General features: G+C 35.3%; 6 protein-coding genes and 1 pseudogene across 6 annotated transcripts in view; 2 read left to right on the top strand and 5 right to left on the bottom strand.

Annotated features, from left to right (window-relative positions):
* Positions 1-9,753: 9,753 nt before the first annotated feature.
* Positions 9,754-16,835, bottom strand: LOC112036103 (uncharacterized). The gene is made up of 7 exons (XM_024068926.2): positions 16,601-16,835; positions 15,228-15,293; positions 12,677-12,795; positions 11,754-11,890; positions 10,583-10,730; positions 10,337-10,493; positions 9,754-10,126 (listed from the first exon to the last, which is right to left on the bottom strand). The coding sequence occupies exons 2-7, from the start codon at positions 15,238-15,240 to the stop codon at positions 10,035-10,037; spliced, it is 666 nt and encodes a 221-aa protein (XP_023924694.1). The 5' UTR covers positions 15,241-15,293; positions 16,601-16,835; the 3' UTR covers positions 9,754-10,034.
* A 1,922-nt stretch (positions 16,836-18,757) lies between these two features.
* LOC112036117 (transcription termination factor MTERF4, chloroplastic-like) lies at positions 18,758-22,105 on the top strand (annotated as a pseudogene).
* Positions 22,106-24,318: 2,213 nt separating this feature from the next.
* Positions 24,319-27,285, bottom strand: LOC112036106 (ribulose bisphosphate carboxylase/oxygenase activase, chloroplastic). Its single transcript, XM_024068929.2, has 7 exons — positions 27,138-27,285; positions 26,322-26,638; positions 26,104-26,209; positions 25,927-26,012; positions 25,347-25,819; positions 24,709-24,990; positions 24,319-24,594 (listed from the first exon to the last, which is right to left on the bottom strand). Exons 1-7 carry the CDS (start codon positions 27,180-27,182, stop codon positions 24,485-24,487), a joined length of 1,419 nt encoding a protein of 472 aa, XP_023924697.1. The 5' UTR covers positions 27,183-27,285; the 3' UTR covers positions 24,319-24,484.
* Positions 27,286-28,315: 1,030 nt separating this feature from the next.
* Positions 28,316-32,238, bottom strand: LOC112036105 (D-xylose-proton symporter-like 3, chloroplastic). Its single transcript, XM_065766811.1, has 14 exons — positions 31,989-32,238; positions 31,802-31,902; positions 31,255-31,333; positions 31,043-31,102; positions 30,846-30,912; positions 30,633-30,757; positions 30,427-30,528; positions 29,959-30,336; positions 29,772-29,819; positions 29,608-29,670; positions 29,413-29,493; positions 29,207-29,305; positions 28,874-29,011; positions 28,316-28,765 (listed from the first exon to the last, which is right to left on the bottom strand). The coding sequence occupies exons 1-14, from the start codon at positions 32,193-32,195 to the stop codon at positions 28,631-28,633; spliced, it is 1,683 nt and encodes a 560-aa protein (XP_065622883.1). The 5' UTR covers positions 32,196-32,238; the 3' UTR covers positions 28,316-28,630.
* A 2,181-nt stretch (positions 32,239-34,419) lies between these two features.
* Positions 34,420-34,806, top strand: LOC112036111 (uncharacterized). Its single transcript, XM_024068932.1, has one exon. It carries the CDS (start codon positions 34,420-34,422, stop codon positions 34,804-34,806), a length of 387 nt encoding a protein of 128 aa, XP_023924700.1.
* Positions 34,807-36,148: 1,342 nt separating this feature from the next.
* Positions 36,149-41,252, bottom strand: LOC112036118 (transcription initiation factor IIA large subunit). Its single transcript, XM_024068938.2, has 11 exons — positions 40,916-41,252; positions 40,452-40,619; positions 40,141-40,341; positions 39,839-39,890; positions 39,707-39,765; positions 39,373-39,498; positions 38,047-38,199; positions 37,094-37,157; positions 36,810-36,970; positions 36,614-36,697; positions 36,149-36,515 (listed from the first exon to the last, which is right to left on the bottom strand). Exons 1-11 carry the CDS (start codon positions 41,036-41,038, stop codon positions 36,492-36,494), a joined length of 1,215 nt encoding a protein of 404 aa, XP_023924706.1. The 5' UTR covers positions 41,039-41,252; the 3' UTR covers positions 36,149-36,491.
* A 16,775-nt stretch (positions 41,253-58,027) lies between these two features.
* Positions 58,028-58,555, bottom strand: part of LOC136064722 (uncharacterized) — a 3,067-nt gene continuing 2,539 nt past the window's right edge. Inside the window, exon 2 of the mRNA XM_065766807.1 lies at positions 58,028-58,040. Within this exon, the coding sequence (XP_065622879.1) occupies positions 58,028-58,040 (13 nt within the window). The remainder of the gene's footprint in view (positions 58,041-58,555) is intronic.

Genomic DNA, 58,555 nt, shown 5'->3' with positions numbered 1-58,555 from the left:
TCTTAGTCTATTCACTTGAAATGTATAAAATGTCATCCGATCTTGGATCATATCTATCTTATGTTCAAGCCTTATTATTTAATCCTGAGAGGACAGCACTATTGAGTACTAAGTAAGAGTCATTTTCCTGTCCTCAAAAAACTTCGTAATCTTCTATTAGCTTTTGATTAAAGAAAGCTATGATAGAATCACAAAAGTTGTTTATTACTAATATTTGATGATAGTGACTTTTACATGCCATGCACGTTCGTCAAAAGATTCAAAGCTAGTATTTCACAAAAATGGCTACAATATTGGCTAATTTCTTAGGTTTTTTTCATTCTTTTTTTTTTCCCGGTCAATAGCTAATTTCTCAGTTGTTGAACTCGATAGGGTGCCAAGGCACATCACAAGAAGTGGGTTTGGAAAGAAGAGAACAAAGGAATACGATAATGCAAATATAAAATAACAACTTTTATCCATTTTTCATAACCATCTATCCTTGATTATAAAGCAACTTTATCATAGTCTGCATAGGTATAACCACTTAGACTGCTTCTCACAGTTCCGTACTTAAAAAAAAAAAAAAGGTGGTGGTGGTCCATCTATTGTCACCGCTGGAAGCCCAGGCTTGATATCTCGTTCCGCCAAAAGCTCCACCATCATTAGATCTTGTTCTACCGTCTCTGGATCTTATTGTTGAGTGGTTGGTGATTTGGTCGGAGGGAGGATGGATCTATTTTGGTGAAGATAGATTAGAGGAATAGCGAATGTGATAGGGAGAGTGAGAAGAAAAGAAAGAAGATGAAGACACTGAAGAGAGGGAGGCTGGATCTGATGCTTTATTGGGGGAGAGGGTGACATGACATGTGAGAGACAGTTGCTCGAGGAAGTGTAGTTTTTTTAATTAAATAAGATGATACGTGTGGAGTGTGGCTATAGATATTTTTTTCCTTGTCTTTATTACCGTTTGAAACACTAGGTGAGTAGGTTCAAAACTTCAAAAACAACTTTTACAAGTCCAGGGTCTAGAGGTATAGTATTTTGTATTTAAAATAATTATTTAAGATGAGATAAGACATTTGTGGCTGGGGTTTTTTTAATTTCGTTTGAAAGTTTAAATAGGATACAGTGAGTAATTCTGGATATTCCTAAAAAAAAATGAGATACGGTATCTACTAGAAGGTAACTTGTTATATTAAGTTATTTTTTTCTTACATTTAATAGTTTTATCCTCATATTGTGCAGTTTCAATATCAATTGTGACAGTTTTTTCTCACATTTGGTGGTTCCCTTATTTTGTTTCTTACATTTGAAGGTTTCATCCTCACATTGTGTAATTCTAACATCACATATGACAATTTTTTTTCACATTTGATGGTTCCCTTACTTTTTTTCTCTCACATTTGACGATTAAATCCTCACATTGTATGGTTCCAACATTACATATGACAGTTCTTTTGTCACATTGGATGGTTCTCTTACTTTTTTTCTCGCATTTGACGGTATCATTCTCACATTGTGTAATTCCAACATCACATGTGATAGTTCTTTTCTCACATTTGGTGGTTCCCTTACTTTTTTCTCACATTTGACGATTTCATCCTCACATTATACAATTTCAACATCACATGTGACAATTTTTCTCACATTTGGTAGTTCCCTTACTTTTTTTTTCTCACATTTGACGGTTTCATCCTCACATTGTGCGGTTCCAACATCACATATGATAGTTCTTTTGTCACATTGGATGATATCCTTACTTTTTTCTCATACTTGACGATTCCATCCTCACATTGTGTAATTTCAACATCATGTGAGTTTTTTTCTCACATTTGGCGGTTCCTTTACTTTTTTTCTCACATTTGGTTGTTCCCTTACCTTTTTTTTCTCACATTTGACAGTTTTATTCTCACATTGAGCGATTTCAACATCACAAATGACAGTTCTTTTGTCACATTGGATGGTTCCCTTACTTTTTTCTCACACATGATGATTTCATCCTTATATTATGTAGTTCTAACATCACATATAACAGTTCTTCCCTTACTTTTTTCTCACATTTGACAATTTCATCCTTACATTATGCAGTTTCAACATCATATGAGATAGTTCTTTTGTTACATTCGATGGTTTCTTTTTTTTTTTTTACATTTGACAGTTTCATCCTTACATTGTGTAGTTCCAACATCACATGTGACAATTTTTTGACCTTATGATTTTGTAACCTAAATGACCCTAAAACCTGAAAATGATCGAAATGATCTTGTAACCTAAAAAATAACCGAAATACACTTAGAACCTAAAAAATGACAATAATGCACTTGAAGCCTAAAAAATTAGCAAAATACCCATAGAACCTTGAAAATGACTGAAATGGCCCTGAAACCTAAAAATTGACCGAAATACCCTTAGAACCTAAAAAATTACCAAAATGAAACCTAAAAAATTACTGAAATACCCTCTGTAAGGTCTCAATTTTCGGAATAAGCCCAAAAATGAATGGAATCTTGGCCCAGTGGACCCAGTACAATGAATTTGTAGAGAGTGGGCCAAAGAGCTAAGTTTTAGTGCATGGACAACAGTTAGCATGGGGATTTATGACGATCAAACAGAAATGAACTGAGTTCATCGAGGAAAATTCGTCCTCGGCACCATCTGAGAAGCTCTGCTCTTGTATGTATTGAATGATAGTGGTTACAGGGGTTCTTGAGATCACCATCATGCTTTCTCTCCCTTTTTCCAGCCCCCCTTCTATGGTGGGTTTCTCCTATTATATAGTCCTCTTTAAACGATTTTGACCTTCCACCCATTAATCATCCAAGTCTATACTTGAGTGTTTGTCCCATCAGGCGTCCTTTCTAGCGTTCTGTGAGTTACGGTAATCGAGGTGGCACTGTTCAGGAGTCATTTCTTCATCAATGCGGCCAGAACATTAGCTGTGGGCATTTAATGCAGAGGTGACAGTTTCTCTTGGAATTGCTCCTCCACTATGCTCCCATGGCTGGTCCATCGTACTCGTCCTTTTTTTTGGAATGCTTTGGGAGGCTACCTTTGATGGTGTGCCGCTCTTCCCTTCAATGATCTTGGTTGACCGAGGACAGGATTATCCTCGGCAATTTGGGCCTTCCTCGTTCGTTCTCAGACATTCCTTCTTCCTCGGCGTGGGCCTTAGGCTCAGTATGAAATGGGCCAGGGTTACCAAATTCTTTAGCCCCACAATAACCCCTCAAAATCCTATTGTCCGGATCCTCGGACGGAAAGGAGGGTTTTGATGTCCTCGAGTCTTTGTCATGGCTTATCAAGTCTTGTCTTACGTCAGCACCTGAGTCTCTTTACCTGCCCAAGGCACATTCCTGGCGCTTCGGTATACGAAGTGCGCCCTCATTAATGTCTTTGCGAAGCGACGCAGATCCAACGGTTAAGGATTTCTTTGAAAATTGGGCAGGAGTTATTTCGCTTATAACTTCTTCTTTGGATTCCGCGCGAATAAATTTCCGCTGGATTTCGCCTTCTATATAAGGCACTCCGGGGGAATCGTTCCTCCATATTTACAAATCTTCGAGTTCAGCAGGAACTTCAAGTTCTCCACCCTCCAAGCATTTCCAAGGACCTTACCAAAATCGTGATCAAGGTCCAGGGAATGAGATGGCCCTGGATAAAGGCAAGGGCAAGGAAACCAAGCCCTTTTCAGTAACCAAGAATGCCGCCCAGATCCTGGACGACGTAGTTAAGGCAAAGGAAGCAGAGGCCAGAGACATTCCCACCTTTCAACCGAGCCAGAAAGAAGATCCTCCTCCTTCAGCCAAGAACCGAAGTAGGCGTAGATTGCATCATACTTTCGGTGTGACAAAGTTTGGGTCTCACCTTGATGGTGGGACATCGATGAAGGTTTGCAAGATTGCCGAATGGTTAATGCCTGAGTGTTGCCATCTCCAATGCTTAATTATCATGAAACTAGGAGAGAATCAAGGGAACATCCTAGAATGGGGCCATCAGGCGCTTCCACCTCTTCCTCTTTCTCATCGCCGGTACCGTCCATATTAGCTCGATTGCTGCTGGGACAAGACGGCAAATCTACCATTCCCATGGGTTTTCTCTTTTTATAGCTAGCTTTAAAACAAGTCTGCCTTAGCCTTTTTTTTTTTTTTTTTTTTTTTAAGTTAGCTTTAAAACAAGTCTGCCTCAGCCTCTCTTTGTGTGGTTGGCTTTAAAACAAGCATACCTCAGCCTTTCTTTGTATAGTTGGCTTTAAAACGAGCCTGCCTCAGCCTCTCTTTGGTGTATGATGTACCTTTCTTTTATTTAATAAAAAGGGCTGCACTCTTTACTTTATGAATTTTAATTTTTCATTTCCCTGCAATAATTATTTAGTGTGTGTTGTTATTTTTCCCTCCAATGGGGCTTGGAACTAGTGTTGATGGTAACAAAGAGTTGTCACCTTGATTTTAACAAAATCGACAATAGCACCCGGCCGCTAACTTTAAACAAACTAACTATGTAGGAATAATCAGGAACATAATCATGTGCTCTATACCACAAACTGTGCAACCATGAAAGGATGTTGGATTTAAAATAGGTCATCTGTGGGGACCCTCGTGCATTAAGGCTCTGTTCGGCATTTATAATGACATCATGGCATCAGTTTTCCCCAAGCGCCTGGTCCGGGGATCCAGGCACACCTTAGGTTCTGTTTAAGCACTTGTAAAGAGATGTCATAGTGTTAATTTTCCCAAAGCATGTGGTCCGAGGATCCGTACGACATCCTAATTCTGTTCAACCTTTAGGTGCTTGCCAAAAGTTAATAGTTTCCCACAGGTTTGTGGTCCGAGGAGCCATGCAAGACCTTGACTCTGTCCAACACTTAGATAGTTGTCAAAAGTTATTAGTTTCTCCATAGGTTTGAGTTTGAGTACCATGCAAGACCTTGGTCCTGTCCAGTACTTAGATTTTCCTTGAAGTAACTAGTTTCCCTATAGGTTTGAGTCCAAGAACCATGCAAGACCTTGGTTCTGTGTAGTACTTAGATTTTTCTTGAAGTGACCAGTTTCCCCATAGATTTGAGTCTGAGGACCATGTAAGACCTTTGCTCACGTCTTTGTTGAGTGGGGGAAAGGGTAGGCGATCCGAGGAGCCGGACTCCTTTTAGATTCTGCGCATCACTTAGATAGATGTTTGAAGTAGTTAATCTCCTCAAGGGCTGTGGTCCAAGGGTCCGAACAACGCCCTAATTCCGTTTAACCCTTAGGTAGTTGCTGAAAGTTATTAGTTTCCCCATAGGTTTGAGTCCGAGGACCATGCAAGACCTTTGTTCTGTCCAACACTTAGATAATCGTCAAAAGTTATTAGTTTCCCCATAGGTTTGTGGTCCGAGGAGCCGTGCAAGACCTTGGTTCTATCCAACACTTAGATAATTACCAAAAGTTATTATTTTCCCCATAAGTTTGTGGTCCGAGGAGCCATGCAAAACCTTGGTTCTGTTTAACACTTAGACAATTACCAAAAGTTATTAGTTTCCCCATAGGTTTGTGTTCCGATGAGCCATGCAAGACCTTAGTTTTGTCTAACACTTAGATGGTTACTAGTGTGTGTTAATTCCCCCAAAGCCGAAGGGTCGAGGACCCGTCATGGCTAAGGTTCCGTTTACCCTATTCAATGGATTAGAAGATATCAATGTATACTTTCCAGAACTAGCCCCGTCGCAGAGCCTCCCTGAATCGCTCCGTGTTGCTGCCATTTCTCCGAATGAAGGTCCAGCGAACTCGACCACCAGATTCACGAGGACATAACCCTTGACAAGGATGCGGGGCATGTACTTGATGTCAAGAGCCCCTAGAACTGCGCCTCATTCAGCAGTCCTCCTTGTATAACCCGCACTTCGAGGTATAGACCATAACGGCTTTCCTTAGGGGCTCTTGCTGATAGGGGCCTAATCTCATCTTAACTAACCATTGCACTCACTACCACGCAAGCCCTTCCCACAGACGGCGAAAATTATAAGGTCTTAATTTTCAGACTAAGCCCAAAATGAATGGGATCTTGGCCTAGTGGATCCAGTAGAATGAATTTGTAGAGAGTGGGACAAAGAGTTAGGTTTTGGTGCATGGACAACAATTAACATGGGGATTTATGATGATCAAACAAAAATGAACAGAGTTCAAAGAAGAAAATTCATCCTCAGCACCATCCAAGGACCTCTACTCTTGTATGTACTGAATGACAGTGGTTACAAGGGTTCTTGAGATCGCCATCATGCTTTCTCTCCATTTTTCCAGCCCCCCTTCTATAGTGGGTTTCTCCTCTTATATAGTCCTCTTTAAACGATCTTGACCTTCCACCTGTTGATCATCCAAGCCTATACTTGAGTGTTTGTCCCATCAGGCGTCCTCTCTGGTGTTCTGTGAGTTGTGGTAACCAATGTGGCACTGTTCAGGAGTCATTTCTTCATCAAGGTGGCCAGAACATTAGTTGTGGGCATTTAATGCGGAGGTGATAGTTTCTCCTGGAATTGCTCCTCCACCATGCTCTCATGGCTGGTCTATCGTACTCGTCCTTCTTTTTGGAATGCTTTGGGAGGCTGCCTTTAATGGTGTGCCACTCTTCCTTTCGATGATCTTGGTTAACCGAGGACAGGACTATCCTTGACTATGCTCCTCGGCAATTTGGGCCTTCCTCGTTCATCCTCGAACATTCCTTCTTTCTCGGCATGGGCCTTGGGCTTAGTATGAAATGGGCCGAGGTTGCCAGATTCTTTGGCCCCACACCCTTGAAACCTAAATAATGATCAAAATACACTTGAAACCTAAAAAATGACCAAAATGGCTCTGAAACCTAAAAAATGATTGAAATACCCTTGAAACCTAAAAATTGACCTAAATGCCCCCCAAAACCCTTTAAAATTACCGAAATATCCTCAGAACCTAAAAGCTTATCAAAATACTCTTAGAACCTAAAAAAGACCAAATGACCCTTAAATCTAAAAAATAACCGAAATATTCAATTGTGATGATAAAATAGATAAAGTGACTTTTTATGATACTAAATTGCTAAATTTTTGGCACCACTAATGTTGATGCTAAGGGCGTCTTTTCCATAAGTATTGTTGCAACACAAAGGTGGAAAGAGCTTTATAATTAGTCATTTTTCATATCAAAATTCAAGGCAATTTCTTTTTCTTTTTTATTAATCTTTCAGTTCTCCACATTATATCAGGGTAATTTGCATTTTGCATTACCACCCTAGCTCATCAAACCAACTGAAAATTTTGTTGAAATGCCTTATTAGCCTTAGCATTTACAGAAATCTAAAAACACCTCAGCTTAGTTCAAGACATCTACCCCTATTTGTCAAGAGAAGAAAATTAACTATTTTAAAGTTGAAACTAACTAGATAAAGCTTCTAAATGCAAGACAATATAACTTCCTAACAAATATATCACTCCAGAGCCGCTTGACTCCCTGAGTCATTGCATGTGTGATCGATCTTCTATGATTTTCTCTTGCGACAAACATCTGTGGACAATCTGAGAAACAAATGTCAAAGAAAAATAAGAAAAGATCAAATTAAGAGTCAGAACCAATTTTACATTGAATTTTGATTAAAAATATTTCTAGATTTGATTAAAGCTGTTAATATATATTAGAATTGACATCCTCAAACAAGTCCAATTGTCAAGCACAAGCTCATGACAAAGAAAACCAATGCTATGCTTTTGCATTTGGTTATTGCTGCAAGGTCTAGGTTACTTGCAGCAACATTCATTTCTCGATCAAGTAACATTGCACTTTTTCTACATAGCTCACTAAAAATTGAAAAGAGACATCTAAGAATGCTAGGAATAACTGAACTTAAGCAAAATTGATGCATACCCCAAATGCAAAGAAGTGTCTGAATGTTCATTTTCCTCAGATGTAGAGAGGTAGAAACAACTTTTGAGCCTGAGAGTAAAAACTTCCTCTCCAAAGGGTTGAATTCAAGGAAATGTGACTTGCATGTTCACCGTATTTCATCAAGCTTTTTATGATTTGAACATGAAAAATAAAGGCAATAGATTTTCTTTTATGCAAAAATTATTGTATAGAAGAAATGGTTTTGATCTCACCTATTTGCTCAGAGCCTTATTCTCTAGCAGGGCCTTGTTCCTGAAGGTGAATAAAGCCAAAAAGAAGATAAAAGACATACCAAAGTTATTTATTTAAAAATGGAATGGTAATCCAATGAAGCATGCTCATTGGGTTCTACACTACTATTTTCATTAGCCTGATTCTGTTTCTTGCTTTCTATGATAATACAACCATGGACACTTCAGCAGAAGATATTATTTACTTACTAATTTCCTAGTAAATGCTATGCCAAATTGCCCCCCACCCACAAGAAAAACGTATGAATTCTTTAAAAAAAATTCATCTTTCCAACTTTGGTCAAATTATTTCAAACCAGAATTCCATATTTTCTTTTATGTGATTTCAGTTGAGCCTATATGTTCACCATCACCACATGGGATAATCACCAAGCTTTATAAAATTGAAAATTGGTTGCCATTTCGCTAATAATCGAGGGACTAATTACAATTTGGGTGATCGCCTATATGAAAGAAAGCAGATCTTCTATATATACATGTAAAACAAAGCAGATTTTTCTTAGAAATCGGTAGAAATTTCCACAGTTTTGGTCTCTAAAACTTCGGGTTTGCACTTTCTTACCCAAAAAGAAAAAAAGTTTGAATTGTAACGTTTGGACCGAAAATAAGAAGGAAAAGAAAAAGATTGACGTATTCCAGTAATCCAAATCTTCCATTATGAGTAATATGACCCACAAAAACCAAGTTTGTTCGACAATTAATATAAACCATATTGTGCCACTTAACAAATAACAGATCAGGGAAGAGTAAAAAACAAACCCAAAAATTAAATTAAAATGATTAAGTAAAAGAAAAAATATCTAACCATTCTTCACGACTCAATGAAGGTCATGTAGATGTAGGATTTGATCTTTCTAGTTCCAGTGACTTCAACCAATAGAGAGGAAAATTATTAAAAATCAAAATCCTGATTTGAATACCAAACACAGGAGCCATGAAGCTTTGAGAGAGACGGCTAGACAAAAGAACTGTGATCTCTCTCAAACTCTTTGTCAAAAGAAGAACTTTGTTTTGTTTTTTTGAGTTTTATACAAAACCTAGATGATCAATAGCAGGTATCTTAATAAAATTAAATAAACGGACCAGATTAAAACAAGCAAGATCTATGACTAAGAATTAAGTGGATACCGTACACCCCTCAAAAAATTGGGGGTACTTTTTGAATTATACTGGCATACTGAAAAATTGTTATGCGGTACAAATTTGGTAAAGTATTTGAAATAGAAGAATATTTAATTATCTTTGTCTAAATTTGTAAAATAATATCACCTTATCTTTAATTAAGATATACTTGAACCTCTTTAAATATTATTTTTGACAAGATCATTAATTTTTACATATTTTTTAATATTAATTAATTATTAAATTAATTATGACGTCATCACAGTTCAACCTCGGTTTGACTTCGGTTCGATCTCAAAAACCTTAAACCTCTCTTTTTTACGGTTCAATGAACGGTCCGAATCTAAAAACCTTGATAACCAGTGGCAATTTACCAAGCATGTCAATAAAGATCCTATTGGCATATTTATTTTTCTAATTTTTCCGTTCATTATTTTTTGCACCCATTCAACACGCATCACATTTATCCAACCTAAAATATTTGATAATGCAATATTATTGAAGGACTTGAATAAAAAAAAAATCTCAATAAATAGTAATTATACTTTTGACAGTAACAAGTTTTTCGATGACTAGGGCAAAAGCTCAACATATAGTATATGCAAACAAACATAGATCTAGTATTCAAACCTAACAAAATTGACCATAAAATATAGAAGGCAATGTGACAGTTTCTTACAGAAAAAATACAGCAATAATACTCGTGATTATCTCGGGAGGGGGACGCCGGAGGATCTTATCCCTACTTCAATGACTTAAATGCTGAATCCAATTTCTGACTGGAACAAAACACTCACATGAAATCATAGTCATCAAGAGCATCATAGGAAGTAATAACCATTTCATCGTTTGGCTTGTCAACAAGGAACGGCTTTTTCCTAGGGGCTGCAGGCAAGGAAAAACAATTGAGAAACACAAATTGATAAGTTATTGATAAATTCCTCATTACAGAACAACTGAGAGCACCAACTGAAAAAATGGAGAGATAAATCCATTAAATACATATAAGTCAATGTCTGTCCATCACAAGGGATTTACAATCACGTGTGTGGTCCTCTTGAAGTATTCAGGAAGTCAAAGTACACAAAAAGATACCTTTCTTTTTACCAGCATTTGCTTCCTTCTCTGCTTTTAGTTTTTCATTTGCAATTGCTGTGACAGAAGATGCAACATCTTTTGCATCTGCTGCTTTCAAAGTAGTCATTGACAGTCTCATTACATCCTTGAGTAAAGCAATATAATGGTAACTTTTCTGTATCACAGAAGCACAGGTACATTTATTAACAAAGTTAGATATTCACTTCACCTTTGGTCAAAACAGAGGAAGACAATTTAAAACACCTCAAATGGACGCAGCTTTTGTGATACGAGCTCTGCATATTCCAAGAAATCAGTATCTGATTTGGGAATAAAATTATCAAGAGTCTTCTCATCTCCTCTCTCACCAAATAGTTCTTTGGTAGATTTATAATCTGCTTCTTCCACCAGCCTGTCATGGACAATATAGTTGCAGTAAACATCCTCTCAGTATAACAGAAACAAATAAAACATGCCTATTATTAAGTTTTTACAAGCCTCCACACTAATTGTCTATTAAGATCAATACACAAGTTCCAAATTAGCAAGGATCAAACCATTCTAATAAATCATGATCTGCATTTGTTTTTCAATGATTTCGATCCCAAACAAACTTAAGTAGAAAAACAAATGCAGGCAAGCCCATAATTTAAAACAGAACAACGTGCATCCTATAGCATGACGCAAAAACTTATCAAGCACACTGTTCAAAACTATGGGCAACATCAACCATCAACTGTGCACTATGATCAGAATAACAAGCAAGGTTGTTGGGGTACACTTCTGGATGCCAAACACTGACAAAAGAGCTTAGGATCTGGGCTATCAACCTTGTTCTTTGTCCAGTTTAGTGGTCTCATTTTGCTTGGAGGTTTTTAAAGTAAAAAATAAAAAGCAAAAAGAGTAAGGAAAAAAACAAAAACAAAAACAAAAACAAAGCCCGGATATGAGACAGCAAATCTGGCATGCTAAATGCCCCCCTACAAAGTTACCTAGATACACTTAAAATAAAGCTCAAAAAAGGGTCAGTTTCAGTTGCAAACTTAGCTTCAAACTTAACAAAACCTCAATTGATGCAGTTTCAGTTGCTTGTTTTCTGGATATTATCAATTTTATTGTGCACAGGAGAAACCAACTTGGAACTGTTGGTTCATAAGACTTGCGCAGTGTAATGAGAGAAACCAACTTGCATCACCAGTTACCAACAATCTGAGTCTAGCATTAGATGCAAAAAAGAAATGCAACTTTAACACATCATGCTGCTCAAGACAGATAGTGTAAAAAGTAATATTTATTGCTGCCTCATAATTTTAAGGGTTATCTAGAAATCATTTACAAATCACCAGATAAGAAATAGACATGCCTACAATTGATTTACTACCCAAAAGAAGAAAATAAATCCATTATTAGCAGTAATAAATATTTGAATTTTTACCTTTGTTGGCGCAGTTTCTCAGCTACAGGATCTAGTGGCTCTTCTTTTACTACTTCAACAGTTTTTCCTTTCTTTTCAGCAGCTTCCACTGCGGGTTTCTTTTGAGCCCTTTCAACTGGAGTTTTAGTTTTCGGTGCCTGGTAATCACATATAGACGCAATAGATTTTGTGTTAACATAGACAAAGCGAACACCATAAACATGAGGTACTGGCATTTCAGTCCATATAACTTAAGACCACAACTGCATAGTAGCAAACTCTAATCCATGTTCCAGTAAAACATATGCATCCAAAAATTTGACAGTGAAATAAATAATCCTTTGGAAAATTTCCAAACTAAAACAACTATTAATACAAAATGAACAATTAACAACATGTGCAGGAGAACATTTATGCAATCACCACAATGGACTGCTGAAAGAAAACAATGACATCTTTTTGTTAAGTTCCATGTTACTTGGACTTACTGGTTTGCCCCAAACCACTGGTGTTGTCAGAAGACAACACAGATATGGGCAACCCGAATATGAGGCATGTGCTACCTCCAAAAACCAAACTCAAAAATAGCAAAACAATTTTCAGGAAATTATGTATTTATTTCAGTTGAGCTGATCAAAAAAAAATTTGATAAGTAACGTAAGAAATTTTATTAGAAAAAACTAACCAAGTACACTGGAAGTGTACTAGAGTGGCACAAATCAAGAGCCCAGAATAGAAAGGTAAAAAAATAAACAGGATCTGAATATAAATAATGTTCTTAGTGGTTCTGTAAATTGTTCAATTCAGAACAAATAATACAAAAGCAACAACACCTCAATATCTAATTAATGAATCAATCAATCAACAACAAGCCCTCTTTTCCAATCAACAAGTGTGGTAAAAAATAAAATACTAAGAGATCGTAGTTAAATCATCAATCATACTGTTGTAGGTTCATCTTCATCCTCCCATGATTCCTTCACATCATCATCATCCACATCTTCATCATCCCAATTTATTTTAGACTGCTCCTTTTTAGGGATTGGTGGAATTTGCTCATCCTCTGAAAAAAAAAAAAAAAAAAAAAAAAGGTAGTATACACCTTTGTAAATTGATATAGCAGACTCTAACATAAAAAAAATAAATACATAAAATAAACCTAAAGAAATTATAAAGGAAAAAATTTAGAAACAAACTTCACTAATATTATGCCCTCACTAATAAAGGAAAAACTAGAAACAACACTGACTATTGTTGCAGTTAATGCATGCAAATTCTTTAAATCCCTTCTTTAATTATTTTGATGGAAACTGTTATTTTTCAAACCTAAACTATGCTTCAAAATATATAAAATATACCTAAATACATGTGTTTACTAATTATTTGATTACCACGTCACTGTATCGTGTCCTAAATTTTTAAGATTTGCTCATGTTTTGTGTCCCGTATTGTGTCCGTGCTTCTTAGTGCAGCAATGTATTCAGTTTTGGTTAGTCAGATAGATGGGGATACACAGCTGGAATGTTCAAATTCATTGAGATTTTAATGATTGGGCCTGAGATAAAGAAGCTTTGTAGCAAACTATATGCAAAAGAATGACAGCACTATGTATTGGGAAGTCACATTCACTAGACTTTCGTAGCGGACTATAGCTGCTAAGTGGTCCCTCTTTTTCAAGTTTGGAAGTATTTCTAGATGTATGTAACTTTAGATTATTTTTGTAGTTTCCCAAAACAATTTCTGTGTTCACGGGGAACACTAAATTTTTCTCTCTTCAATTAATTTCTTCCGTTAATTATAAAAAATTCCAAAATTTCCTTATTCAAATATCTCTAGGAGAGAAGGTTGTGATAAAATGGGGTGTAGATTGAACAGGAATCACAAATTTGATGTTCATTCATATTACACTGCCATATGAGGTACCAGTGAAGTCTATTTCTCTTGGAAGAGTAGTAGGTGTGTAAAGGCTCCAAAAAGGGTTTCTTTCTTTCTATGGACAGCAACTTGGGGGAAGATTCTTAATCTTACCTGTGATAATCTCATCTAAAAAGGATTTACCTTACTTGGGGGTGCTGTATGCATCAATGCAACATGGAGTGGTGGCCATTTATTGATTCATTGCAATGTTGCATTTGATACGTAGAGTTTTGATTTTAAAGCTTTTGGGATTCAATGGAGGTTCCCAAAGAAAGTAATTGATCTATTGTTTGGGTAGAGGAATTGGTTTGGTAAACATTCATTGGAAATATTAATCTAGCTCCATAATGTTTGATGATGACATTGTGCAGGGAACAAAATCACCACTTTTGGAGATGCAGGAATTTCAATGACCCAATTAAAATCATCAATCATCAGATCGTTGGTCTTGTGGGTTAGGTTTTTCCAATAGCAACCCATTGCAGACTTTGTAGAGTTGCTATACTTCTGTTCATAATTTTTACTCTGTAATTATAATGCTACTTTGTGTCTATAATATGTACTCATGAAGTAATCCTGTCTCAATAATATATCATTACTTATATAAGATTAAAAAAGAAAAACACATATTTATACAGGCAATAGTCCAAATTAACAAATAACTATCAAAATACAAATCTTGCCTTTCTTGTTTAACAATCAAGCATCTTGCCTTTTCTTGCTCAATATAAAAATAGTAGGAAAATAAGGAATAGAAAACAAACACCACAAAAATAAACAACAGATTAATAAAAGCAACTGTATCTATACTACTCTATACTTTTTGTATGTATATAATTATACTACTTTGGAATTGTACAAACAAAATTGGAAGTATATATTTAGCTGACTGAATTAAGAGACCCACTAGGAGAACATTGACCACTATAATTATACTTCTTTTCTTAAGCCACGGTTGCTATAGAATCAAGCAAATTATCACTCTATTTGTTTCGGTCATAATGTTTTTCTAAAAAAATGAGTCATTTTCCAAAAAGTATTTTTCATAAAACTATCTCATTTTCCTATGTTTGGTAGCAACCTTAAATGAGTTGAAAAAAAATGTCCTAACTTCTCTTATTTAGTTTGTGAGATAGAGTTATTTTTCAAAATATTTTAGTGGAAAACAATCTCCAAAAATAAGCTATAGCTGCTATACTTTTTATGTTGGCCAATGATAATTTTCTTCTAGCTCATTTTTTTTTTATACTACCAAACAATGGAAAACACGAAAAACTATCTTCACACAATGTTTTCCATCAAAACAAGCAGAGCATATACCTATACTAAGGGAAGAGCACCCAAGAAATTGACTAACCTATAGATCAACAAATGATAATAATATAGTTTCATCAAGTCAAATAACCAAAAGAATCTAAGATCAATAGTAAAATAGAACCACTAATATATCACAATCCTAGTGAATAGAAGCATAGCATTGCAAATTCAAGATTTTGAAAATCTCCCAAGAGCTAGGATTTACAATAGCACACCAAATTAATGGCAGAAATAATTAGAATTCAGAGAAGAAAGAATTACCCCAGTCCTCCATCTTGTTGTCACTTTCTCAGAAGAAAAATCGCAACTATCTTGCAAAGAGTGATTCTGCATACAAAGAGATGTAAACATAAGATGAATAAATAAATAAAATAATTAAAAATTAACTCCACATATGTCAGCTGTTTAGAATAATAAACTAACATCCACTTGGCAGAAATGACTTAAATACTTTTTCAGCACCTAATACCATCAACGGACACAAACACCGACATGGGTACAGGTAAGACACGGTGACATGAGAAATTTTTTAAAAATTATAACATAAAATGGCCAATAAGACACCGGTAAGACACAAGTACGGCACCCTAAATGAAGTGTCTTTGCTTCCTAGTGTGTAACTTACCAATATAATCTATCAAACACTTTTGCAAACTAAAATTTGATTGCACTGCTATTCGGAAAAGCAAAATCTGATATTCTCTTTAAAAATAAACTCATTGATGAGGACATCAAGTTCAATATATATATATATATATATAATAACATTAATTAAAAAAAGGAGTTCCTGGTGGTCGTGGTGTTAGGCTTTTGCTACCACAACTTCTTTTATGTTCTTAGTAAGAACTAAATCCCACAACTATAACTAATATAAAGTAAAAAAAAAACCAAAGTAAAAACAAAACGATAAAAGAATGTTAGATATGTTGTATTAAGTAACTGATTCCTTCGATATAATTGGACACTAAAGTTTCGTAATTTCCAAGGAAACAAATACAAATGTCATACTTATCCATGATGGGAACTAGCCCTCATTAACACAATTATACTCACATTCATAATTACATATATGCATGTGCTAATGTCTAAGAAGCACGGGAAAAGCCCTGTGCGTCTGTGTCAGACATGGACAAGGCTGCATACATGTCTATGAAGTGTTCCACAGTATGGACATGGTACTTTTTAATCAAAACCATTCCACTTCATGGACTTTACTACCCAATTAAAAAACCGTAAGAGCGCAACAATCACACACATCAATGGAAGACCCACAATTAATCATACTGAATCAACATATTTTAATTGCTTTTTCTTATATACAAGCAATAAATTCTTTTCGAAAAATCAACAAGTACACATGGAGCGTACTAGCATAGAATCACACAAACAACATATTCTGATTGCAAAGTGAACAAAATACAACTCACTCACTGCATCAAAATAGGAATTAATGCATACCCATGAAGCAAAACAGGACTAATACTTCATAAAAAATAAAATAAAATAAAATAAATTTGAAGACGCAATTTTGTGATTGGAAACATGCTTCCACAATTGCCTGCGTTTGTTTTTTTATACTAAAGACTAATACTTCCAATAAAAAATAAAAAGCATATTCAAGAATCGAAGCCTACCTCTCTTCACAAAAAAATTAAGAGTTCTTCCCCTAGGTTTGGGGATTAAGGAGTGTACAAACCCTAAAGGAGCAGAGGGAGAGAGAAAGAGAGAGAGAGAGAGTAGAGATTAGAGATATAGAGAGACCGATTGAAGAGAGAAAGAGAGAGAGAGAGAGAGGAGAGAACTGAAAACACGTGTTTTAAAAAAAATGACTTGCAAATACAAATTAAACTCACTTCCCTAAAATATGCATTCGATACATGCCTTTAGCCCGCCCTAATTATTAACTTTGGAAACAATTGTTCACACTATTTAAAGCTTCTTGCATCCTTTTATGAGTGCAAACCTTATTGGTGCCTTTTCAAATATATGGGTTGTTAATTGTTATTCTGTTTAATATAATATGGGTGAATTTAGAATGCATAAAAGCCCTTAATTAAATTATGTGATTGGGAGCAGGCAGTGAATTTTCAAAAAATGTAACCTTAGCTGCTGTTGAAAGTTTTCTCACCAATGTTTTTTCATACATTGTCACTTTAGAATTTGAGATGGTAAAAAGCCAAAAACAACCTATTCCGTTTAATTTACCTTGTCTTATACTAATTTTTACGACTTGAAAAGGTGACGAGACTAAATAGGTTTTTGCTCTCCTCGCCATGCTCTTCGCCATATATATAATCTTGTTTGTATTAATATATACTAGCCTCATTACACGCGCAAAGATTCTTTTTTTATTTTGAGTTTAATATAATTTTTCAATTTGAATTTATCTATTGTTAGTGAGGTTACACAGAAAATGATTTTTATAAAACTAAAATTTAGGATTTAGGATTTGAAATGAAGTAAACTGCTGGATTAAGTGTGTGCTGGTTTTTAAGAAAAAAAAATGTATCAAACGCATGTGAGATATGTTTAGATAAAAAGTGTGCTAATTTTTAAGAAAAAAGTTTCTTTGGTAGTTTTTTTTTTTTTTGGACCTTTCGTTGAATTACAATTTTAACCCTGTTTTTTATTCTTTAAGAATAAGGATTATCTAATTAGATTATGGGTATTTTTGACATTTTTTGAAACCATAACTAACTTTTTGAATCTTCTTAATATATAAAAATAATATATAGAAATAATTATATATCCTAGTTATAATTTTTCTTTTTTTTACTTATTCTATTCCAAAATGCTGGTCTCTTTTTCTTTATTAGTACTCTCGGTCGTTTTCCTCTATCTTTCATCTTTATTTTATCACTCTCATTAGAATTAGTAAAACATTTCAAATTCACCATAAACTTGACATGCCTCCTCACTTCTGCCTTAAAGAAGACATGAGATGAAGACGGGTACTAATAATCTACCCCATTGCAATCTATATCTTCTAATATGTTCAAGACATCAGGAATTCAAATCTTTCTTCTCCATTGTAACTAAGGCTGTTCGTGGTGCGGTGCGATGCGGTTTTGGGCCATTTTTAGCACCGCACTTTATGGTGCGATTTAGCTAAAATCATAACTGCACCAAACCTTACTTTTGAACCTTACTTTTGCAGTCATATGTGTAGTACGGTTTAGAGTTTAGCCAAAACCATAACCGTACCAAATTTCATTTTTGTGGTCACATAAGCGGTGCGGTATATAACATGCGCTTTGAATGGCTTGAAGTGATATATTTTTCAAATTTTTGGCTTTTTCTACCTAGCCTAGAACTAATTTTTCCCTTTGTTTTGGGCTAAGTTTTAAATTATTGAAATAGTTTTTCTTTATTTTAAGCTAGCTTTCTTAGTCAACACTTGTTAGAATTATCAAACTTTAAAAAAAAAAAAACTAAACTATTAATAATATATTTAATATTAAAAATAAATAAAATATATTAATATATAGAGAGGGTGCGGTTTGTGCGGTTTTCTTATTATAAAACCACAAACCACACTACATCATGTGGTGCGGTGAGAGCGCAGTATATTGTTACTTGAAGTGCAATGTGATTATGCTATTTTACAAGTAATTTTGGTGTAACTTTTGCGATTTGTGAGGTTTGGTAAACAACCCCAGTTGTAACTATCGAATTACTCCTATAAAATAAAATTAAAAGTCATTAATATTTAAGAAAATTTTTATTATTTGATGACGGCCAAAAATAAAATCCATGTCATTTCATTCGTTTCCAAAGAAATGGATAAAGATTTTACCTTCGCGCGAAAACAAAGACAGCCTCTCTCTCTCTCTCTCTCTCTCTCTTCCTCTAACCCCACCTCCAAATCTCATTTGTCATTTCCTCTACTCACAGTGCCTTCTTAGTTCTTTACTGTGTGTAAGTGTAACGTGTTAATCAGAGCTTGAGATTGTAGCTTCCTCTGCGTCATCTTCACCTTTCTTGGCCCCCTCTCTCTCTCTGTTCCAAGCACTCACAGGTCAGTCTTTTTCTTTGCTTAACTTTTGTCACTATCTCTCTCACTCATCGATTTTGCTTTGTAAAATTTCAGACATTATTTGCATTTTTACCAACTTTTATCAAATGGGTATTCGTAGTTTGCCTGGTTATTGAGTGTTTCTCTTGCTTTTGAGCTATTTATAATCCCAGCTGTATGTTATTGTGGATTTTTGTTGTTGTCTACATTCTGTTCGTTGAAATGCTTTCTTGGGTCTTGAATAGGTTCTTGTCAATTGGTATACAAAAAATTTTCTCTTTTTCTCATAATTTAATAAGAAATATTTTGTTGTCTAGATTTGCATGTTGCAAAGGATGCTACATTAACCAGAGAGTGGAATAATAAGATGGCTAGAATGATTATGTCTCTACTTCCATATCATGCTGCTGCAGCTAATTCTGTTGTGAAGGACTATGACTAACTTCTAAGTGGTAATTAACTGGATTCAGTAAATTGGGATAATAATTATATAGAATTTTTTTTCTTTTTTTTAATAAGTGTATAGAATTTAAATTTGAAATACACGCTTGGAAGGAATTTGTATCTTGCCGTTTGAAAGTGGATGGAATTTTTGCATGTTTTGTTTCTTTAATTAGATGCTGACCATTGAAGGTGGGGTTCTTTCTATATTTCAGTGCATCAGTTAAAAAAATCTATGGATCTCTAACCAAATTGATTTTGGTTTAGACCTTTTGGTTATCGTGTGTTTGGCTTCAATTACATTTTAGAAATCAATAATTAAGGAAGAGTGCCATCCAGCTTCAGGTCAAGTAGCACCTCCTCCCCTTGTTAGAGCAGTGGAGGGTGAGGTTGTTGGTATAAGAATAAGACTTACACACCATTGAAAAAAGGAAGCATGAAGCCTTAGTCACACGTGATTAGGTTTTGTCTTCTAGAAGTTCAACTGGGTAAGGAGCTAAGCCAAATTGATTTTTTGGTCTAATGATTCAGAGAATGGACCTTGTAATGGAAAGTGGTTTTGAGCTTTATTGTTTATTTAGAGGAGGTCGTTGTTTAGGAAATTAGCAGACTGTGGGCATTTACACAACTTCCCTAATACTATTTGTAGCATCATACTGCAAGATTTTATTTCCTTGATTTTTTTTTTTTTGGTGGTTTGACTGATCTTAGCAACTTGGTTTGTTAATATAACTTATCTAGTGTTTGAAGAGCATAAGCTTTAATCTTTGATTTATGTATTGTCTCTTTTCAGATACACTTATAACAAACTTTTGAAATATGACAATCAGAAGCTATGCTTGCATTACAAAACCTGGTTTTTTGCTTGTACATTCAGAGTTACCCGTTCTTACTCTCCTTAAACCCAAGTTGACTTCCTTATCAATTCTTAGGGTACTGGGTGACCACGAGAGAAGAATAGGGTTGATTACAAAATGTCAATTCTCTGTTTCTGATAGAACATTTGCATCGGGTTCTGCGGGTTCATCAATGTCCAAGCCAAATGCTGCTCGTTTGGGTCAGAAACAAGGAGGTTCCTCATCCCTATATAGTCATCCTAGTTTATTGGAAATGAAGAATGAGAAAGCAACAAATCGTGCCAGGGTTTATGAGTTCTTGCGGGGAATTGGAATCATTCCTGATGAGCTTGATGGTTTGGAGATTCCTGTGACAGCTGAGGTTATGAGGGAGCGTGTGGATTTTCTTCACACATTAGGGCTTACAATTGAAGACATTAACAATTATCCACTTGTTCTTGGCTGTAGTGTAAAGAAAAATATGATTCCTGTTCTCGATTATCTTGGAAAATTGGGAGTTAGGAAATCCACTTTCACTGAGTTCTTGAGAAGATATACTCAACTTCTCCATTCTAGTGTTGTTGTTGACCTTGCTCCAGTGGTCAAGTATCTTCAAGGAATGGATATCAAGCCCAATGATATTCCTCGGGTTCTTGAGAGATATCCAGAAGTGCTGGGATTCAAGCTTGAGGGGACCATGAGCACATCGGTAGCATATTTGGTTGGAATAGGGGGTGGCAAGCGGAGAAATTGGAGGGGTTTTAACTAGATACCCTGAGATTTTAGGTATGCAAGTAGGTAGGGTGATCAAACCTTTTGTGGAGTACCTGGAGAGTTTGGGCATTCCAAGATTGGCTGTGGCTAGACTGATAGAGAAGCAGCCTCACATCCTGGGCTATGGGTTGGAGTAGAGGGTAAAACCTAATGTTGAATTTCTTTTGGAGTTTAATGTTAGAAAAGCATTGCTTCCTTCTGTAGTAGCACAGTATCCTGAGATTATAGGACTTGACTTGAAGCCAAAGCTTCTCAGTCAACAGAGTTTGCTTAATTCAATTATTGATATTGGTCCCGAGGATTTCGGCAAGGTTGTTGAGAAGATACCACAGGTAATTAGCCTCAGTAAAACACCTGTGATAAAGCGTGTCGATTTTCTAAAGAACTGTGGATTCTCCTTGCAACAAGTGAGGAAGATGGTTGTGGGGTGTCCCCAATTGCTAGCTTTGAATCTCGACATTATGAAACTTAGCTTTGACTACTTCCAAATTGAGATGAAAAGGCCTTTGGATGACTTGGTTATTTTTCCTGCATTCTTTACTTATGGTCTGGAGTCTACCATTAAACCGAGACATAGGATGGTTGCAAAGAAGGGCTTAAAATGTTCTCTTGCATGGCTTCTTAATTGCTCTGATAACAAGTTTGAGGAGCGGTTGAGCTATGATACTATTGACATGGAGGAGATGGAAATTGAGCCATCATTTGACATGAATGCACTAATGGAACCAAGGGGCGATGAGTCAGCTTCTGATTATGATGTGGACAGTGATGATGACTATGTATAAAAATCAGGAGTCAGCTTCAGTCTGTAGTGAATATCTTGGCTTTTCTCAAACTGGATCTTCCAGTTGATAGTTTAGATGCAATAGTTAAATGGTAAAATTATTTACTTTTAGTATTTCAGAAAGTTTGTTTAATTTTTATTTTTGTGTACTTGCATGTAATTGATCAAAGTCCGGTGCTTACATTTTCTTTTTAGGTCCTTTTTTAAGGCCGTTGTCTGAAGCCAGGCATGTAGACATTTGGGAAAGCATTACTGATCTAGTAAACTCTCAGTGCCTGAAAACTGATAATATAGCCTCAAAGCTTTGGTCAACATCGCTGTAAAAATAATAAAAAAGAAATCAAGCTAAGGATAGGTTTGCAGATTGACAGAGGAGAGAAGATAGGGAGTGATCTGTGGATGGTCCAAAGTAAACGCAATCGGTTGTTTCTTCAAAGTGAAGATTAATGTTACATATAAATGATTCGATTTTGTAGAAACATGAACTTGCTTTGTGGATGTCATTGTGGTCAAAGATAAAAATGATTGGTCCGTTTGGATACAACTTATTTTTACTGAAACTAAAAACTGAAAACACTGTAGCAAAATAATTTTTAAATGTGTGAATAGTATCATGGGACTTGTGAACAGTGTTTTTTTTTTTTTTTTTTTTTTTTTTTTTTTTTTTTTTTTTTTGAGTTACAAAGCTATTAGACACTTAATTGGTTCTTTTAAATTACATCAAATCATGGAAAAATACATTACATAAGATGGTATTAATTGACGGCATTCTATTGCTGGCTGGCATCAAAGTTTTTTAGGTAGTTATATGGTCTCTCCACACTTGGCCATTATGCATATCCTATAAAGGTAAATTGTGTGCGTGCGTTTCTTTTCTTTTTCTTTTTCTTTTTTAAGTCTTTATTGTTTTCAATTTTATTATTGAACATTATTTCAAGTTTCAACTTATTGGCAAGGATTGAGATTTGCCCGCAAGTTAAGTTGATGTCATTCTTGGTGTTTAAATCCTGCTTATATCAAAAACTGATTAATATTTTAACGTAATAATATAAAGTAATCATAAATTGAAATTGTATCGTATCTATTAAATAATATAATAATAAATAATTGATGCCATTCTTTAGCATTAAGAATATCTAATAGACTAATATGGTACATTAAAGCAGAAGTAAAAAATGTGATGTTTCTAAATTTTGTAATATCCTACTTGTTTTTTTTTTTTTAAGCCAAATAATAATATCCTGTTTTCTAAACTTTTATCTTAACAAAAAAATAAATAAATAAACACATTATGTTACTAAATTGCCATAATTATTGTGCCAAAAAGTGTCCATAATACTATTACTATTCTTTTATTTTATAAAAGGTCATAAAACAATATTATTACTAGAGACTAGAGTGATGATAATTACACAGTTGAAATCGTGTTTTATAATTTGTGAAATCATATTTTCAAAACACAATTTCACAATAATAATTGACATCGTGTTTTGAAAACACAACCAAAACATGATTTTAGCCGAAGTGTGTTCAACAATGAATAACTCATTGTGTGCAACAATAATTAGCACGATTACTATTACTATACTAGCATGCAAAGTTGCAAACCACCATAAGAAGGAAGAAAAGCTTCCTTATATATATATATATATATATATATACACATATTCGGATCCCTCTCCCTCCAAAAGTTTATTTTCTTGTTCAGAAAGAAAATCCAAGAGGGTCAAGGTAATTGTGAAGAACTCATCTCACCGCATTCTCTCTTATGACTTAGCTAGGGTTTATACAAGCTTTTAGGCTAAATGTTTGCTTAGGCTTTATACTTATACATGTTTTTATCTTTTCTATAAATGACAGTGCTTGTTTTGGTACATCTACAAATAATGAAGCATCTGGTTTAATGTCATTTCCTTGGTCATCCCTATAGAAACTGTTATTAGGTAGTAGTCTACTTAAGCTCTAAGTAGTACAACAAGATTAACTCAGATGTTGCAAGCTTTACAGATGAATTTATGTAGTGTATTGCAGAAACCAGATCAGGTGGCTTATCGAATTTCAGAATACTGAAAACCCACTGCCAGTAATCAGTATGTATAGAAGAGTATTGGTTTGCTGTCACAATGTAGCTGCTTGTATGGTTTATGATAAATTGCAGTTGCGTAAGGGCTTAGAAAGGAATTGTACTGAAAAAAATTTATCATTTTTTTCTCTAAAAAAAAATAACTACTTAATAGGAACCAAAGTGAACTTATAGATTACTATGGCACACCTTGAGGATCATTTCTCTTACATTTTCAAGCATCTAAGAGACTTTCAAGACATATCCTTGTCAAACAGGTATGACCTGTGTGTGTGTGTACGCACACGTGCAAGCACACTGCCTGCAAATGCATGTATTTAGTTGATAACACAAAACTGAAAAACCTATTAGAAAGAGGAAATTTGCAGATCAGGGCTACAGTATTTCAAAATTTCTACCTTACTGCAAGAAATCAAAGATGCGTGTAAAAAAAGCACTAAATATGGTAAAAGTATACATTACAAAGAAACCAGGAATGCCTCTCAGTATTGAGAAAAGTCAGCAATCCTAGATATCAATAAGTCCACGCACTCTCAAACAGAATTTAAATAGCCTCGTATCTAGAAGGCTGTAAAGGGCTTAAACTCAATACTGGCAGCTACCATTATCGCTCCTAGCAGTTGGGTCAAAGTTTGATGCAGATGGATCAGTGCAACCTTCAGGGACAGGCACGTGAACTTGTTGGGCTGCCTTGCCTGCATTTTAATAATTAAAGAAGGATTAAACAGACTCATCTTATTTGAATATAGCTTATAACTCCAAAACATAATCAACCACCCATAAGAGCCTCCAGGATCAGGGGTGCTAACCATAGAAAGTTCCTCTATTGATGGAATCTTTGTTTGCATCTCCAAGAGCTGCTTCACTCATGTACTGGTCTGCCAATTGAACTCTCTTCACATTGTCCTGTTCCTGGACAAGCATGTTACCATACTCTAGGAGCTTTTCAAGAGTCATTTTTGGCTGCTCAAAGGTTGGGGGACCATCCTTTGAGTTCACAAGACTCTTTCCAACGCTCTGTACTCCAATACCTGATATCCACTTCCTCACTTCATCGTCGTAAACTCGAGCTCTTAGGGCACCAAAGAAGTCTGCAGGATGGCAGCACCATATATAATGATCTCTTTTTCTTAAGCTAAACTTTATAGTCACTGATTTGCATATTAGTCAAGCAATATCAATTATATGCAACCAAGTTGTAAATTGGTTGCAAAAACATGAATGGTCTAGCCCCAAATGATGACAACTTTTTCATTATGGAGTGGTTTCATTTTTTCCAACATGCATCCCTTCTTGAGTTCTTCATGAATGACCAGATTATAAACAACTTCTTCATTAGTCTATCTTGTTGACACATAATGACATGTACTAATTAATTCTTGAAAAATCTTATCAATTACCATTGTTGAGAAATTTTAAATTACTAACTTCATCTTACTCTACTTACCAATAGATTGGCCAGGGAATGTATCAACAATCTTGACGACATCCTCCTCGGCAATATTGTCACTCCTGAAGATACCAAGGCAAACCCCAATCCGGTCATCCCGGGTGGGAGCCCAATAGAATTTCTCCATACGACCATCACGAATGAGAGGAGCATACAATGTGGAGAAGTCATTGCCAGTGACTATGATGGGGACACGGGGATTGTCCTCCTTGTTGTACATGCCCGGAAGCTGGACATTTGTTGGGTTATCAGCAATGTTCATAAGGGTAGCATTCACCATCTGATTGTTCACAGTGTATTGGGTAGTTCCACCCATTCTACCTGCACCCGCATCAAGATCATTGATAAAGAGGCAGCACATTTTTCCTTTCCTAATGATGTCTGCTGCCTCACGATACCTTTGCCTGATCAATTTTGCCGGCTCTCCTGCATTCCCACTTTCCAGTTCTCCAGCACTCATCATGATGGGGCTGAAATTTCATCACCAAGCAATCAGAATGCAAGGAAGAAAACTTATCCTTATTGAAAGTATAGGAAGAACAATGGATTTAGAAAACAATCCGAGTTGTAAACTCACCTAATTCCCATCTTGGCAAAGACAAGCTCACACTGGAAAGATTTACCTTGACCTTTGCCTCCCCAAACACCCAGAATGAGAGGAACCTGATTAAAATTCAAGATGATCGTCCAAGCTATCAGTTTCAGAACCAATACAAACAAACTCTATATTTTTTAAGAGAATTGAGTCACCAACCTTGATGTTAGGCAGGGACATGAAGTTTTTGGTGATATGAACCACAAGTTTGTCCATGAAAGCTGGAGCTATGTAGAAACCATCCATACTGTTATCCAAGTTGTATCTGAAAGACAATTCACAACTCTATGATGAATGAAAGTCACGTATATATATCAAAATAATAAAGCATGATGCCACCCATAAAGAATAAGAGAGTCTTTTTATTTATTGCTTACTGCCGAAGTCCAGTACTAATGTAATCGTATGAGCTCATAATAGCATGGTGAGTTCCACTCCCCGTGGGAGCTTGGAAAAGAGTATCAACCATTCCTTTTCCTCTGGTGATGTCTTGCTGGTCATCAGAAGTGTCGAAGGCAAGGCCTTTCCACTTGTCCTTTTCGGTCTGCTTCTCTTCACTGGTCTCAGCAACAACCTTAAATTTTCCAGATACAACCTTTGGGTAGGTGAATCTTGAGCTCACCTTCTTCAAACTGCTGCCTAGGAAGGCTGAGCTTGGTACCAAACCTCCAGAACCAGAGCTGTTCAAGCTCAACTGCATCAAAGATAATCTCTTTTAGGACCCCCAAAAACACATAATTTTCAACATAGTCAGGGATTCAAATTCAACCACAAGGAATCAAATTTTCATATAGTCCACGAGTTTTTCTTTTCTCCCTTCTTTGTTAATTTCTATGAAGAAGTATAGTAGAATAATAAGGCTTCAGTATCACATATGAGATAATGGATCACAAATAATATAAGGACTTCTATAATAATATGGTTTCATGCTTTTTATTCTAATTCACACTCAAACAGACCAAGGTGTAAGATATCAAGTAACAAAAAGGTGCATATGACCCAATATAATTGAAAAACCTATCCACACAATAAAAATGAGACCAATTTCTTTTCACAAATCTTAGCCAATAAACCCAAGGACCCATTTGGAACCTCCTACAATAAACTTGGTTTGATAAAGACAAAGAAAGCAAAAACTCACAGTAATATCCAAAAAGAAAACTAAGTGTAAGAATGGCGGGAAAACATAGTACCGGAGTTCTGTTAACAGTTGGCACTGTTGAAACCGTGGCAGCCATGGATTGGTGGTGGTTGTGATGAAGGAAGTTAAACTGCCTGGGAGCACAGTATTAGGTAGTTGGTGATTGAGTTTGAAGAGCTTTTGCGTGTTTAAAAGATATTGGACAATCTGTATTTTAGTTTTAGATTACGAATTCTTAACGGCCACAAATTGGAGATTGGCTCAGGGACACGTGGCGCCCTGTAAGGCAACAGATGGTTGCTTGTAGACAGAGCAGGAGATTCCAATTTCTCAAACTACTATAGTGACGGCTGAGGATTGGGTTTGAGATTTTTTCTTTCACTTAAAATGCTGTATTTCTTTTTTTCTTTTTTTTGTCTTTTAAAATAATTGAAGTCAGTTTAGAAAGGAATGATAAGTGTGAGGTGACTAAACAATTAATACAAAAAACACTATCTAAATCTTTCTCATCAATTTACCTGCTGAATCTTTAGTCTCTACATGATCATCAGTTATCACTAGAACTTTACATGATTGATATGGTGTAAGTGTTAAATTATCAATTCTTCAAAAAAAATTTAAGTTATTGGAAAATAGAAGGTAATGGTAAATTTAATCATTTAAAATTGATATGGTGTTAAGTGTTAAATTACTGATTTTCTAAAAAATTTAGCTATTGAAAAATGGAAGGTAAAGCTAAATTTTAAATTAAAGGTAGAGGTAAATTTAATAATTTAAAATGGGTTTGATGAAGTAAATGGTCCACAGTCGGCACAACAAAGTCTGGATAATTCATCTCCCAAAGCAGAATAGCATTGACCACAGGATTGGAGCAGATCACGTAAGCCATCATTGTCAGTTTTTGCCATCTTCAGCATATGCATTGGGCAACATATATTTGACTATTCAAGTGAGTATCTGATATTTTTAGTTAACTACAATGGGAGTGCGGCCTGATCACTTATATTATCCAATTTGTCCTAGTAAACACAGACTCAGTACACGCTCACAAAACACACACTTATCCAATCTGCCCATTCAATTCATATATTCAGGGGCATCACAATTTAAGCTCTCATTTGCTCCCACCAAGATTCTAGTCCAGTTTCAGATTGCAGGAAGTATAATAAATAAATGGAAACGTCAATGATTCAATGCCATCAGTAACTGGTACAAAAAGCCCAATCAATCTGTGCAAGGTGGTCTGGAACCACAAATTGGTTAGTAATATGCACTTTGTTTTACACTTCTTCTGATAGAGGACCTCTATAAGACCAGCTAATTAGTGTTTTAGCTGAAAAGCCCTTAGTCTTTATGTATAGTCACAATTTCTTTAGCTGCATTAATATGTACAATAATGAGGTTGCTTTTATGTAATGGTAAGACAGATACTCAATTTAGTTGAAACATATGACCTTCCAAGCCATGCTAGGTACAATTTCACAGAATAACCAAAATTCTTGGTGTATTTGAAGCTCAGCTAGTTATTCGATCAGGTACGAGGTTTCACTTCAAAACTTTGGATTCAATCTCTTCCAAGCTCAAACCTTTTGTTTCTGGGACAACAAGTATGACAAACAATAGTGACAACAAAGCAATAGCCCCAAAAAGAAGGAAAAGATTTTCCGCTCCTAGCCATTCCTGCAATATAAGCAGATTGCCCCATAATCAATCACAGGAAGATGAAAATGATGAACAATAAGAAAACCCGCTTCCAAAGTAATGGATTGATAAATGTCATATCAGTACCTTCAATGGTGAGAATGCAAAGGTTACAATAGCATTAGAACCAAAGTTAGTAAGAACTGCAAGACTAATCCCTCTCCCTCTTGTGCGAAGTGGGAATATCTCTGACACCATAAGCCAGCTGATTGGCCCAAATGATATCTGAAAGACCATTCAAAGAGCAGAAATCTGTTAATGAATTAGCATTCACTTTGATCTTGTAAGAAGAAAACATGCCATTTAGATATTAAATTCTTTCTCCTTCATTTTCTTTTTCTTTTTCTTAGTGTTCCTCATATTTATAATTGAAAGAAATTGTGTAGAAAATTCCAAATCCTCAAAAGACCAAAGCATTACCTGGTAGCAACCAACATAGAGAAGTAGGGCAGCTACAGCAACAAGAGGGAACCCTCCCAGAAATTTGTAATAAGCAGAAAGGAGAACTAAAGAAATAGCCTGTAGAAACCCAGAGAAAAGTATAGTTAATCTCCAAGCATATTTTTTTACTAATGAACATTACAGATGAATAATATGAACTAGATGGATAGTCATATGATGTTTACAATTCCGCTGACACCTCCAATTAGCAGGGGTCTTCTCCCAAGATCATCTACTTTTAAGACAGCTATCCATGTCATCAGTAACTGAAGGAGGAACAATCAGAAATTATTCATTATTAGATTTACAAAGTGGAGCAAAAGGAAGGGAGAAGCTTCTTCCTAAATTCAAAGATTTCATAAGAAGATTATCAAACATACCTTGAACACACCAATTACAACTGAAACTCGGGTAGCATCAGAGGCCGCAGAGAATCCAGCAGTCTTGAATATCAGAATTATAAGGAATATCAAATGGTTACACAAACTGACTTTAATGAATAGCATTTCGCAAAAGAAATTAATTGGCCTTAATCATCAAATACCTGAAGGATTGGACCAGCATAATACAGAACACTTGGTTGCCCAGTTATCTGTAACAGTCAAGTGGTAAATTGCCTTACAAAAAAGAAAAACTCCACATTCTCCATTATATGTTTTTTTTATCATAAAACAAAAAGTATAAGGATTAATTTTTAATAGCAAATAGCAGCACAGAGGGAGAAATAATACCTGTTGGAAAAGGACCAAACCTCCACCTATTATGAATGCTTTCAAACTTGGGCCTTGAAATACCTCCAAAATACTCCCCTCTGATTCCTGATCTGCGTAGGTAGTTTTCAAAGAGACAAAAGTGTCTTCTATTTGCCTCTCAGACAATTTGTCACTAGGAGGCCGGCCTCTTAATCTGCTCAGCGCAAGAACAGCTTTCTCTTTGTAGTCTTGTAAAGACCCTTTACCTTGTACGGCCCTAAGAAGTAACCAGCGTGGAGATGGTGGAAGACTCCACATGCCTAGTCCCATAAGTAAAGCTACTGGTGCACTGACTCCAAACATATAACGCCACCCTCCAACTACATCAATTTGAAAGCTTCCAACAAAATAACCCAACTGCAGAGAAGTTCATTTTCTGGCTCATCTCATTTCAGAAAAGAAAGGGAATGAAATGAACATAGAGAATCATATACGAATATACAATACCAGAATCCCCAGAACTATGAAGAGCTCCTTTAAAGATACTAGAGTTCCACGAATCTGAGATGGGCAAGTTTCTGCAATGTAAAGAGGAGCTCCATGCATGGCCTGTCAAACCAATTCACCAGTGAAATGGCTAGTATATGAGTAATCATATGATATTTTATCAACTAATGTACATAAAGCAGAAGGGAAATTTCATAGAAGCCCACCAAACCGATACCCAGGCCATAGAGCAGCCGTCCAGCTAAAAGGACTCCGAGGCCTGGAGCATTTGCAGTGGTCAGTCCACCAAGCGCATATAGCATGGCTGCTATGATTAGTTCTCGCCGCCTCCCTTTGTGAGTAAGTCCAAAGTATTGGATAATAAAGATTCATAAAGAAGCTCCAAACCTCAGGATAAAGTAAATAAGTAAAGGAGATACCAAGGAAATCTGCAATTGAGTAGACGAGAATGGAACCAAGAAGAGCACCATAAAGGGAACCACTGACCTGTATTCAAGTCAATACAAAAAGAATGGAGTGGTACATTACATAAGATTGTTGGCAGAAATAAGACTGCAAGTTTCCAGAACAATGGTAGATGTATTGTAAATTTGTAACAATAACGCTCAAACCATACCACAAGTCCAAGCTGAATGGCTGAAAGGTTGAACCAAGTTGTTCCACTAAGCTCAGGTGACTGAAATCATCAACGTAATAAAAGTAAATGTATTACTTACTATAAGCCTTTACGGAAGTTCATGATGCCATAATGAATGGGCCATTATCAGAAGTCAAACAACAAAACCAAATCAATAAGAATTAAGTCAACAACAAAAAAAAAAGTTGCACCTGCAATGAGAGGGTAGCACTAGAAGTGGCACCAATGTCATACCCGAATAACAAGCCTCCCAAGGCTGGGAACAGAAACCTAAAATTGCATGAATAAAGTTAAGTTTGAGGCAACAATTTGTTATTCTATTTAGAGAAACACAAAAAAATTTAGCAACATATTATTCTCAATTTTATCCTACTCCCTTCAATTTCGGAACAACAAAGAGAAAAATCTCATCATCATGAATTTTGCATAATTAGCTAGCATTTTAGAACTAGTCAGCTTGCTTCCCTAGCAAAAATGAGAGAAAGCACTTCCAAAAAAATGCTACCTACTTTGATCAAGGCATTATCCAAAGTTCACATAATTACATCCTGAAAACCAGCTTGCACTACACAATATGACAAACAAATGCTACCCCTATCACATCCAATGCAAGATTTAAACCAATAATTTACATTTTCAATACCCACCAAATTTAAAAAAATAAATAAATGAATACCCTTTAGCAAAAAAAACACAGAAAGAAAACATAGAAGTGAAGAAGAAGTGTTAGAAACTCACGGCAATATCACAGAGGACCAAGAAAAATTCTCCTCAGACGTTGCGTCAGGCACAAGCGACTCATTCTCTTCCCCAGAAGCATACTCTTTCTGAACTCCAATCTACACACAAAAACACAGAAACTATCACCCAAGAAAACATAGAAGCAAAAGATAGTAAATGGGGTTATTGGATTTTGGGTTCTCACATTGAATTTGCGTCTACGACCTGAGAGCGCAGGAAGTTTTGGAAATATGGAAAAACTGGCCTTGAAACGAGTGATATTTGTTGAAGAAAATGGGTGTGTAAGTGTTCTTAGATTAGTGTAAGAAATTAGAGCCTGTGATGGCTTTGATCGGTGTGAGTGTGAGGGCTTGAGGTTGAAGAGAGACTGAGTTGATGCACAGTAAGCCATATGAGGAACAAGTGTGTTCAGGCCGTTGATCCCCGCTTTCTTATCTTGTTCTTTATGTAGTAGTTTAGGCTGTGTTTGTTTGCCGTAAAATATTTTCCGGAAAATAGATATTTTCCGGAAATGGTATTTTCGGGAAAGGAAAATATTTTCTGAGTGTTTGGCTGCATTATGAAAAATTTTCTGGAAAATATTTTCATGTGTTTGGTTGTATACTGAAAATGCTATTTTCCTACACTTTCTCACATTTTCTTTGCTATTTTCTCAGTACCCAAACAAATTTTATAATAGAAATTTCAACGTATAAACTTCAAAAAACAAAAATCACAACAACTCCCATTCGATCAAATCCACATTCGGTTTCTCTCTCTCTCTCATTTTCCGGAAGTAAATTGAAGGTAAAATGAGAACGGAAAACGTTTTCACCCGTTTTTGGCATTATTTTCGGTCAACCGGAAATTATTTTCAGTTTGACCAAATTTTCAGTGACAACCAAACACACCATTTTCCGTAAAATCATTTCCTGAAAACGTTTTCACCCGAAACAAACGGACCCTAGTTTTTTTCTTTTTCTTTTTTCTTTTTTTTTTCTTTTATATATATATACACACACTTTGACTTTTGATGTTTTTAGCACTGCATTATTGGTCCTATCCTCTAATGGTAATGGGTTAGAGGAATGATACAATTTTTTTTTTATATGAACTCGAGGAAATGATATATACAGTTTGCATAATAAGTCTAGATACATATTATTATTATTATTATTATTGTTGTTGTTGTTGTTGTTGTTGTTGTTGTTGTTGAAATCACAATTACAGAGGTAGTTAATTGTAAATGACAGGCAATAAGACTCAATAATAATTTTTTATTTTATAATTCTATAGTTAAAGAATGGGAAATTTGATTATAAAAAAGGAGAAATTTGAACTTAGACATCTTTGTTGAAAGAACCAAAATATCAATTAAAACTTTACTAAACAACTTAAAATGTTGTATATATAATACTGCTAATGGTTTGCATGCACGATAGATTGTCATAATGTGATAAAGGTTCAACTTGTATAAGAATAACAATTATTTTCTAATAAGTTATTTTTCATGATTTTTTTGGTAATAGCTAAGTTGTCATGGTATAATTGGTACTTATGTTTTCCTTGAAAAAAAAGGTGCAACTAATACTAACAATGGTATTCTCATATAAAATCTTTTGTGATTGAAATACATTTAAACCATAAAGTAAGGAAGACACTACAACATGACTCGTTTTAGAATTAGCATCCTCACCAATGTGAGCAAAGTTGAAAGTTGAAAGTTGAGGTTTGAGAATATTCATTCTCGTTTAATATATATATATATATATATAGGCATTTGTGATGTTTACTATGGACTATCGCCCAAGTGTAATGTTAGGCCAATAAAAGCAAAATTAACTTTGGTGTAGTGGTAAGTTACAACAAACAGATAAATTTAAGGCAACTTGATCACAACAGGATTTGTTTGGTCAAGGTTTTTTGTTGCTAAATGAATTTGTTTGGTCAAGTTGTGTGTATACAAATTAAAGAAAGTTACCTGAAGCAGTTCTAGTCAAAAAGAATGTTACCTGAAGAACTAACAAACAGATAAATTCAAGGCAACTTGATCACAACAGGATTTGTTTCGTCAATGGTTTTTGTTTTTTGGTGTGCTGAATGGATTTGTTTGGTCAAGTTGTGTGTATACAAATTAAAGAAAGTTACCTGAAGCAGTTCTAGTCAAAAAGAATGTTACCTGAAGAAGTTCCATTCTAAAGATAGTTGGAGTGAGGAGTTCAATACAACTTGGCATTGTCCCCTTCAATTCCTCCCTGAAAGGAGGAATTAAAAGCAAAACTACTGAGATTTTTGGAACACAGTATTTGACTTTGAAGAAAATAAACCCCCTAGCCTACAAAAACTGTTGGCCATTCAAACCCAAAAAATTGCATGACTAAAGGACAACAGATGGCCTTTAAATTTAACTGCCATTCAAAAACAAAAATTTGAGAATCAACTGCCTTTTAACCCCCACAACCGACACCTATTATTCTGCTCCTCCAAGAAAAATTCATTAACCATCATACTCTCTTTATCTTCTTGCTCTTCTCTCACAGCTTTTAAATACTGCAGTAAAGTGATTGATTGAGTTTCTGATTTTGTGTGTGAGATTCGAAACATTCTTGTAACTTTCAGAAAATTCTATTCAACCAATGGAGAACAATGGCAATGTTCCTCAGAGAGAAGCCTTCACCAATGCGAGGAAGCCCCCCACAAGGCTACAAAAGCGTGCCCCAGATTCTCTTCAACTTGATGAGGTAGCCGGAAGTATTCCCACCAACCCTTTTGCAGCCGGTAGTGAAACACCAAAGGCAATTCCATTTTTATCGCCACTTGTTCTATCCCCACAACCATTGTCAGAGACAGGAGAAAAACGATTGTGGGATGGCACCAATAATGAACAAAACAATGGTACCAAGAGAAGCTCAACCTCACCATCAGGTGGATGGCAACATCCGGCTGTGGCCGCAGGCACAGATCCATCGACCCTTTTAACTTCATTTCAAGCACAGTGCATGCTTGTGGACCATGTGCAATGACATTTTTTGGTGCTGCAGCAGCTGTTTATCCGAGAATGGTCATGGTAGGTTCATCAGTTTTGTTTGCAGCTACCCACCATCTTTCTTCTTGTCATACTATAAGTTCTTGAAGATGGCATCTGCAGATGGTTGTCATCGTTGCTTTCTACAAGAAAGATGATAAGAGTATCCCCAGTTAATGCGTTTACTGATCTCAATCTGTGACAGATTCATCAACACTTTCTTATATCTGCCCTCAGTGTGTCATGTTCTATAACATGACTTTTTTTTGTTTTTTGATAATTCAATAATTACAATAGGGAAGGAAAAATCGAACCCCGGATGTTTCCATTGTAAAACTAAGAGGAACCAGTTGAACTACAAGGCTCTTAACATTTGTGCATAAAGTGTAATGATTGTAATAGTAACTCTCGAATAAGTCTTGCACATGAATTCAATAAATTTTTTGATCCTACCAGCAACTGTGATCTCATTATCTCTGTTTTTTTATATATAAATGTAGTTGTCATCTCATTATCTCTGCTTCAACACTACCTTAATATTAGAAAAATGATATGTCCACAATATTTTCACAACAAATTTTATGTGTCAAGTTATTATAAGTAAACAAAAAAGTAATTTTAGTAACAAATTCAAATCAAAAACTTATAACAACCTATCTACTGAGATTTATTGTAAAAATATTATGAACATAACACTTTTTTTTAATATTATCACATTTTGGGACTTGGAGTTCTCCAATCTAATTTAACCGACCACCAAAAAAAAAACCAAGACACTACCTTAATATTATCACATTTTGGGGTTTGGAATATTCCAATCCAGTCTAACCAACCACCAAGAAAGAAAAACCAGCCCAACCGAACGGGCTAGGCAAAGTCGCAGCAAAATTTATAAAGGTAAAAAGCACCACGGAAACCCCTTATTTCTTTTTCTTTTTCATTCAGCCCAAAAAAAAGCAGCACCATGGTGAAAGGCGTTCTACTGGATTGGCTTAAAATTCAGATTTTTACAGCCAACCTGCTACTCCATATGCATGCATACCAGATCCAGAGGATCACGCACCGACTATGCAGCACAGAATTGAAAGTAATACGGCTCTTACATCAATAATAAAAACAAACACGACCAGCCTTCTAATTAATTGATACCTCCAAACTCTTCTCCTTCCTAAGGTAGAGGTGCAGATACTGGCTGCAACTCATGAAAGGGAGTATTTGATAGGTAAGGCTAGTAGTAGCATATTACTGCCATCAATTAAAACAGAAATACAAAAACATTCAAAATTTGAGTTCCTATTAATTCACAACCCAACTGCTTAAGCAGCAACCAAAAAAAAAAATGCAAATAAACAGACTGCAATTTGTAAATTAACCAAAATGTCCAAGTATACAGAGTAAATTGAATTACATATTCCATTAAAGAAATGGTACGCATCTGGAGATGCCTTAAGTGACCATCCATTTAAGGGCCGAAAAAGCTGATATGCTTTATGTACAACAGGCCAACATCCTTCCCATCCCAGTTTTAAGAAAGTATCAGGCAAAGTATCAGGCATCCCTCTCTTTCCTCAAGCTCTCACTTAATAATAATAAAGAAAAATTAAGAAACACCCAATGACACCCTAGATTTGCTTCTTAAAAGCAATTGCCAGGAAATGGCAAAATAGATAAATTCCAACAAAATCAGAAGTCAAACTCTCCCGTTGCCTGCAGAATTTCAATGAAAATATTGAGCTTAAAGTCCAGAACAGAATGAGAACAAAGGGAATGACAAAAAAGCCAATAGACAAAAGAGGAAAACTGACCTTGTTAAAGAGAATGTCCTTATTATTTATGTGCATAATGCCATCCTTCAGCGTGCATTTCCACCTGCTCTTGGTACGTGTCACCTACCCACCCAAACACATAATGTATTTAATGAAACATGCAATAATCAAAAGATTAAATATAGTAGCCCAATATAGTTTAGGCATCAATTGTACATGATCACTAATAAATTACCTTATCAAACTGTGCCAAAACTAAATGCTGTGTGTTTTGCTCCTCTACTTGGTCCACATCATCAATATCATCATCATCATTTTCGTTTAATGGGGGCTCATCATCATCATCCTCTCCAACATCATTTTGAGCAACTACAGCAGGAGTACCTGCCGGTACATCTGAAATAAACAAATAAGTGGTAGCTCAAACATCAGAAAGAGACAACTTATGCTCAACAATTTTATCCATTTCAAAGTTAAAATTTATAATCACAATCTTTAGTACACATTCACAAGATTTACCATTAGGAGCTGGTGTGTTTGCTATGTTGTAGTCTTCATTGAAAACTGCTTGATAATTGTATATCTGTAGGATGAGAGGGCACAAGAGAAAACAACAGCTGGTGAGAAACTTTTATAAAAAATATTAAGTAGAAAATTTGATATTTTAGATATTTAGGAAGGAGAGACACATGCAAAATTAGTGCTTGTTGAAAAAGAGACCACAAGCACGCAAGGGAATTTTTAAACTAACTGAATGATCCATTTATCCTACCTTTCGAAAAATTCTGAAATATTCACCTACACTACCTCAGAATATGCGTTTTGGGGTGCCATTAATCAATTGGAATTACATGTGTTCATACATGATCAATATTCATAAACCACCATAATCCCTATTGTCCAATAGGGCAACAACTCCTTCAAAATGTTATAAGAACTCAATATTATGGCACTTTGCATGCCAAAACTTATGCTCCTTTTGTTTGTCAAGAAGATAGATGCAAGAAAAAAGGATTTTCCCCTCATTCAGAACAACCAGTAATGAGATCTGTATCAATTATGAAAGTTACAAATGTAACTTCCACATAACCTGCCCATGCACACTTAAATGAAGGAACCACGTGATTATGATCAGCCAATCAATCTACTTTGAAGGAGGCCAAAAAGAATGAAGGATTTCCATAATGCATATGACACCTAAATCCTCAGGCAGATCACAAAATAAGCCTTTGTAGGCAAGCCCAATAAAAGGCCTTGAATATAAGGTTGTATTTCTAACATCAAAAATTAGGCTAGGATATCTGTAACAAACAGCAAATAGATTAATGGAAATATATCAGCATTAGTAGGAATTGTTATGCATGCCAGATACATGCAAATCTTTATAAATGGGAGGAAAAGACAAAAAAAGGAAGTACTTGCTTACATTACATTATTGTGCGACTTAAAAATTACAAAAGAACCATACTTACATTGGGAGTAGAAATGACATCTTCATAAGGATCAGGAATTGGTCCATCAAGTTGAGGAATCTTTGAACAAGACCTCACTGAATGCGCTAACATCTCTTTATTTGCACTGGTGACTATGCCATGTCCACCCAGAGAAGTGCTTCCCCCACTTACCTGAAAGGTTACCATTGAATGTGTAAGACTGCATGAGATCAATAAGAGAAACCAAATATAAGGGTCCTGTTTTCTAACTAAACTCAACTTCCCACAGATAGATCTATAACAAATTGTATAATACAACAGTAGATGTCCCTTCATATTTCAATAGAAAGTGCAGAAAGCAGCTTATCTTAAACCAGAACTAGTATTATCTACCCAAAAAAAATCAAAGCCCTACCTAGTATATCTAATAATACCAAAAGAAAAAGGTATAATTACAAAATAACTGCTTAGCCAAAGGCAAAAATAAAAAAGCTAATAATGAACTTTCGGGATAGGGAAATCAGCATCACCATCAACCATGTTCTGCAAGATAATTTTTAATCATGCTTTTAAGGTAAACTTACACTTATAGGGCAGGATTCAGTTTCTAGGAAAGTCATGTCACTGAACATTAAATTATATACAACTCCAACCTCAGGATTCAATTATAGATGACAGGTCTCCTCATTCATTCCCAATTGATCCTTCTCCCTAAGAATTGAAAAAACCAGTTCAACTACACAGGAAGGATGGTGAATGGTAGAAGAATTCCTCCCCTTCCAAGAATGGTGTGGCAACAAAAGTCAAATCACATACAACTAAGCAAGCACACAGCACTGGACAAAGGGCTATAAATATCATTCATGCGGTCAGCTGACAGTAATTATACAATGAAACTTTAACTACAAACTAATTATATCCCCGACCATTTCACCTTACTCTGTCCACATTTCAGTAACTCCACTCATCCAACAACTCACCAGCAAGATCAGTAGAATTCCAAACATCTCAACTAGAGCATCCTTTTTAAACAACTACTCAACTTTGTTTGATCTTACCTCAGTCCTCAATAGAAGAATTCTTAGTCAACTCTATATTTGCTAAAGGACGTCCAACCCAATATATTAATTTTCAAGGACAAAAACACAACAGAGAGCCCAATTTACCTTTTTGAAGCAATCTTCCAGTCTTAAGAAGATGGCACCAAAATTATCATTATTATATATAATCCCAACTTGAGATAAGCAAAAACATATTCCTCCAAAAATAAATAATTGAGTTTTAATCTAAATTCTTCAAAAAAAGAAAAGAAAAACATTCAACATCTTATTCATCAGGAAAAGGAAAAACAAGAGGGAGACAAACCTCAATCTCAAACACCTCAGAAGTAGCATCCCCTGCTCCATCTTGCTGGGGTATATATCCACCAGCATGATATTGAGGAGGTAAATCTTCACGTTTTCGTTTTCCAGAAGACATCATGAAGAAGTCCTGGATTTTTCTCCAATATTAGGACAACTAATAATATGGTAGTAGTATTTGTAGTACATGTGTCCAAAAGGGACGTGTTTACACCTTGGTCATTCAGAACTCCTTTTTTTTTAAGGTGAAGTCATTCAGAACTCCTTCAATCAAATAGTTTTCTTCAAACCAAAAAACTAGACATTCTTCAGCAATATGAAGTAATAACAGGTACTACCTGTGTCAGTGGTTGATTAGAAGTTCCTCTGTCTGCCTCATCCCGCCCTTCCACATAAGCTACACCAGTACACCAATGATTATTAGAAAGCCACTGATAAACACCCATGTGCTTATTTTACATTATACTTACCAACATTAACATCAAGTGGAGGCCTTTGGCTCATCCAAGGAGAAGGAGGTTGCTGCAGCAATAATAAAGAAGGATATCATACGCTAGCTTTGAAACCAACTCAAAGAACTATTGATCTTAGCAGCATCCTTTAGCCTAAGAGGAAACAGCTTAAGGTACAATTTTCCCACCACAAAAGCACTAGTTTATAGTATTAAAAAAACATAGCAGTATACACCTAAATCAAGCATTATAACATTTAAAACCAAAGCATTTCACGATCCAAACTGCAAACCAAACGGTGTTTATGATGTAATATTTACCATGAATTGGCTAGGCTTTCCAGTTTTCGGATCATTATTGTTGGTGCCACTGCCACCGCTGCTGCCTCCTCCTCCGCCGCCGCCACCACCACCAGTATCACTTCCAGGCGTGGGATAGTCACTAGGTCCAGTAGGAATGTTATACATTGAGCTGTCTACAGTTCCTGGTAAAGGTGTTTGTATGGGAGTCTGCAACGGTGTCTACATTTCCAACAATAAACAAACCCCACATCAACGATCCCACCAATTGAACTCATAAAATCACTATGGAGATACCATTTCAGTTAGTTAAAACCAAAAAAAAAACTCACTGGAGGGAAGAGCATTTCAGCAGTGGGAGTTTCATACTCCTCAGTCCCTTCGTACGGCACATTAAGATCGTGAACCGGAGTAGGAGCACCAGGTGTGGTCTTAGGAGCCCCACTCCTCTCTATGGGACCAATCACAACACCCGCTTGCATCATTTTCGCCTCCCACGTCTACAAATTCACCCAAATCACAAATAAAATCAGCTTCACCCAGCTCAAAATTGAAAATAACTTCACCAAAAACACAAATTTAACCCTTCTAAACAAAAATCCCCAAAACCCTAGAATCCACCAGATCGAACCTACATTTCAATTTGCTAAAAAAAATCCCCCCATCACCTCAAATCAAAGAACTAAGCAATTTCACATAACGAAAATCCCCAATCAACAAAAACCCTAAAAAAAACAGCAAAGTAAAACGAATCAAAAGAACACAAATTTCGAACAAAAAAAAAAAGGGAAATTACTCCTTGAAGCTCTTTGAGAACGTCTTCACCAGGACCAGCGTTGTTGACGAACTCTTCGCGAACCTTGTTGATGACATCCTCGATGACCTGGATGTAGACGGCGCTCGTCGTCATAGCCGCCATTTTCTTTCCGAAAAAACCTCTTCAGTTAAAAACCTCCGCGATTCTCCGAAACGACACAGAACCAGTACAGATTTTCAACAAAGATCTGAACAACCGAGCATGGGAATTCTAGGGTTTCTGGGTCTGTGTGTGTCAGTGTGTGTGAGAGAGAGAGAGAGAGAGAAAATGAGAGAGAGAGAAAGAGAGAAGGAGCGGAACAGAAAAGAAGAATAAAGAGTGGAATATAAATAGGTTTGCATCCGATTATAGTTGTGGGTTCCACGTGGCGAGATCTGCACGATCGATCCTCTTTTTTTTTCTTTTTTCTTTTTTCTTTTTTCTTTTGTGGTCTTGTTTTGGAAAGAGGTGTTTGTAATTGTAGTATGTGTGTAGGAGTCCAACGTCGGAATTTTGGTTTCTTTTCTTTTTTTTTTCTTTTTCTTTTGAAGAAATGGAAAAACAGGGAGTCAGGCAGATCTTTGATCTGTCACCGTTCAAACATGTTCCCCCAGGTTGCATCTGGGCCGTATGTAAATAAATAAATAAATAATAGACAACTCTTTTGGTCCAATGGGTAGCAGCGGTACTAGTGGCAGTGGGTGGGTCCTACGTTTTTGTCCACGGTCCATTCCATCCCCTCGTATCCATGCAATTGATATTTTATTTTTCTTTTCTGGTTCGTTTACTTCTTTTTCTCGTGGACCACTTCAGTAAATATGGATATTTAGTAAACATTTTTTAAGGTATTCAAGATATTTAAGTTTCAAATTTTCATTAATTTAATAGTTATAAGAAAATTTTTAAATATATATATATATATATATAAATCTTATAATTATTAAATTGTCAAGTTATTTTTAAAAAAATATTAAAAGTTAAATTATTCGTAAAACGAATTGAGACAAAAAAAAAAAAAACATTTTGCCTTTTCCCAAATATTCTCTTAATGCAAAATCTTTAGCTATAATAAATTTTAGTAAAAGTCTATTATTTTTATGCTTAGCATACTTTTTTATTTCTTTTTCAATCTTAATCATATCATATCATATATATATATATATATCATATTATATATAATAAAAGTTTGGTTTAGACGCTATAGTTACGCCACGTGATTTTACCAAATTGCATAAATTTTAATAAATTTTTAGATTTTAAGAATAGATATATACATATTTTTGAATAAATATAACAAATCAAGTAATGAAAAAAAATAGTATTTCATTTACAACTATAACATTTGTATCTATCTAAAATGTTATCAACAAAAAATAATGGCAACTAAGTTTTTGTATTTATCTAAAAAAATTGATAGAGATGTATAGAAAAAAGTTCATAAGAATAATTATAATTTTGTGTCTATCTATGAGGTTTTTTAAAAAAAAAATTAAACAACAAGAAATTAAATGTACACATGCAATATGCATAAGGCATGCTAACTTAAATGAGGAAGCTTTGAGGCTTTCGCCTTTTAAACTTTCCAACCCCTTCAACGACCTTATTAATTTCAATTTGTTTTAGGAGAGCCTATGATTTCTCCAGTGTATTGAAGGAAAAAAAATCTATGTCTGGAACAAAAAAAAAACTTACGTTTAATTTCTAATAAACTTAATCAAGATATTATCAAAATTAATAATAAAAAGGATTAAACAAAAAATTTGGATTATAATCAAATTAAAATTTTTAGGAGAAGAAGGCAAGGAAAAAAAAGTACATATCTATCAAATCAATAAAATAGAATTACCTAAGGATAGAATTTAAATAAAAAAGAGATAAAAAAACGTAAAAGGAAAAAAAAAAAAAAAAGGATAGAACTTGCATATATTTTTCCTATTTTTTTTTTTTTTTTGATGGATATATTTGCATCTTATGTCATCTTTTTCCTAATAATAAAGTAAAAAAGAAAAAAAGTATTTGAGTTTCACCTAAACTACTTTTGTTCATATCATCTTCTTCACAATCTAAAATTTCCACTATATATACACAGAGTTTTTTGGTGTCTCATTATTTTTACCACGTACTTTACAATTATTTGCTATATTCTTCCTTTCTCAAGAAAATTGATGTGATTTGTTTTCCGTGCTTCAAGGGATGCAGTAATACAGAGTGATGGAAAGAACATGGTCCCCGAGGTTTCTCTGAGAGAGTCCGCAGTGTTTCTTGGGTAATATAAATTTGATATTAGCATCTAATTTGGGCCTAAAATATGAGAAGTCTTGGTACAGGAAAAGTACTGAAGGATGTTGTTGCCGTTGGTATTGGTGGCAGCTTCTTAGGACCTCTATTTGTGCACACTGGTCTTCAAACAAGTTGGGTGTTGCAATCCCTTATGTGCACCACCTCTATGTTGTCCTTTTTTTTTGTGATAATGTTATTATTTTACTACTAGAATTTTCGAAGCCTGTCGTACAAAAAAGCTCAGTGAACATGTTCATGGTTTAGTGGTTGCATCTTACAGATCCAGAGGCTATCAAATCTGCAAGGGGATGCCAGCTACGTTTGTGAGTGTTTATATTTCACTATGATACCATAAGTAATGAAGTATTCAAATTCTAGATGTAGATCTTCCTTTTGAGGTCTTACTTTTGTATATATAACTTTTTTTTTATTCATCAAATTGAGTAGATTTTGTGTATTTGTTGCCTTTTTATTATATGTAAGGACTCAATTTGAATTAAGTGTTGGGTTTTCAGCCCAACAAGCCCAAACAATACATTTATAGAGAGTGGGCTGACAGGTTTAGGTGCTGGCCGTTGATCACCATGCCCAAACTTATCTTTAAAAATGGCTATGTATTTTCTTACAAATGAGGAAATGCTCCTCGGCCACAGGCCGAGGAGGCCTTTGTTCTTCCCCCTCTTCCCCTTTTCTTTACTAGCCCTTCTTTTATAGTTTTAATCTTCCTATCTTTTGCTTCCATCTGTTGATTGTCTATTTGCCCTTTTCTCTGGTCGTCCATCCCATCAGAAGCTTTATCGATACTCAAGTGGCTCACTCTGACCAACGTTATCCTGCCAAGGGGTTACCTCTCCATTAATGCGGCCAGGGGGTTAGTTGAGTGCATTAAATGCGAGAGTGACAGCTTACCTTGGGGTTAGCCACTCCCGAAATCAATCTTGTCAGGCCGAGGACAAGGTGTCCACGGCATGGATTCAAGAGAATAGGCTTCCCCCTTTCTCCTCAGAAATAGCTTGCTCTCCTCGGCATGGGCCTTGGGCCTGCTATATGAAGGACTGAGGTTATCAGGCCCACGGACCCCACAATAGCCCCTCAAAACTCTGCTGCACGTTCCCTCGAACGGGGAGGAGGTTTTGATACACGCGGATCCACTGGACGAATGGCCTCACTTTAGTTTATACTGATGCCGGCGGCCTCTTGACTGCCCGATGCGCGTTTTTAGCGTTTCGAGAATTAATGGGTGCCCACATTAAATTTTGACTGCACTACGTTCCCCACTTTAAACGGCATGATCTCCTGCCTTTATGAGAAAGCGGTTTATTTGGGAAAATTAAGGGAGAGTATAAATACTTGTTTGACTTGCCTGGTTTCATCATTTTCGCGATTATCATTATTGACGCATATAGTTTGAACTTGGTTCGACTGGCACATTAGCTGAAGAGTATCGACATACCTCTGTAAGTTTCCCTTTTCTAGTGACCCAAACTTCTTGATTTCACTCTTCTTTTTCTTTTTTTAGAGCTTTTAGTTATCTTTGGGGAATGGGTAAGTTTAAGGAGTTGTTGAGTCCGAGGAAATGATGAACAAATTCATTGTGACTATGGAATACCCAGTAACGTGAACTTGAAATACTGCGAGGAAGGAGAGTGGTACCTTAAGAGGGAGAGGGTGAGGTCGTAATTCCAATAGTTGCTTTTGTAGAAGGAGGGATGAGAATCCCTATGAGGCCAGTGACCCTCAATTACCTCAGGCATTTCCGCCTGTCCCCACTCAGTGCGCTGTGAATGTGTTTAGGATACTAGGGTGTGTAGATATCCTGAATGAGAAAATGGGGCTGAGACTGACTCACCATGATGTGAATTGGTGTTATAATCTTCATCACCTGAGGGGTAAGACGTATTACATGAAGACAAGGACGATAGGGTTCGTTTTATCCAGTGTCTTCCTGACTCCAATAAGGGGTTGAACCAAGATTTCCTCATAGTGTCTGGAGAATGGCACGACGGCTTTCATTGCCCAACCGTAGAGGGGAAGCCAGGTAGGGTGTCCGAAGTACAAGATAATTTAGGTTTCAGCGCCTTTGCGTTTATACCTATATACTCAACTTGGTTGACTAATCATAATAATTTCACTTTTCTTTTCACAGATCCACACGCCTTTACACGTCACTTCCACCTGGTCAACAAAGCGGATTTGGAGACCGTTCTCAAGTCGGAACTTTTCTTGAACGAATCTGATAACCAAGTCAGAGCTGCTCATAAAATCCTCGGGTGTGACCCAGCTCAAACGTCATTCCCTGTTCCGCAGCACGTAATTAGAGCTCGCGATCCTCGGCTTACACAGATTACCGTGGTGGAGAGCGGTTCTCTTTTACTGGGGGGTCTTACATACCTGAAGGTATCCCGCTATCAGGTCCCTCTTCGTCCCAGCAAGTAACGGTGGCCGAGAAAGGGCCGCCTAAGAAAGCAAGGGAGGTGGTCGAATTGAGCTCCTCCGAGGACGAGTATAGTGTATTTGACTTAGCTGATCAGCCCGAGGATCCTCCCGGTGACCTAGGGGATCCTCACCTATCCGAAGCCGACCTTCAGTCTCTAAGAGTTGGTACCCCAGCCGAGATGGGTTTAAAGAGGCAGCCCCAGACCAATCTTCTTGACCTACTCGAAGGTGGTTCCAAGAAAGATGTGCCAGGGGAGTTACAATCCCAGCCCCCAGCACCTCAGCCCCAGGTTCCAACCGTGCAAACCAGGTCATCATCCACCCCTATAATAGCTGCCCTTCTACTGAGTCTCCTGATCCGAAAAGGAAAAGACTTTCTAAGGGTAAGGATCCAATGGATGGGAGCAAATCTCATTCTTCGCCCGAGGAGGGTAAGACTCGTAGACCCCCAAAGCAGTTGAAGCTTGGTGATCAAAAGAGAGGCAAGAAGGTCATCCAGCAGCCCCAGGCCAAGCATGGCTGCCTGCTGCCATGCTCCATGACCAGCCCCTAATGGATACCCGTCAATACGAGAGTCTCAAGGAGACGAGGGGGCTCTCGTAGCCGAGGCCCTAGAGAAATCTCTTCTTCTTCCCATTGACATGGCTGAGTTGGAGAAATGAGTGGGGTAGAGGTTGTCTTCGACCTTAAGAAATATCTAGGCATGGTAGGCCCTTTGGCAACCATTCTTTTTACTAGAAATTTTTGTTGCTTAGTACTTTTCTTTCTCTTTATAAAGCTGCTTGTTTTTGCTGGCAGGCTATTCAGGCCCTTTTTAGGTTGGGCGAAGAGGTTGGCGACCATAGTCACGCCTTGGCGCAAGAGCGCGATAATCCTAGAAGCGGCTAAAACTCTTAAGAGATCTGAGGCCGACCTGAAAAAGGCGACCGAGGATCTGGCAGAAATGGCGAAGGCTAGGGATACTGCTGTTTCTGACCTAGCTGTGGTCAGGAAGCAAGTTGAGGATCAAACTGTCCACTTGCAAGAGGTTGAAAGTCAATTACAGAAAGCCAAAGAGGACATTTCTTACATGAAGGGAAGTTTGACCAAAGCATTCCACGACAAAGGTGTTGCCGAGTACGCCAGGGACGAGGCTGTGAGAGCCAGAGACGAGGCAATTTTTGCAAAAACAGACGCTGAGCGCTCTGTGGATGAGGCAAAAGAAGAGGCTTTCACCGAAGGGGTGGCTAAGACTAAAGCCACCCTTCGGGCTCAAGATCCTGCTGTGTGCAGGCATTACTGCTCTCAAACTTGGCATGAAACCCTCAACCAAGCAGGGATTGATGCCTCGTCTGATCTTAGAAGGAAGATAGGTATATTACCCTACTGCCATTCGCGAGGTTACGCTGCTGCTCCTGAGGGGGAGTCTTCCTTACCATCGGTTGAAAGTCAAGACAAGACCGCCGATGATGCTTCGTTAATTGGTCAACCATCCGAGGAAGTCGAGCCCCGGATAGCGTTGGGGGAAATCGTAACCGAGGGCAGGAAAGACCTCAAGACGTGGCCAGTCCTCCGACGGACTTTTAGAGACCTAGCTGTTGAGCTTTGGCCCTAGCCTTTTGATTTTCCTACTGAGTTGAAAGAACTAGTATACGGCCTAGGATAGCTTTGTTTATTTTTTCCTTTGATGCTATCTCGTTTCCTGCTCAGTGGCCTTGTAAGGGAGTCGTGTACTTTCTTTTTGAATCGAATACTTGAGATTTTGCTTCATTTAATGATACTTTATTTTGCTCGTTTTGCTATTGTGTTTACTCAATATTTGTATTCCTCTGGAGTTGGCATCACGGGACCTCTGTTCATCATCCAAATTAAACCGAAGGGTTTGTATNCCTGCCAAGGGGTTACCTCTCCATTAATGCGGCCAGGGGGTTAGTTGAGTGCATTAAATGCGAGAGTGACAGCTTACCTTGGGGTTAGCCACTCCCGAAATCAATCTTGTCAGGCCGAGGACAAGGTGTACCACGGCATGATTCAAGAGAATAGGCTTCCCCCTTTCTCCTCAGAAATAGCTTGCTCTCCTCGGCATGGGCCTTGGGCCTGCTATATGAAGGACTGAGGTTATCAGGCCCACGGACCCCACATTATATATAATATATAAATTTCTATGTAAGTTTATCTTTACTTAACTCTGTTTTTTTTTTTTTTTAAGCTAAAAAATTTGGATATTTTTTCATTAATGAATTGAGGTTTTGGCTTAATTTTGTTTTCAACCATTTCAATTATTGAATTCATTATTTTTTTATGTGTAATATTAATATCTGTGTTTTTTTTTATGATAAAAAAATAATATATGTGTTCTTAAAGGTTAAAAAACAATACAATTACAAATATTACTTTAAGTTAAGGTGTTATATTTATTTATTAGTAAGTTAGAATGTTACATTAAGTTAGAGTATTATATTTTTATTTATTATTAATTTAGAATGTTACATATGGATACATAAGCTGATTTAGGGTTGATATAACTTATAACCATTTGAATGAAATCAATACTAAAACAAATGATTTAAATATCAAAATAAGAAATAAAAATTAAATTTCTTTTAAATGTACAAGTACAATTTACTTTTTAATCTTAAATTTTGAAATAATTATTTTTTCATTTTATTTGTTATTAAATTTAATTATATTATCAAAATATTTTTTATTAAGCCGTGCATCGCACAGGCATAATACTAGTATAAAATAAAAGTTGGGCTTAGACGTCGTGGTTGCGCCACGTAACTTCACCAAATTACAAAAATTTTAATAAATTTTTAAATTTTAAGAATAAATATATACATATTTTTTGGATAAATATGACAAATCAAGTAATGAAAGAAAGTAGTATTTGATTTACAACTTTAACAATTGTGTCTATCTAAAATATTATCAACAAATCCTAAAATCAATAGAATAAAATTACCTAAGGATAGAATTTAAATAAAAAAGAGATTCTTTCATCTTGATGCTTTTTGGTGGTTCTAAGCTTTGCCCATTTCGGAAGAATCACAACACAATGACATGGCATCATCCATGGGGCTGGGTTCTATATCCGAAGCATTTCATCACGAAGGCCAAACTTGGTAAGCACTGAATATTTTAATCCGCTCCACCCCGTATATTTTCTATTTTGGTTTTCACTTTTAGTTAGTTTAATCAATCCCCTTTTCCAACATTTCTTTAAAAAACGTAAAAGGGAAAAAAAATAGAACTTGCATTTCTTTTCCTACGTGTTTTTTTTTTTTTTGGGTAGATAAATTTACATCTTAAGCATCTTTTTCCTAATAATAAAGTAAAATATATATATATATATATTTGAGTTTCACCTAAATTACTTCTTTTTGTTTATATTATCTTCTTCACAATTTAAAATTCCTATTATATATACACGTAGTTTTTTGGTGTTTATTATTTTTACTACGTACTTTACAATTATTTGTTATATTCTTCTTTTCTCCTCTTTGCCCTACCTACAATCTTACAGGTATTTTTTTTTTCTTTCATCCAATTGAATAGATTTTGTGTATTTGTTGCCTTTTTATTATATATAATATGATTTTGTGTATTTGTTGCTGAAATTCTATGTTTAATTACACCTTTAAGTGTTTTTTTTAGAAGTCAATATAGCAAGCAATATATTTGTATTTTTTAATTTCTTATTACATGATTATTTGTTGTTGACATCAATATTTTATAATGGATTTAATTTGTTATGGCTTTTGTATATCATAAAAGTTGGGCTTAAATGCCGTAATTACACCACGTGACTTCACCAAATTACAAAAATTTTAATAAGTTTTTAGATTTTAAAAATAAATATATACATATTTTTTGGATAAGTATGACAAATCAAGTAATGAAAGAAATTAATATTTGATTTACAACTATAACAGTTGCGTCTATCTAAAATATTATCAACAAATCCTAAAATCAATAGAATAAAATTACCTAATGATAGAATTTAAATAAAAAAGAGATTCTTTCATCTTGATGCTTTTTGGGTGGTTCTAAGCTTTGCCCATTTCAGAAGAATCACAACACAATGACATGGCATCATCCATGGGGCTGGGTTCTATATCTGAAGCATTTCATCGTGAAGGCCAAACTTGGTAAGCACTAAATATTTTAACTCGTTCCACCCCATATATTTTCTATTTTGGTTTTCACTTTCAGTTAGTTTAATCAATCCCCTTTTCCAACATTTCTTTAAAAAACATAAAAGGGAAAAAAAAATAGAACTTGCATTTTTTTTCCTATGTTTTTTTATTTATTTATTTATTTTTATATTATAGAGTGTAATCTCATCATTAAAAGTTTAGTAATACTACAACCATAAATTATTTTATAACATTTTTACAAATTATTGACATACCAAATTCTTATTGGTTCTTATTTGGGTTCCACCACAAATATTGCTCTTCTTTACCAATAATGACTCATTAACATCAACTATTTATAAAATAATTTATGTGTTTTGTATTTTCCTTAAAGGATTTAAAAAAATGCTTAAAACTTATAATTATCCTCAAATTAATAAAACATTCAAGTCATACAAATACAAAATTGGAGCCAACTGGTCAAATAGAAGCGTCAACCAAAATTTTATCACCAAATCCTCAAAAATTTGAATGGATGAGTTTTTTTTTTTATTTTTAGAACTTTTAAGTTTAAAATGTCCAATAGGGGTAAACATGAGTTCGAAAACCCCTAGAAAGAAGGGTCGGAAGGGAAATTAAGGGTCTATTTGGTAGGAGGATTTTTGTTTTTGTTTTCAAAATAGTTTGAGATTTAAAAAAAGAAAAAAAGAAATTGAAACTAATTTTCAAATAATGTTTTTTATATAATACGCATTTGGTTTCCACTTTTAAGAACAATTTTCAAAATACTAAAAGTAAAAAGAAGAAGTTTGCGAGACCATTTCTATTTTTGAGATTTTTCTTTTAAAAAAATTACAAAAAGTAATGTATAGAATATGTAGATTACTTGTTTTCTTTTGGATAATGATAAGGGAATACAGCTCATGTACCTAAAAAATGATAAGTTTCAAGTTTGAAGTGTGAGATAAAGATAAAGATAAACTTCTTAATTTAAGAGATAGAAGAGTTTAAACAAATATGTGAGGTCCACTATTTTCAATTTATTTACAACTTTGCCATTGAAAATATTTTTTATATCTTGAAAACATCTTCTCAGTCGTTTTCAAAATCTTGTTCTAAACAAGAAACGTAATATATAATTTTCTGAAAACTGTATTTAGAAAACATCAGTCAAACAATAGATTCAAGCATTGGAGCCACTGTTTTATGAATTGCAAATCAAAAAACTATATTTAAACCCTTAATAAACTGGCCCTAAACTTCCTAACACATTCACTTTTTATAAATACCAATATAGATCATCGAAAAAGGGATTCCATGATTTCAAATAAAAAATTCCAGTAAAGAGAAATTCAATAAACATTTTGGGAAACTTCTTAAGAGAGAGTGAGAGACATTAGGTTGCATCTATTCAACATTACTCTCTATAACTGGCTCAATCTAAGCAAACTTAGAATCCATTTTCTCATCTCCCAAACATCATTCCTACAATAGAAATCACTTTCCAAACACTCAAATGGATGATCAGTGGATTAATCAAAGGAGGCAAGTGAAGCAAAGTGGTCCTTCTTGAAGGAAACCCACCATCAAATCACTTTAAAGAGGCAATGCGTGCAAGTATATTGTTATATTTAATTTAATTCTCATTACAATTTGAATCATAATCTTTGATTATATGGGAGAATTAATATGTTCATGCACATGATAATATGATCATGCATATTAGGACTAAATATATATTTTTAATTTCTATTGAATTGACATAATTATCATATATTAATTTCTTGCAATGCATAGCATGATAACATAATTAGAATTGTTAGAAGTTAAACTTGTTTTTAATTAACCTTTCATAAGTAAGTGTGAGTTTTATAAGTTAATGTAGTGGGAGGCTTATTGAAGTTATGTGTGAGGTTTATGAATGTAAGAGTTAGAAAAATAAATGTTGTGGGAGTTAAGAGATTGAATGGTGTACTATATAAACTCACTCATCTGTCAAATTTTATGCAAGAGTTGAAGTGAATATATAGTTTTATAGTGTTCTAACTCTTCTCTCTCCACTCTCTCTCCCTTTGTTTAATTTGTGAGTGTGAGACTCTTTTATACACTAAGTAGCGTGCGTGTGTTTGTGAGAGTAAGTGAGAACATGTCCATCAGTATGTTGTTTTATTTTCAAATAAAGTGGTATTAGAGCTAATCAGCTTGTGGTGAGAATGGCCATTGCCAATGGGATGGTGTCATTCTAATTTCCTTGACTTACCAAACACAATTTTGAAAATTGGATTATCCAAATGAAAGTGTTGCTTAGGTCCCAAGATATGAGGGAGATTGTGGAGAAAGGTTATGTGGAGTCACAAGATGAAGAATTTTTTACCCCAAACCAAAAGGAATCCTTGCAAAAGGCTCGAAAGAAAGATCAACAAGCTTTTACGTTGATCTATCAAGGTTTGGATGAAACCATGTTCGAGAAAGTTGTAAATGCAACTTCATCCAAGCAAGCATAGAAGATTCTTAAAAACTCTCTAACAGGAGTTGATAAAGTGAAGAAAGTTCGCCTTTAAACATTAAGAAGTGAGTTTGAAAGTTTGCACATGAAAGAATTTGAATCTATTTTAGATTATTTTTCAAAGATGTTGGCAAGTATAAATTAATTGAAGAGATATTGTGAGAATTTAGATAATGTCTATGTGGTAGAAAAAAAATCCTACGGTCATTAACTTCTAAGTTTGACTATATTGTTGTGGTGATTAAGGAATCAAAGGACTTGGAGTCAATGACCATTGACTAGTTTACGAGATCATTACAAACTCATGAAGAAAGGTTCAATGAGAAGAAGTAAGAGCCTTTGGAGCAAGTCCTACAAGCTAAGCTCACCTTGAATGAAAAAAGGTGGTGTGAAAGTAGCTAAAGAGGATGAGGAAGCGGATGTTGTAAAGGGAAAGGATCTGGATGAAGGAATGATCAAAACTCTCCAAATTATGAAGAGAGGGGTCAAAGTTCACAATCCATAAGATATCGTAGAAAAGGAAGCTTCTCTAGAATATACAGAAAAATGTATAATAAGTCTAATATTAAATGTTATAATTGCCAAAAATATGGGTATTATGCTTTCGAATGTAAAAATGACGTTGACATTGTTGAGAAGAAAGCTAACTATGTTGAACATAAGAATGAAGAACTAGAGCCGACTTTGTTGTTGGCATACAAAGGAGAAGACAGAGAAGAAAATGGTGTATGGTATCTTAACACTGGTGCTAGCAACCATATGTGTGGGAATAAAATGATGTTTATGGAGATTGATGAATTGGTAGTTGGGAATGTTACCTTTGGTGACTTATCCAAAGTTTCAATGAAGAGGATAGGTAAAAATTTTATTTGTTTAAAGAATGTAGATCATCAATTTATTTCTGATATATATTATGTGCCAATTATAAAAGGTAATATTTTGAGAATGGGACAACTCCTTGAGAAAGACTATGATATTCAGTTGAAATATCGTAGTTACTTAATAAGGGATCATCAAAATAATGTGATAGCTAATGTGCCAATGACAAGAAATAGAATGTTTTTGCTAAATATTCAAACTGATGTTATTAGATGTCTGAAAGCTTGCTTTAAATATTCTTCTTGGCTTTGACATCTAAGATTTTAGCATTTAAATTTTGGAAGACTGTAATTGTTGGCAAAGACAAATATGGTGAGATGATAGTTTTTCATTGAGCATCCTAACCAAGCCATTGCAACTTGTTCATACTAATGTGAGTGGACCAATCAAGTCATCATCACTTGGTAAAAGTAACTATTTTCTTCTTTTTATTGATGATTTTAGTAAAAAAACATGGGTTTATTTTTTTGAAACAAAAATCTGAAGTGTTTGATGCATTTAAGAAATTTAAGGAATTTGTAGAAAAGTAAAGTGGACATGAAACAAAGGCCTTAAGATTTGATAAAGGGGGGGGGGGGGGAATCACATCAAATGAATTCAAAGAATTTTGTGAAGCAAATGGGATTCACTACCCTCTAACAATTCCAATGTCACCACAACAAAATGATGTACCAGAAAGAAAGAATTGTTTAATTCTTAATATGGCCTGAGGCATATTGAAGAGCATGAAAATGCCTAAAGAACTTTGGGTTGAAGTTATTGATTGTGTAATCTATCTGTCCAATCATTGCCCCACAAGAAGTGTACAAGGAAAAACCCCACAACAAGCATGAAGTAGGAAGAAGCCTACAATTTCTCATCTTTGTGTGTTTAGGAATATTGCATATGCACACATATCGGATCAACCGGATCAAGAGAGGTCCAAGCTAGATGATAAAAGTAAGAAGTATATGTTTATTGGCTATGATCCAAGCTCTAAGGGCTATAGGCTCTATAATCTAAGTTTTGGAAAAGTCATTATTAGTCGAGATGTGAAATTTGATGAAGAAGGCACATGGGATTGGAGCTCCCAAGAAGAAGAGAAGTATGATTTCTTTTCTTTATCTGAAGAGGAAAAGCAAGGGCATGAAGTTCACGAAGAGCTTGCCACTCCACCTCTATCACTAGCAGCATCATTTCCCATTCATGAAAGTTCATCATCATCATCATCATTACTAGAAGGAAGTTCTAGTGAAAGACTAAGAAAAATAAAAAGTCTCCAAGATCCTTATGATTCAACAGAGATTACAGACAATATAACACTTTTTTGTTTGTTTGCTAATTGTGAACCTACAAGATTTAAAGAAGTGGTGTAAGACAATAAAATGGAGAAATGCTTGGACGAAGAGATCAAGGCATTAAAGAAAAATGATACATCGGAGCTTGCAACTCTTCCAACTAAAAAGAAGACAACTGGAGTAAAATGGGTGTACAAGTTGAAGAAGAATGCAAAAGGAGAGGTAGAGAGGTACAAAGCAAGATTGGTGATAAAAAGCTATAGTCAATTGCAAGGTATTGATTATGATGGAATATTTGTCCCAGTTGCTTGTTTGGAAACTATACGATTAATAATTTCTTTAGCAATTCAGAATTAATTGAGAATTTTCCAAATAGATGTAAAATTCGCATTTTTGAATGACTATTTTGAGGAAGAACTTTATATTGAGTAACCTATATGTTATGTTGTAAAAGGGCAAAAAGATAAGGTTTTGAAGTTGAAGAAAACTCTATATGGCTTGAAACAGGCACTAAGAGTTTGGAATAGTAGAATTGACAAATACTAAGGTGCATATGAACATGCGCTTTATTGTAAGGTGCATAAAAATGAAGATATCTTAATTGTTTGTCTGTATGTCGATAATTTGATTTTTACAAACAACAATCCAAGAATGTTTAAGGACTTCAAGAAAGCAATGACTAAGGAATTTGAAATGACAGATATTAGACTTATGACCTATTATTTGGGCATTGAAGTGAAGCATATAGAGAATGAGATTTTTATTTCCTAAGAAAGTTATGCGAAGGATATCCTCGAGAAGTTTGAGATGTTAAATTCCATTCCAATTAGCATCCCTGTAGAATATGGAGTGAAATTGTCAAAGCATGACAATGAAGAGAAGGTTAATTTAACACTTTTCAAGAGTTTGGATGGAAGCTTGAGGTATATGTCATACATAAGACCAAACATTCTTTTTGGCGTTGGACTAGTTAGTCGTTACATAGAAGCATAAACGACGACTCATTTGAAGACCGCCAAGTGAATTCTTCGTTATTTAAAAAGGTACACTGGATTATGAACTATTGAATTTACCCTCTAAAGACTTTAAACTTGTTGGCTATAGTGATAGTGATCGGGCGGGAGACACAGATGATAGAAATAATAATATTAGTTTTGTATTCTATATTGGTGATATTGCATTTACATGGACATCCAAGAAGTAGCCAATTGTGACGCTTTACTTGTGAAGCTAAGTACATTGTTGCTAACTCTAGTATTTGTCACGCAATTTGGCTTAGAGGTTTATTGAAGTAGTTGCAAATGTTGCAAGAAGAAGCTACGAAGATATTTGTGGACAATAAGTCAGCACTAGCTCTTGCAAAGAATCTAGTCTTTCATGACATGATGTTTCATTTTATTCGAGAATGTATTACAAGAAAGGAAGTTCATCTTGAGTCTGTGAAGTCACATGATCAGGTTGTAGATATACTCACTAAACCACTCAAGTATAACATATTCAACAAGTTGCAAGTCTTACTTGGAGTAGTCAAGAAAACAAGTTTAAAGGGGGGGGGGGGATGTTAGAAGTTAAACTTGTTTTTAATTAACCTTTCATAAATAAGTGTAAGTTTCATAAGTTAATGTACTGGGAGGGTTATTGAAGTTATGTGTGGGATTTATGAATGTAAGAGTTAGAAAAATAAATGTAGTGGAAATTAGAGGTTGGATGGTGTACTATATAAACCCATTCATCCATCAAATTCTATTCAAGAGTTGAAGTGAATACATAGCTTTAAAGTGTTATAACTTTTCCCTCTCCACTCTCTCTCCCTTTGTTTAGTTTGTGAGTGAGAGTCTCTTCCATGCACTAAGTAATGTATGCGTGTTTGTGAGAGTAAGTGAGAATAGGCCCATAAGTATTTTGTTTTATTTCCAACAAGAATATTACATTTCAAATGGCCATTCATCTCTCAAAGACCACAAATTGGATGGGATGAGCTCTTAATGCATTCCCATTCCTTTACCTAGCCTCCAAAATTAGATCTTGATTTGTATATCAGTTCCTTATCAATTTTTTTTTCTAGATTGTAATTAGGAAACAAAGTATTGTTGCTTTCCATAGATTGTATATGAGGTCAAAGCGATGTACTTTTTTCTTATTTTTTAGAATGTAACTAAGATCAAAACTATGTAATTTTCTTTCCATTATTCCAATGATGTAATTTTAAAATTCTTCAATAAATATGTATTTCAAGAGGCTTCTTTTATACTAAAATAAGTGGCAACTGATGACTCCATTGTTAAACTCTAGATTTGGAGGGTAACATGTAACCTTTTGTTGAAGTCACTACACCATTTATTTATTTTGTACCATTCTCTATGAATATTGAATCCATAATTTCACTCATACTCATTATTGAAGTAGTATACCTCTCATTCATAACCAAATTCAATACTAATTTTTGGAGTATAATCAATAGCCAAATTTTGTTCATTACTAATGTTCCCTTTCACATGTAATTGTTAAAATGTTATGTGCAAAATTACTATTGGATAAATGAATGACATATACTTTTTTTAGTTTTATGCAACATGTAGAGTATTTGTATATTGATTTATTTAATAAAAAAACACATGTATTTAGATTTATCTAAAAAAAATTCATAATATTTATTGATCCTTTACTCTAGGGTTTAGACATGAATATGGATATGGCTTTTAGCTTAATAACAACTCTACCTCTAGATGTTAAAGCCAGTGAATGGAACTTTGACAACTACCATCTCTTCACTTTCCTTTATCTAATTTTGATATCAAATTGTATGTATTAGAGAGAGGTACAAAATTTCTCCCTTTAACTCATAAGGACTGTTCACCACTTTAAGACACAGTTCCAAACATAATCTCCTATTTAGCTCATCCAGATCTTCACATAAGCCTTTAGGGGGCTTATAAATTGATGTCGCATACGTAAGGGATGCTTGGGCCAGTGATTTGATCAAGGTTGCTTGATCTATCCAAGATAGACAATTGCATTTCCAACCACTAGTTATTGCTTTATGTCTTTCTTTAACAAAATCAAAATCTTTGGCTTTATAGTTGGCAAGAAATAGATGCACACCTAGATATCTTACTCTTCTTGGTAATAAATACCAAATTGTATGTATTAAAGAGAGGTACAAAATCTCTCCCTTTAACTCATAAGAGTTGTTCACCACTTCAAGACATAGTTCCCAACATAATCTCCTATTTAGCACATCCAAATCTTCACATAATCCTTTAGGTGGCTTAAAAACTGACGTTGCATACGTAAGGGATGCTTGGACTAGTGATTTGATCAAGGTGGCTTGACCTATCCAAGATAAACAATTGCATTTCCAACTACCAGTTATGGCTTTATGTCTTTCTTTAACAAAATCAAAATCTTTGGCTTTATAGTTAGCGAGAAATTGGTGCACGCCTAGATATCCTACTCTTCTTGGTAATTACTTGATTCCCCAATGATTTATGATTTACCTAGTGAATTGTACATGAACTCTTTTGGAAGCAAGAGAGGCTCGGCTCTATGTTGATTGCTTGACTAGACTATTCATAATAAGCATCCTCACATCTCATCAATGCAACAACTCATAAGTTTAGCCCCACAGACTAAAAGCACATAATTAACAGAGAATAGCTTTGTGATATAAGGAGCCAAATTTGCATATTTTTAAGAGAATAGCCTAATTGTAGAGGTAGAGGCTTGAAAAGGCCTGCATCCTCGGCCATTTGGACAAAAAGGGAACTAGAAAACTCATTTTAAATATGAGTAAATTGTGAAGCATCCTTATTAAACTTAGCTTTCGCCAAGGACTTGATCAAGACAGCTTTGGGTTTATGCTTCACTTGACATTGATGCTTAGAGACAATCTTGGTTGGAGATTAAGGAGAGTGAGTCAATCGGGTTTCTCCCTTAACTTTCTTGGCCATATGCTCAATCGAATTTCGCTAATCTTCTTTCCACTTACTAGAAAATATGTAAGAGGGTCTAAAGATCGGGCCTTAAGCTAAGGTGTTAGAGGGCCTAAAGATAGGGCCTTAAGTTGAGTTTATAAGCTGTAGCTAAACACATTATTCAAAATGGTTACTTTTTATTTATTTATTTTATACAAGAAAAAAAAAAA

This window comes from Quercus suber, unplaced genomic scaffold (assembly GCF_002906115.3).
Source record: "Quercus suber isolate HL8 unplaced genomic scaffold, Cork oak 2.0 scaffold_746, whole genome shotgun sequence".
Taxonomy (NCBI): Eukaryota; Viridiplantae; Streptophyta; class Magnoliopsida; order Fagales; family Fagaceae; genus Quercus; species Quercus suber.
The sequence above is the reverse complement of the archived record's forward strand: the minus strand, read 5'-3'. Positions and strand labels throughout refer to the sequence as shown.

Excerpts from the sequence above, each read along its gene's own strand:
- LOC112036105 (XM_065766811.1), bottom strand. The coding sequence starts at position 32,195 with ATGGCTTACTGTGCATCAACTCAGTCTCTCTTCAACCTCAAGCCCTCA. Across the intron at positions 30,529-30,632 it reads ATGGCCTGGGTATCGGTTTG|GCCATGCATGGAGCTCCTCT; the intron begins GTGGGCTTCTAT and ends TTGGTTTGACAG. Across the intron at positions 29,012-29,206 it reads TCTATGTTGGTTGCTACCAG|ATATCATTTGGGCCAATCAG; the intron begins GTAATGCTTTGG and ends ATGGTCTTTCAG.
- LOC112036111 (XM_024068932.1), top strand. The coding sequence starts at position 34,420 with ATGGAGAACAATGGCAATGTTCCTCAGAGAGAAGCCTTCACCAATGCG.
- LOC112036103 (XM_024068926.2), bottom strand. Across the intron at positions 10,731-11,753 it reads GAGAAACTGCGCCAACAAAG|GCTGGTGGAAGAAGCAGATT; the intron begins GTAAAAATTCAA and ends TGTCCATGACAG. Across the intron at positions 10,494-10,582 it reads AAAAGCTGCGTCCATTTGAG|AAAAGTTACCATTATATTGC; the intron begins GTGTTTTAAATT and ends TCTGTGATACAG.
- LOC112036106 (XM_024068929.2), bottom strand. The coding sequence starts at position 27,182 with ATGGCTGCCACGGTTTCAACAGTGCCAACTGTTAACAGAACTCCG. Across the intron at positions 26,639-27,137 it reads CAACTGTTAACAGAACTCCG|TTGAGCTTGAACAGCTCTGG; the intron begins GTACTATGTTTT and ends TCTTTGATGCAG. Across the intron at positions 26,013-26,103 it reads TGTCCCTGCCTAACATCAAG|GTTCCTCTCATTCTGGGTGT; the intron begins GTTGGTGACTCA and ends AATTTTAATCAG.
- LOC112036118 (XM_024068938.2), bottom strand. The coding sequence starts at position 41,038 with ATGGCGGCTATGACGACGAGCGCCGTCTACATCCAGGTCATCGAGGAT. Across the intron at positions 40,342-40,451 it reads CTGAAATGCTCTTCCCTCCA|ACACCGTTGCAGACTCCCAT; the intron begins GTGAGTTTTTTT and ends TTGGAAATGTAG. Across the intron at positions 37,158-38,046 it reads ATGTCATTTCTACTCCCAAT|ATATACAATTATCAAGCAGT; the intron begins GTAAGTATGGTT and ends CTCATCCTACAG.